The 72,089-nt window shown below is 34.8% G+C and overlaps 4 protein-coding genes across 4 annotated transcripts; all 4 read right to left on the bottom strand.

Annotated features, from left to right (window-relative positions):
• Positions 1-25,189: 25,189 nt before the first annotated feature.
• LOC131146829 (SEED MATURATION PROTEIN 1) lies at positions 25,190-25,634 on the bottom strand. The gene has a single exon (XM_058096630.1). It carries the CDS (start codon positions 25,632-25,634, stop codon positions 25,398-25,400), a length of 237 nt encoding a protein of 78 aa, XP_057952613.1. The 3' UTR covers positions 25,190-25,397.
• On the bottom strand, positions 25,190-39,373 carry LOC131146830 (uncharacterized). Its single transcript, XM_058096631.1, has 2 exons — positions 39,160-39,373; positions 25,190-25,695 (listed from the first exon to the last, which is right to left on the bottom strand). The coding sequence occupies exon 1, from the start codon at positions 39,371-39,373 to the stop codon at positions 39,194-39,196; it is 180 nt and encodes a 59-aa protein (XP_057952614.1). The 3' UTR covers positions 25,190-25,695; positions 39,160-39,193.
• Positions 39,374-41,837: 2,464 nt separating this feature from the next.
• Positions 41,838-43,118, bottom strand: LOC131146828 (thaumatin-like protein 1). Its single transcript, XM_058096629.1, has 2 exons — positions 43,054-43,118; positions 41,838-42,697 (listed from the first exon to the last, which is right to left on the bottom strand). The coding sequence occupies exons 1-2, from the start codon at positions 43,106-43,108 to the stop codon at positions 42,021-42,023; spliced, it is 732 nt and encodes a 243-aa protein (XP_057952612.1). The 5' UTR covers positions 43,109-43,118; the 3' UTR covers positions 41,838-42,020.
• Positions 43,119-57,789: 14,671 nt separating this feature from the next.
• Positions 57,790-58,304, bottom strand: LOC131146831 (uncharacterized). The gene has a single exon (XM_058096632.1). The coding sequence runs from the start codon at positions 58,088-58,090 to the stop codon at positions 57,911-57,913; it is 180 nt and encodes a 59-aa protein (XP_057952615.1). The 5' UTR covers positions 58,091-58,304; the 3' UTR covers positions 57,790-57,910.
• Between the last annotated feature and the right edge of the window lie 13,785 nt (positions 58,305-72,089).

The raw sequence follows: 72,089 nt of genomic DNA, 5'->3' as shown, positions 1-72,089 counted from the left end.
CTTTGTTTCCCCAATCAACTTAAATGTGGCAAATAACACCCTCTGCTCGTCTGTACATGAGAGAACTTCTAGTATGTCCTCTATGTCCTGAACCCAGATTTCTACTACTAGTGGGTCCGCTCCTCTAGTAAAAGGCAGGGGTTGCATACGCATGAATTGCTCGATCGTGCAACTCCGCTCCCCCGAGCTCCTGACCATCTCAGCCATCACCTACTGGGTGACGCTACGCAATACTGCGTCAGGGTCTCCACCACCCACATTGGAAGGTCCTACTTTATTACCTCCCCAACTCATGTTACTGTTCCTCGAATCCATCCTGCAAAGAAAGCAGCTAATCTCCGCATACAATTACTATCACACAACCAATACACTGCTATAATTCATAAATTACTCTTCTACGACCATTTATCTTCACATTGTTAATCCCCATTTAAGATTTAGTCCTACCACTCAGAAACAAGACCCAGTGATAGTATCCATGATTTTTCTGAAATCGTTACCCCAAGAAAAACACAGAAACAACCCTGGTACTCCTGTCTCTAGGTCGCGAGATAAAAACTTAAATTCTCACCTCATCCTCTAACAATCACTAACTCACATTTCAATATACTCATCTCCTATTTTCCTTAAAATTCATTCCTATACTCAGGTATTGTATTCCGTTGTTTACTAAAGTCTATAGAACCAAGCAACCTAAGCTCTGATACCCAACTGTGATGCTTCGATTTTTCGTACAAATTTTTTTTATAAACAATAATAAATATTCACTTGTCATCAATAATATTCGCCAATCGGCCACGTAAACAACCCTGCTACCACTTATATGACCCAACCCACATTGGGTACCAGGTAAAAAGTCTTTTCATTTATACAACCTAACAGCGGAAGATAGTATATACTTAACAACCAGAATACAATACCTAGAGTATTAACATACATATATATGTACATTACCATCACATACTCAAAAACAACACAACCCTAGGGGAATTACACCCCCTAGTCCAAGAACTCACCCTGTGTGTCAGGGTCTCAGCTCCCTATGGTTTCAGAGCTCTATCACCTGACCTATCCTTGTTCCCTGTAAAATTTAGATAATTTGGGTGAGACAAATCTCAGTAAAAAAAAATAAATTATTTACAGTGTGTGGCAATATAAGTTCAATTATAGCACACTTTACTTCAAGTCATCATTTCATCTAAAAAAAAATACACTGATAAACATATTCTCATAATCATATAGATATACAATACAAGATTTTATAAGCTTTAAAATAATTTCTCAAATTCAAACATTTCCAACACATATTTACCCATGAAGTTCCTGAGAATAGGGAAGACTACCCGCCCATACAGGTAGCTTCCCTCTGCCCTAACATGTTATGTAGTTAGGTATGACCACATCTAATACCTATTAGGGCACTCACCTTACTCAGTAAGCTCTCAGGTGGAGAGTTTCATTTCGCCTCAATTATTTATATTATTAACTCACATGGATCCATTTCTCAATTTTACCATTCTCTATTTCTCATTTCCCATTATTTCTTTCATTTCTCATTTTAACCCATTTTATCATTCTTTCACTTTCCGTTTCCATTTCACTATCCGACTCATGAGTATCCTTGGTATTTAGCACCAACATCGTGTCTGCAACTCATGGCTACCTTGAGAAACTTTCTTTCCACGCCATGCTTCCCCCCATGGTCAAGGTTGTGCGGCCCAAAGGCTGGATCTAACCGCGGTTGGCCGACTCGGTTAGATCAAAATATCATATCACATATCTTGTGTCTGTAGTATGACTGACCGGTCTATAGTCCTGATCCAGACTCAGGGGGCACAACAACTCTACTAAACAGCTCAGTCGACTGTCACACCACACGCTCCAAGAGTCTGTGTGGTTGCACTACACCACTAGCAACGGTACCGTGCTCAATATCACAACCCATCATTAGGGTTTCTATAACCATCCATCAGGGTTATCATTACCACATACCCGTAATCATTATGCGGTATTGACATTTCATCAATCACATTTCAATTTCCATATCACAGTATTCACGTTGCAATATTCTCATTTTCTCATTCTCAACTCAATATTCACAATGCCATATTTACATTTCAGTATACTCATTTCAATATTCATGTTTCAACTATTCATATTACAACATTTATATTACAATATTCGTATTTCCCACTTTCACTTTTTAGTATTTGCCTTGCAGAATTCTTAATACAATTTCCACATTTCCAATATTCATAATTTCAGAATCCCCCATCTCACTATACACATTTCATTCTCATAATAATATATATAATCCATTTCGTGAATTTCCATAGTTTTCAATAATACAAATCATATTCTCATATTTCTCCATTTATTATAGACAATATTTCTATAATCATATTTTATATTCCAAAATATCACAATTTAATATTACTCAAATGCCACACAATTTATCTGATATTTATATCATAATAATTTCCAGAAAAAATACCATATGCTCATTTTAACATATCAATTCAAACAGTAGCTCTAAAAACACTACTATAATTTATTCCCCTTACCTGACTTACTGAGAGTTTCGTTAAAACCCAAATCCTACGCCTTTGGCGCTCGAAACTCAAATCCTGTAATTCACATTTTCCCTAGATTAATTAACTCATTTTCCAAAATAATACCCATATAACCTTCCCTAGGCTCCATATACCCCAAATTAACATTTAAACTAATATTTAACACCCTCACTTGGTTTTCTGAACTATGCCTGCGGGGTCCCGAAATTACACTCACGGCACTCACCTGAGCCATGAATTCCAAAAACCCTACTTCAACCTCATAATGCCCAATATTCTAACATTTCTAAATCAACACTAATTAAATAATAATAAGACCCTTAATAACCCCCTTATCCCAAATTTGAGGTTATGCCTACGACGATCCCATGTGAAATCCGCTCCGCTAGACTTGTAGAGAATTATTCTAGATTCTCGTGGTGGTGTCTGATCGTCAATTGGGCTTAAAAATTCACAATAAATTGAGGTAAAAGTGAAAATTTAGCTTACCCCAGGAGATACGCCTACGCCGCTCCTACAACCAATCCGCTCTAGTAAAAATGACGGCAGTAGAAAATGGAGTCCAAAGGTATTTTTTGATTTCTGATCGACCGAGTATCCATCAAGAAAAATGAGGAGAGAGGGAGAGAGAGACGGAGGAGCAAGAAAAAAGATTAGGGGGGCTCTCTGCGTAGCTTCCTTTGAGCCTTTCTGAAGGATTCAGATCCTTCAGGAAGGTATAATAATAATAATAATAATAATAATAATAATAATAATAATAGAAATAATAATAATAATAAATTTTATTAATAAAAATAAATTTTAACTATTTTTTTCTTTTTTATAAATTTAATTAATTTTTTTTTTGGAATCACCCCACTAATCTTGTATAACCATTTTTTAGGTTATTATAGAAGGCTCTTCGTCGATGAATCTCTTTCCTTCGTCGATGAACCCTTGTTTGATATTTTTCCTGTCGGTCGGGATCTTTATGTCGCTGAGGCTCTGAGTTTCAGCGACAAACCGCAGAAGGGCCTTCGTCGACGAAGCTCACTAAATTACCTTTTTACCCTTTTCCTTATTTTACAGGTTCGGGTCTATACATGCCGGGTTTTATAATATGACAGGTTTTATGCAAAATGAGTTTGAACTACAGTTTTTATTACTTAAATTGCATGATATGCTTTAAAAACCCTGCGGACCAATTGTATTATGAGCACGGTACCATTGCTAGAGATTTAGTATTTGCCCATGTGCGCCCACACTGCTCTGGATAGAAGTGTACGGTGGTTTCACCCAATTAGCCTACGAAGAGGTAGTACCTTCTCTGGAAGTCCGAACTAGGAAGTGGTAAGGCAATCGGACCCACAACTGGGTTGTGGATGCCTGCAGACGTAGTTAGAAGATGGATGATTTTGACTTTGTTTGGGTTGATCCCCCAGGACTTAGTCCAGCCTTCGGGACGCACAACCCATACCAAGGGAGAAGTAAATGGTGTTTAGTCCCGAGGTATGTCTTTTATGCATATTTGTAGATTTATATAAATGACGTTACTTATTTATTGAAATGTTTATACTATGGAAAAGAGATGAATATTTTCAACTATGTAAAGTGAGTACAATGTAAAATAACTATTTTCAATTATATAGAGGATGAACGTTTTCCGTAAACACTAAATGCATGCTGACCACACACTAATGTTAACTTAATCTGCCTTACTGAGATGTGTCTCACCCCAATATGCAAATTATCTTTTCAGAACCTTCTTGAGGTTGAGTTTAGTGAACTCCAGGGCGGGGTGATAGCAATTAGTTTTTGTGAGTGTCAGTAAGAACTCTACTATATTTAAGTTGGGTTTGAAGCCCCTGAGTATGTAATATGGGTGTATGGACTGAGTTAGATTTTGGTATTGTACTACAATTTGTATTATGAGCATCGGGAGACTATAATGTATATTAATAACATAGAACTCTGGTAATGGATTATGGAGACTATTTTATTTATTTCCGCTACATTTATATTATTGATTATGGTATTAGGTACACAGACGTCACTAAAGTAGCACCCCGGGCCTGCGTGGCGGGTAGGGGCGTTACACCAAGAGCAGGAAATCAGAAACCTAAAGACTCGTCGATGAGTGGTCTTCTCTCTCTCGTCGAGGAGTGTCCTATTCTTGTTGACGAGTGTTCTGGGCTATGAGGAAGAATTGAAATTTTGAATTGGAATGTCAGGACGGTTGAGTATTGTTGTGAATGGTGGCTCATTTCTTGAAATGACTAATTTACACAAGGAGAAAAATATAGTGCAACATTCTGGGGGAAAACCATCGACAGTTTTCTATGGCTTCTCTAAAATTCTTGACGTTTTCACTGAAATCCCAGACATCTTCAGAAACATGCTCTCAGTATCTCAAACCGTCGACGGTTTTAGGAAATCTTAGAAAATCGTCGACGATTTTGTTTCTGGGCAATGAGACTGAAATTTAAAATTTGAATTTGAACGTTAAGTTGGTTGGTATTTGGGGGGGGGGGGGGAGCCTCCAAAGGAAAGTCTATATGTTATTGTATGAGTGTATTGTGAGACAAGAGAGGTATCTTTTAGGAGGGTATTGTGTACTCTATAATTTCTTCTTGTGCTGATTGCTTCCGTGGATGTAGGCATTTCCGAACCACGTAAACCTTTTGTTGATTCTTGTTTTCTTCTTGTTTACTGGTTGTGTTTGATTTGCTTGCTTTTTTTTTTATTCCACTGTGCATCCTATATCCAATCTATTTTACAACTAATTGGTATTAGAGAGATTGTTGTTATGACATCGGGATCATCTTCTACAAGATTTGACATTGTCAAATTCGATAGAATCGAAAATTTTGGTTTATGGTAGAGGAGAGTTAAGGACATACTTGTACAACAAGAAATGGGAAAGGCTTTACTTGGTGTTCAACTGGATGGAATGAATGATGCAACATGGGGAAAATTGCAAGCAAAGGCCGCTTTTACAATACGCTTGTGTTTGGCCGACTAAGTGCTATATCGTGTGATGGAGGAGGATTCTCCAGTGGCTATATGGTGAAAGTTAGAAAGTCGATACATGTCTAAATCACTCAATAATAAAATTTTTCTTAAGCATCATCTTTATTGGCTTAAGATGGTCGAAGGATCAAACTCAGATCAACATAACAATGTCTTTAACTGAATCATAAGTGATTTGATGAGAGTTGATGTTAAGTTTGATGAAGATGACAAAGTTTTGATATTGCTGAACTACTTTTCGCCAACTCATACCTATGAAAATCTAGTTACCACTCTTACGTGGGGAAATAGTCTCTTGATCTTGAAGAGGTAACAAGTGTTTTGCTGAATTTTTATCAAAGGCTAAAAATATGTAATGAAGGAGGACTTGTGGTGAAAGGTAATAATGAGCATGGCAAAGGAAAGTTCAAAAGTGGGTCAAGTCAGAAATCCAGGAATCAATCCAAGAAGAAAAAGGAAATCCAATGTTATAAATGCGGTAAAAAAGGGCATGTGAAACCGGAGTGTCCGGATTGGAAGAAGTAAAATGCTAAAAAGTATGAAAGGATTTCAAAATCAGCGAATGTGGTTCAAGAAGGAGGTTCATTTTGTAGTGATGGTGATGTTTTTTCAGTTTCATCAGGTCAGATAATCTTACGGACTCTTGGATACTTGACTCGGCTTGTTCTTACTATATGACTCCAAACAAGGAGTGGTTCAGAACTTACAGGTTAGTGAATTTAGGTTCAGTTCTTATAGGTAATGATGTTTTTTGTAAGATCATTAGCATAAGAAGTATTAAGATAAAAATGTTTGATGGTGCTGTGAGAACCTTGAGTAAAGTAAGACATATACTGGAGTTGAGGAAGAGTTTGATATCACTTGGCACTTTAGATTGTAATGGTTTCAATCACAATTCCGAAGGTGGATTTATGAAATTTTGGAAAGGAAATCTAACGGTGATGAAAGGGTGAAAGTTAGATGGGAATATCTACACATTTCAGGGAACTACAGTTGTAAGTGAAGCTACAATCGTAGATGCTGAATCTGATGAGACCGTCTTGTGGCATATGCATCTTGGGCATATTGGGGAACATAGTATGAAGGAATTACACAAGAGAAAACTCTTGAAACGTCTGAAATTATGTCAGATGTTCACAAGACGAAATGTATTCTTGATTATATGCTTTCCGATGTTTGGGGCCTGGTTAAAGTTGCATCAAAGGATGGACATGTGTATTATGTGAGTTTTTTTTATGATTACTTATTGAAAGTCTGGGTATATTTCATGCAGCACAAGTCTGATACGTTTGCCAGGTTCAAGATTTGGAAGGTTTAAGTGGAAAACCAGAAAGGTAAGAGAATCAAATACTTGAGGTTGGATAATGAGACCGAGTATGCTGATTCTCGATTTATGGAGTTTTGTGCGCATCAGGGCATTAAGAGACACTTTACTGTTCGTCGGACACCTCAACAAAACGGTATGGCTAAAAGGATGAACCAGACTTTGGTTGAAAGAGCTCAGTGTCTCAGGCTTAATGCAAGGCTATCGAAGAACTTTTGGGCCAAGACAATTAGTATGACTTGTTTTCTAATAAACCGATCACCAAGGGCATCACTAAAGGATAAAGTGGCAAAAGAAGTATGGACGAGAAATGTAGTAGACTACTTTGGATTGAAAGTATTCGGGTGTCTAACCTATATTCACGTGTCTAGTGAGGAGAGGTCTAAGCTTGACCCGAAGTCTCGTCGTTGCATTTTTTATGATATCCAAAGGGTGTGAAGGGGTACAAGTTGTGGGACTGAGTGGTAAACAAGGTGGTGATTAGTAGAGATGTAGTCTTTGATGAGAAGGCTATGGTAAAGCGTACTCAAGATTGTGATGAACAGAAACCGAAGCTAGAAAGCTAGGGTAGTGAGGAACATATTGTTCAGGTGGAGTTGGAAGTTCAGGGCAACGACAATGATCATGGTTCTGTGGTTGCAAGGAGCTCTAGCATAGGTAACCAGTAAGTCGAAAATCTTCCTATACGAAGATCCAGATGTACTATCAAACCTCCACCAAGGTATGGATTTGAAGCGTTAGTGTCTTATGCTTTTATTACTAGTTGCAATGATCCAACTACATTTCAAGAGGTAGTGCACGGCCAGGATAAAGGTAGGTGGATAGGTGCAATGATTGAAGAGATGGAATCGCTACACAAAAAATCAAACTTGGGATTTGGTGGAGCTTCTAGATGGGAAGAGACCGATAGACTGCAAATGGGTATATAGGAAGTGTGATACCCCGTGAAAGAAAGACTTAAAAAGATTAGATGTTACTACCCATATCAACACGGTGCACATTTATTTTTGGGAGCCTTCCCATAATAACTCCACGATTAAGCGTGCTTGACTTGGAGTAATCTTGGGATGGGTGATCTTCTGGGAAGTTTTATCAGGAAGTGTATGAGTGAGGACAAAACACACTGAAAAGGATACATGTTGGTCTGTGGGGCTAGTCATTAGTCCAATAAGGCTCGCCCTCTGTTATCTGGTCTAGGTGGAGGAGGAGAGACGTAGTGGTCCCTGGCATACCTAGGTTGGGGCGTTACAAAATGGTATCAGAGCAATTACCCAGCTAGAAGTGTGATAAGATTCACATTGCCTGGGTTTGGAAATGTGGGTTTGCAACGAGGACGTTGCATTCCGTAAGTGGGGGAGAATGTGATATCCGGTGGAAGAAAGGCTTAAAAAGATTAAATGTTACTATCCATATCAACAAGGTGCACATTTCTTTTCGAAAGCCTTCCCATAAGAATTCCATGGTTAAGCGTGCTTATCTTGGAGTAATCTTGGGATAAGTGATTTTTTGGGAAGTTTTCTCAGGAAGTGTGTGAGTAAGGACAAAACACATTGAAAAGGACACGTGTTGGCCTATGAGGTCAGTCATTAGTCCGATAAGGCTCACCCCCTATTGTCTGGTCTAAGTGGAGGAGGAGAGACGCAGTGCTCCCTAACAGACCCAGGTTGGGGCGTTACAAGAAGAAAGAGGCAATTTCAGAAAAGGTAAGGAGAGAAATTCAAAGCACGGTTGATGGAAAAATGATACTCACAGAAGAAGGAAATATATTATGATGAGATCTTTTCACCTGTGGTCTGACATACTTCTCTTAGGATTGAGTTAGGGTTGGTTGCCCATTATGATTTTATTTGAAACAAATGGATGTGAAGATGACGTTTCTTCACAGTGAATTAATGGAACAAATTTATATGGAGCCGGAGGGATTCAGTGAATCAGGGAAAGAAAACATAGTTTGCAAGTTGAAGAAATCTCTTTACAGGCTTAAACAGTCTTTAAGGGAGTGATATAAAAGATTTGATTCTGTTGACCTAACTGGGTTTCTCAATCAGTTTTGGTGATAACAAACAAAAGATAATCTAACTTGGAATGGTTGAGTAATAATGTTTCAGGTTTGACAATAAGGATCATTATGGACCATCAAGCTATATTCATCAACAAGTGATCCAAGAAAAGCTCAAAGTAACACCAAATCGAGCAATGCATGAGGAATCTAAAACCAGCTCAAGCTAAAGACCAAGGGATTTTAAAGTGACCATGTAATGGAAGATTTTAAGCTTAGAGTATAAGGTTTTAGGATGAGCAATGTAAGTACTTCAAAGTTGAATATCTATTGAAATATCATTTGAAGCTCTTTAGGGGAAATACGTGGACTTAGAGACCTATTTTAAAATCCCGAAAAATGTTTTATAAAAGAGTAAAGAAAGAAAGCAAAACAGATTTTTTAAACTAAAATAAAAAAAAAAATCAGAAAATAGAAAGTTCAGAAGACCAAAGTCACTACCTAGAAGACTGAAGAGTCAACTTCAGAAGACTGAAGTTTAAGCTCAGTCGTTTGAAGAATTACTTTAGAAGACCTAAGATTAAGTTTTGTCCTATGAAGATTTATTGGTGAAATATAGAAACAGGCAGAAGCACATCAAAAGACTGAACCCTGACTTCAGTCGTCTGAACTCGAAACTTCAGAAGTCTGAACCCTAACTTCAGATGTCTGACCCTATGTCCAGTTCAATATTTTCAAAACTTTAAGGAACTTCAGAAGACTGACCCCGAAGGTTTAGTCGTCTGAATACTGTTAACGGTCAAATTTTTTAAATATTTTAAATATTTTAAAATGGTTTCTTGTGCTCCAAATTTTCCTAAAACTTGAGAAACTCCAAGTAATCTTGGGTAGCACGAAACTAACCTTTTGGCCTATAAATACATTGTTTTACAAATTGAATCACATCAAGAATTGAAAAATCTGCCCTAAAGCTTTCTTGTATTCAAAGTCACTACTTGCTCAATCACTTGCAATCTAAAAGTACTGACATTATGAAGGTGTTGATCATCAATCCCTGAGTTCTATTTACTGATTTCTCATCTGGAGAAAAGGGGACTTGGTGAATTCTAATCTTGAGCTTTGAATTGTATTTCATCTTTGATATTTAAATTCTGAAGTATATAGATTTGAATTGTACTAATCAGCTCTGTGTTTGAGCACTCTTTGTACACATCTATTTGTTGTTTCTCTTATAGTTATTGGACGATTCCAGGCTTGTTGGATCGTTGACCGAACGAGGGAAAATTGTTTGGAGAAACGGGTTCTAGCCTTCTTGAAGGAGTGGTTGTAAAGGTGTTGTTCCGCTTGGTAAAGGAACTAAGCTAGTGGAATCCTTTGGTGGTTTGCCAAAGGCGAGGACGTAGGCTGTGGATAAGCCAAACCTCGTAAAATTTCGGTGTTCTTCTCTCTTCCTTATTCGTTACTTTCTGCACCATATATTTTTTTGTATGCTAAGTGTAGGTTGCAGTGCTTAAAATCCATATTCAAAGAAGACTCTTGATTTTACAAAGTACGTTTTAGTTAACTGTTTGCGGAAACTCACAAGGGAGTACGTTGGTTAATTTGTGGAAATCTTGACTAAGAGAAGCGCAATAAAATTTCATTCAAAACAGGGTTTGCAAATAACTACAGGGTTGCTACCAAAAAGCAAGAAATTCTTGAATGATTGATTGATTGATTTTTATACTTTGGTTGATTGGATTGTGTTTTTAATTTTTCAGTGCTTTGTGGTGTGATTTGGTTGTGATCATAAGCTATTTGATTTACTTTCTTGTTGGTGCATTAAAACAAGTAAGAAGTTGAAATGAGGTTAAATTTTTAAATAATCCAATTCACCCCCCTCTTGGGAAAGTTATTCTAATTTCAGATTCCTACATAATCAAGATTGACTACAAAAGGTGTGAGTATGACTGCTACATATGCGTGAATAAGCTTGATGAGGGTTCTCTTATTTTCTTGTTATTGTACGTCGATGATATGTTGATAGTTACAAAAGATTTAACTGAGGTGAATCAGTTAAAGGAACTATTGCATAAGGAGTTTGACATGAAGGATCTTGGTTTAGCCAAGAAAATTCTTTGGGATGGAGATTCGTAGGGACAGAACTGCTGGGACGTTATGGTTATCTTAGGGCGGTTATGTACAGAAGGTGTTGGAGAGGTTTAGCATGACTGATGTAAAACCAGTGTGTACACCTCTAGCAAGTCATTTTAAGTTGTCTATTGTAAATTTCCCAAGTACGGATGAGGATATCCGAGACATGTCAAAGGTCCTCTATACTAGCACTGTGGGGAGTTTAATGTATGTCATAGTGTGTACGAGACTAGATTTGACACATGCTGTGAGTGTGGTAAGTAAGTTTCTACCTAATCCAGGGAGACAACATTGGAAATCCATCAAATGGATGTTCAGATACTTGCAGGGTACATTGGGGTATGACATTATTTTCGGCAAGCAACAGGGTAATCCTTCAGTTTTGGGGTTCGTTGACTCTGATTATGTAGGGGATATGGATGACAGAAGGTCTACAATGGGTTATGTTTTTACCTTTGTAGGAGGACCTATATGTTGGAGATCCATGGTTCAATCTTTGGTTGCATTGTCTGCGACTGAAGCTGAGTATATGATGGTTGCTGAAGCTGCAAAGGAAACCTTATGGCTTACCAGGTTTGTCAAAGAGCTGGGATTATAGCAAGATGGGGTGATGCTGCATTCTAACAATCAGAGTGTCATTTACTTGGCGAAGAATCAAGTATACCATGTTAGAACTAAACATATTGATGTGAGGTTTCACAGGGTTCAGGAATTGATTACTTCAGGTGAACTTGTATTGGAAAAAGTTCACAAATATGAAAATGCAACGGATATTTTGACGAAATCGGTTACTTCTGAAAAGTTCAAGTATTACTTGGACTTACTTCATGTCTCCAAGTGTTAGAAGGGAGATACATCCAACTTAACGTCCAAAGGTCAAGCATTGTTTGGTTGTGTTTATGTTTTTATCTTCTTTGTTATGTTTAGTTTTGTTGTCCTAGTTTGGTTTGTTGCTGGTGTTGGTTTTTTTCTGGGAGAGTTTTTCTATACTCTCCCTTTTGTTTTATCTTGTAACCAAGGTATTCCTCCACCAAAAGTGAGGGTATATTAATAAATAAATGGAGGTGTCGCCCTTTTTTAGTAAAATAATAATAATAATAAAATTAAATTAAAAAAAAGGGTGGAGCATCGGGCTATGTTTTTCATGTTTCTCCTAAGGGACGGAAATTCGTCAAGGTGGAGATTATTGTGAATGGTGGCTCATTTCTTGAAAGGACTAATTTACACAAGGAGAAGAACATAGTACAACATTCTAGGAGAAAACCATCGACGATTTTTTGTGACTTCTTTGAAACCATCGATGGTTTCATTGAAATATCAAACATCTTTAGAAACATGCTGTTAGTATCTCAAACTGTCGATGGTTTCAGGAAATCTCATAAAATCGTTGACGGTTTTGTTTTTGGGTAGTGAGATTAAAATTCAAAATTTGAATTTGAACGTTAAGTTGGTTGGTTTTTTTTTTTTGGGGGGGGGGGGGGGGGGGACCTCCGAAGGAAAGTATATATATTCTTATCTGAGTGTATTGTGAGACAAGTGAGATCACTTTTAGAAGTGTATTGTGTACTCTATAATTTCTTAGTGAAATTATTGTGTCAATTGCTTCCCTGGATGTAGGCCTTACCGAACCACATAAACCTTGTGTTGATTCTTGTTTGCTTCTCATTTACTAGTTGTGTTTGATTTGCTTGTTAAGTTTTATTTCACTGTGCATCCTATATTCGATCTATTTTACAACAAGTATTTGGAGGGAAACTTCCGATGGGTTGTTAAATAGGTCCTTTTGGGCATATTTTGACAAGAGTGAAATCATTGTATCTTTGTATTGTGAAACTTTCAATTTCATAGTGAAATATTGGTCGGATTACTCCTGTAGATGTAAGCATTGCTGAACTATGTATAGTTTCGTGTTGTTCTCATTACTTATTTTCAGATTTACCGATTATATATGAATTTGTATTCTTTTGTTGCAAATTTAATTATTCTATTGAGCATCCTATACTCGATTTCCACCAGCAATCTTCAAACTTATATCCTCTTTTAAGTATAATGGAAAACTCAGCGGACAAAGTAGTTATCAAATGGTAAAGCAACAGCATTCGGGTGGACAAAGTAGTTATCAAATGTCAAGCACTCAATAAATGGTTACTGATGAGGTTGGTGTCAATTCCACAAGAAAAAAGTGAACCAAATGAAAAAACCAAAAAGATTTGAACCATGTTGACGTGAAACCAAGAGGTAGCCCAGTTCTCAAAATGATTGTCTGTTAATCTCAGCCGAAAAGAAGAATCAACAGCAGTAGCAGATGTCAGTTAATTAACTGATTTTGTTGTCTATAACAGCAAGTCAGTTAAGCTATTAGTATCATTTTGTTATCAGTTATTAGTTCCTGTTGTAATTTTTACTATATATATAGATCCTTGTAAACCCGTATAAGGATGAGAATTTTATGAAGAAATTCACTGCAATGCTGTAGATGAATATTAGTTTTACATGGTACTGTTCTTGTAATTACAGAGATCTGGTAATTCAATCTTGATATCAGTTTTACGAATTTTACATGGTATCAGAGCTTCTTCAAGCATTGAAGAATTTTTTTTTTGTCTTCTTGAATTTGATTTTCTTTAAGTTTTCAATGGCTTTCACTACTGGTTCATCGTAGACAACATTCACTTCGCAATCGGTATCCAATTCAAGTACAACATTGGTGGATGAATATGCTAATAATCCTTACTTTCTTCCTGCGAATGAGAATCCAGGTTTTGTTCTTACATCTCAACCTCTTACAGGTCCAGAAAATTATATGAGTTGGGCTAGATCAGCGTGCTTGGCTTTGAGTTTCAAGAACAAGTTTAGATTTGTAAATGGCTCGATTGCAGAACCAGATCCTTCTTCTCCTTTATTCAATTCTTGGAGTTGCTGTAACACTACGGTTCTTTCTTGGCTAACCATTTCTTTGAGTATGGAATTGAAAGCTAGTGTGATGTATATCAATAATGCAAAAGATTTGTGGTTTGATCTTAAGGATAGACTTTCACAAGGTAATACACCACGATTGTTTGAACTTGAGAAAGAAATTTCTCATCTTTCACAAGGATCACTCTCAATAAGTTCTTACTTTACAAAATTCAAGACTTTATGGGATGAGTTTGTCAGTCACCAGCCTTTTACTGTTTGTTCTTGTGCTTGTATTTGTGGATCCAAGGCTTCTCAATTGGATGTTCAACATAAGGAACATGTTTTCAGGTTCTTGATGGGCTTAAATGATAGTTACAGCAATCTTATTGGTCAAATATTGCTAATAGAACCATTTCCTTCATTAAGCAAAGTTTGGTCTTTAGTTATACAAGAAGAAAAGAGGAGAAACATTGGTTATGGCATTACAGGTTATAATGTTGAAGCAAATGCTGCTGCAATGTTTGTTAATCACAACAAAGGACAATTTCAGCATTTCAATGGTGGTAAAGGAGGAGGGTATTCTAAGAAAGAAAGACCAATTTGTTCCTATTGTGGCTTAACAGGTCATATAGCTGATAAATGCTATAAGCTTCATGGTTATCCTCCAGGGTACAAACTTAAAGGAGGACACAAAATTATGGCTAATCAAGTGGTTGGTTCGTTGCCTCAAATTGGTCTTCAATCAGAAATCATACCTCAAACACAACAACCTTCCTTGACACAATGTCCAATTACTCAAGCTAAATGTGAGCAGTTGCTTAATTTTTTGAAAAGTCATTCAACAACTGGATCAGGATTTGGTACTCAAGTCTCTCATCAGAATACTTCTGTTTCAGCACCCATTGTATCTTTTCAATCTTCTTTTCATTCTTGTAGCAGTTCTACTCCTTCTTATTCATCTAATTTTTCAGGTAACTCTTTTTGGTTTCAACCAAATCTATCTCATTCCATATTTTCTGCTTAATTTTTTGTTCCATCTCTTCATATGCATAATTCAAAATCCAATGATTGGATCATTGATACTGGAGCTACTGACCAAATGGTCCATTCTGTCTCTCAGTTGACCTCTGTTACTTCTATTGCACAAACTTATGTCTATTTGCCAAATGGGGAAAAAGCCTTAGTCACACACATAGGCATAGTGCAAATTTCTTCCACTCTCATTCTTACCGATGTTCTGTGTATTCCTACATTTAGTTTTAATTTGATTTCAGTTAGAAAACTTACCAAACATCTTCATTGTTGCCTTATATTTTTTGGTAATTGTTGTTTCATTCAGGACCTTGCTCTATGGAGCACGATTGGACTGGGTAAAGAATACAATGAGCTGTATTTGTTGCAAGAGTCTGCTATGCATACTGCCTTTGCTGTCAATCATACTCTTGCTGGTTATTCCTCTTCAGAATTGTGGCATACTAGGCTAGGTCATCCTTCTTTTTCTAAGTTTTCTTTGCTTAAAAATGATCTTGATGTAAAAATTTCAAATAAACCAGAATGTTGTGATGTTTGTCATTTTTCTAAACAGAAAAGATTACCTTTTGCTTGTAGTAATAATGCTTCAAATAAACCTTTTGAGCTAATACATTGTGATCTATGGGGTCCTTTTGCTACTTGTACTCTTGAACGTTTTAAATACTTTCTATCAATTGTGGATGATTTTACCAGGTGTACTTGGGTTTATCTTGTTAAGCAAAAATCTGATACTAAGTTTCTTCTTCCTCAATTTGCTGCCTTGGTTAAAACACAATTTAATACCACAGTTCAAACCATTAGAAGTGACAATGGTACTGAATTTATTCTTAAAGAATTTTTTCATAAAAATGGAATTTTACATCAATTGAGCTGTGTTGATACTCCTCAACAGAAGGCAATTGTTGAAAGGAAGCATCAACATATACTCAATATTGCAAGAGCATTATTATTTCAGTCCAAAGTGCCATTGAGTTACTGGGGTGATTGCATATTGACTGCTGTTTATTTACTCAATAAGATTCCTTCTAAATCTTTAGGTAATAAAAGTCCTTTTGAGCTTCTTTTCAGCAAGTCTCCTTCTTATTCTCATTTAAAATGTTTTGGTTGTTTATGTTTTGCTTCTACTCTCTCTCACAATAGGCACAAGTTTGCTACTCGGGCTCGAAAGTGTGTGTTTCTAGGCTACCCTCATGGTATTAAAGGATATAAGCTTTTGGATATTGAATCTAATTCTGTTTTCATATCCAGAGATGTTCAATTTTATGAACATATTTTTCCTTTTAAAGAAACTACTAATCCTTCTATTTCTTATTTGGATAAATTTGTTTTCCCTCATTCAACATTTGAATCTTTTGATATTAATTCTGTTTTTGTTTCTCCTTCCATTTCTTCTCACTCCACTTCACTTACAGATTCTGAAAATCATAATTCTTTCATTGAACATAATTCTTCTAATCTTAATTCAGAAAATCCTACTTCTTCAGCCAATATTCCTATTAATCTTGATCCTATAGATGCTTCATCCTCTCCTTCTATTGATCCTATTCCTTCTTTGCGAAGATCTACTAGATCCCATCATCCTCCTTCTTACTTATCAGATTATTCTTGTAAACTTGTTAGTAACAAACCTGCTCCTGGTTTACCATATGACATTTCTACTGGTCTAAGCTACTCTCACCTTGGTTCTTCTTTTCATTCTTTTGTCATGGCTATTAATTCTACACCTTCAGAACCTGCTTCTTTCCATCAAGCAGTACAGTTTTCTGAATGGAGAGAAGCTATGGACAAATATATTGCTGCTTTGGAACTTAATAATACATGGACTCTTACTCCATCACCTCCTGGTAAATCTCCCATTGGCTGCAAATGGGTGTACATAATTAAATATCATCTTGATGGTTCCATTGAAAGGTATAAGGCTCGTTTGGTGGCAAAAGGTTTTACTCAACAACTTGGCTTAGATTATTCAGATACTTTTTCTCCTGTTGCCAAGTTTGTTTCAGTACGGATTGTTCTTGCATTAGCTGCTGTGAAAGGGTGGAATTTACGTCAACTTGATGTTAATAATGCTTTTCTCCATGGGGAGTTACTTGAGGATGTATACATGTCTCTTCCACTAGGATTTCACAGCAAGGGGGAGCATCTTGTATGCAAATTAAATAAGAGTCTTTATGGACTCAAGCAGGCTTCAAGGCAGTGGTTTGAAAAGTTTTCTACCACAATTATGCAGATGGGTTTTGTTCAATCAAAGTCTGATTATTCATTATTTACTCACATGTCTGGTTGTTCTTTCATAGTGCTACTTGTTTATGTAGATGATATTTTGATTACTGGCAACAATCCTACTTGTGTTGATAATTTGAAGCATGTTCTTGATGCTAAATTTGGATCGAAAGACTTGGGATCTTTACGATATTTTATAGGCCTTGAAGTAGCAAGAACTGATGAAGGAATTAGTTTAAATTAGAGAAAATATGCACTGAAAATTTTGAATGATACAGGTTTTATTGGCAGCAAACCTGTTAAATTTCCTATGGAACAAAACTTGAGATTGTCCAAGTATAAAGTTAAACCACTTGCTGATCCTGCTCAATATAGAAGATTAATTGGTAGATTGTTATACTTAACTCTAACAAGACCAGATATTACCTATGATGTGCATAGGTTAAGTCAATTTGTATCTCAACCCAGGGAACCTCATCAGCTGGTAGCCAACAGAGTACTTCAGTATATTAAAGGTTCACTAGGAAAAGGAATTTTCTTCCCAAGTAATTCAGAGCTGCATATTAAGTCTTTTTGTGATGCAGATTGGGTTGGTTGCCCAGACACACGAAAATCTTTGACAGGTTATGCTGTTTACTTAGGTGAGTCATTGATATCTTGGAAATCAAAGAAACAAGGAGTGGTTTCAAGATCTTCAGCTGAAGCTGAATACAGAGCCATGGCAAGTGCAACTTGTGAAATTACATGGGTATTACAATTGCTTAAGGAGTTAAAAATTGAACACTCGAGACCAGCAATGTTATTTTGTGATAATCAAGCAGCCTTATACATAGCTGCAAATCCTGTATTTCATGAAAGAACAAAACATATTGAAGTGGATTGTCATTTAGTAAGAAACAAAATTATGGAAGGAATGATAAAAACCTTTCATGTTACAACAAATTCCCAGGTAGCTGATATTTTTACCAAGGCTTTAGGATTTTCTTCCTTTTCAAGATTATCAGAAAGGCTTGGTTTGAAGGATATTTTTGCTCCAAGAAAAGGCAAGTCAGTTTCTTCAATACAAGTCACAAAGATTACAGATTGTGACTTGAGGGGGAGTGTTAATCTTAGCAGAAAAGAAGAATCAACAGCAGCAGCAGATGTCAGTTAATTAACTGATTTTGTTGTCTATAACAACAAGTCAGTTAAGCTGTTAGTATCATTTTGTTATCAGTTATTAGTTCCAGTTGTAATTTTTACTATATATATATATAGATCCTTGTAAACCCGTATAAGGATGAGAATTTTATGAAGAAATTCACTGCAATGCTGTAGATGAATATTAGTTTTACATGGTACTGTTCTTGTAATTACAGAGATCTGATAATTCAATCTTGATATTAGTTTTACGAATTTTACTTGTCCTTTTCTTCATGAATAGTAATTATTTTGAAGAAACCAGGCTGTGCTGTGCTGGGGAGAGTTGAAGACAACACTGTATGGTTCTGGGTCATCCCAATGTTGAAAAACTTGTAAAGCTACTAAATACATATATATAATGGCAGCTAGCTGTTAAGTGTGAAGGTCAAGGTTGGGATCCGTTAAACAATTTGTGTTTGGGAAAATGAATTTTGAATTTTGAATTTTGAATTTATATTTATATAGATTTGGATAAGTTTAATACTCTTTTGCACTTTTGTTTTATTCGGACATACACAAATATAAATTTTAAAAAAAAATTATAAACATTTTGTCAAACTAAACAAGCTATGAGAGGTTCCGTTTAGACCGATAATTTTGTTTGAAGAAGGATAAAAAATTATTTTTATTACATTTTCTCTCCAAATCCAACACTGCTAAAAACGAAGAAACATAAAAAAAAAAAAAAATGAATGATGTGTAATATCAATTTTTAATACATTGATTTAGTTTTTTTTTTTTTGCTTCTCACTTTTTTTTTTTAGATAATTGAAGATAAAAAAAAAAAATTATTTTGTATTTCATGTTTTCTTTTCAATATATATATTTTTTTAAAATTTTGAATGAGCCTAAAAGTCTCAAAACTTCGTGTCGTCGTAGAATTCTACAAATATACAATCTTGAAAACTTATTTTCAAATCTGGTGTTGGTTGATGCCGTACGAAATATGGCATTTACAATTAAATAAATGAGTAGTTCTAATATTTTTAAAATACACTATTTCATATTAAATTCTATCTTGGAAAAACTTCTCTGGTGCAGTTGGAATCAATGTGACAATAATTAAAATATATATATTAATGAAAAGGAAGAGCATATGGATGTAAGTGAAGAAGAAGAAGGATCTACTGATGGAGAGACATAGAGGGAGATTCTCAGCATCTGTCGCTTCTCTATTTCCTTTTGCTTTTATGCACTTTGGGTCTATAATCTTGATACAACTTTTATTTTGCTTTTGCACTACATATTCACCCACCACACTCACACACTGTTGATTATTGCTTTCATTTTATGGTGGTTGTTTTGATCTCTAATCACATGATGACATGAACTTTTGAATTTCTCTGAATATTCTGTCTGATTGTTGATACCTCTTGCATGGCTAATGCAGTGATGTGATTACTGGTAATTGGCATCTGCAAGATGCAAATATGTTATGAATTGTTTAACTTGCAGGTATGGGATAGGTCCAATTTACAAACAGCATGCTACTGAATTTTTTTAAAAATTCCATACACAAAATCACACACTATGCTAAATGATGAAATCATTTTTGAAAGGTCGAGTGATTTTCAAATGATATATGAACTTAATCTCTAAATCCATTTTTGATTTTACTATGTGTACTTTCTATTAATCTTAGGCTCACGTGTTTTATTCAATCATCATCACTTCGGTACATGCCTATTTGGAACTAATCAAAATCTTCAAATTGAAAGGGGGAGCAACTCAACTTAGAACACTACGACTCTAAAATTCCTTAACAATTCTAACACTTACATTCATGTTCTTAATGTATATATTGAGATGTTTGTTTTATATTGATCATGAATATTGAATGTATTTGAATCATTGCATGCACTGCCTTAGACTTTACTAAATATCTTGCATGAATTGAATATGAACTATACTTATAATCATTCAGGTCTTTGATTTATTTTTGGGAATTGCTCTATTTTCAAACGGCATGCTGCCAAAAATTAAAAAATTTCTCCCATAATTAAATCTTATATCTAAAAGTCTTTTATCTTGTGTTTACTTTCCTACCTTAGCCCATTTTTGCTGATGTCAAAAGGGGGAGAAGTGTCTAATGCAAAATTGGGAAAGCTAAATGCATATCATTTCATATTAATTGAGCCTTATTGACAACTAAAGATTGAATGCATAATTTGTGTACGTTTGTTTTCATTTTTCATATGTCTGCACTTCAAATTAAATTCTATGCACATATTTAGGGGGAGTTTGTTTGACTTTGCCCACTTTTGCAAATTGTTTTTGTCATCATCAAAAAGGGGGAGAATGTTGATTCTATGAGTCTGATCCCGTTTTGATTATGACAAATTAAAACCAATGTTTCTTACCTGTGCTCTGAGCTTCTTGAATAGGTTCATCCTTAACACGCACTAATGGTAGGAACACAAGGAAGTCATATGGTTCACAAAGATCATGTTTCATATATGACATCTGAAGAAGTAAAAGAATGAAGACCTCTTTATTATTGTATTTGCATTCAATTTTATTGGGTCCATAATATAATATGATCTATAATAATGCATATGCGTGCATAATAGAGTTTTAATGCTCAAGAGGCCGTAGATTGACTTTAGGTCCCTAAACACCACATGAAAAATTCTCTTTAGCTCACAAGTCATATCTATGCAAATAGGGGTGAAATTTAAGTAAAAATAGGACCAACCTTTAATTTTGAAAGGGCTTCGGCTGACCGAACCTAGAACGTTAAAAACGCATTGGTCGACCAAATAGGTAAAAAGTCAATAAGTTGACTTGGCTCGGGTGACTGGTCCAAAATGAACGTATTGTTCACGGTCGACTAAACATATATGCAGACACTTTTTACCTTCCCCAGTCGCTTGATGTTTTAGTTCAAAAACACCTCGGACGACCGAATTGTGAGGTTCGGCAAACCGAACATCTCACTGAGTGACCGAATCTCGAACAATTGAAAAATCGCCTTGGCTTCAGCCAACCAGACTCACCCTCGGGCACCCGAACCCAAAACCTCACCTTTTCTCTCTCTATTTGGGCGACCATCCCTAAGGACCGGGCGACCGAAACTCTCAGGTTGCCATAATTTAACCGCGGTAATTGGGGTTAAAACTTATTTAAACATTTTTTAAAATAGAAAATAAGTTCCCAACGGCTATAATTTGTGGAGTACCTATAAATACTCATTCATTTGCTTTGATTAGCAACAAGATTAGCAAATAGATTAGCAAAAAGTTCTCTCAAATTTTTACACTCCTATTTGCTCATACTCAATATTTTTTCAAGCAAAAATTGTTCATACTCTCTCAAACTCTTATTTGCAAAAATCATCTTGAAATAGAGAGTAACATTTTCTTGCTCTCTTTTCTTGCAAATTAATTGCAAGTTAGAAAGGAGATTGATTTGGTTTCATTGTGTGCTTCAAATCTCTGTTTGAAAAATCATCACTCTCAAATACTCAATATTTTAAAATCCTATTGAGAGTATTATCTTAAAGTTTTTCCCATTGTTTTTAAGTGATACATATATTTCTCTTGGGAATAACTCTTTAGAGCTTGGGTGTCTTAGCACTTTCACTGCAAGACTCAAAGGCTTCATTTTGTGATAATTGAAGAAATATTGTGAAGCTAACCTCTACAGCTATCCATACTTCATTGTGAAAATATATTTGTGGTTGATATAATATTGTGCCTTGATAAATATTTGGAGTGCATCCTATTTTGAATCGAGGAACTTATTCATGTGCATCTCTCACACTATCATACACTTCATTTGATTGAGAGATATAATAGACATACTCACTTGAGCATTAATTACTTATCATACTTGAGTGCATTGATCAAACTGTGCTTATTGCTGGTACATATTTGCTTAGTTGAGAAGCATTTGAATTGTATGCAAACTTTATATTTTATTGTTGTATTCCAAAGGTGACCTGAGAGGGTGTTAATCTATCCCATAAAGATTGTCTGCAAAGGTTGAGATCCGCCCTGGTAATTTGACTTGGTGTTGTAAACGGTGTCACTCCACCCGGTAAGTGAGTATTAGTAGAATTCTCTTACTTGTGAGCTTGAGGCGAGGCCGTATGCAGTATTGGCTAAACCCCAATATCATATCGTGTGTTCCTTTAATTTTTGCACTTCAATTTCCTTATATGTATGCTATTATTCATTGTCTGATTTTACATACATAGTTTGAATGTTTGAGAAACACTGAGATTAGTTTATTTGTTTAAATATTTGCTCAGTAATTTTTCTGTGATATTGGGAAAAGTTTAGACAGACACTACGTTATGTATTACTACTGTTGGTTTAGCTAAACTTAGGAAAAATAATTTTTAAATATCCAATTCACTCCCCTTCTTGGGATTACACCAAAGTCAACAAAGTATAAAATTGACAATATAAATAAATGCATTTTAATTTGTATAAGGAATAGGAAATAATAACGATACCAAATAAACCTTTAGGTGATAAAATATTCATAACAACTTATTTGAATAAGTAATTGAAAAGAATATAAAAGGATACATAGAGCCATAAAAGACATGAATATGGAGATAAAAATGACTTAGTTTATTATTTTTGTTTCTAAAAAATTTATAAAATAGAATAATATTATTAAAAAAATAATCAGATAAATAAAAATCTTGATGATGACTATGATAATAACTCGAATATATATTACACGTGTTATTCATAGGATTACAAACAAGCGGAATTAAAATTTACTATGCTTAAAATTGTTGGTTAAAAGCTGTTTATTAAATTTTTAACTGAACTTAAACTAAACATAAATGGCTTAATTCTTTTGGATCTTTCCCTTGTAAGATGTCAAAGGCTCTTAAAATTTTGTTAGGAAAAAAATGAGAAGAAGCATACTAATATTGCATTAAGATTTGTTTAGCCGATCGAGCCAACAACAAATCCTGACCTTATCACTGGATTAGATTATAGAGTTTAACTAATCCAACCAAATCTATTACCAAATGTCTACAATGAGTGTGAACTAAAACGAGTCAAATTTGTTAGTGTTCAAATCTACACAGTTAGTCAAACGAATCTCACAATTGAAGTATGCAACAAACATGATTAAAAAAAAAAGAGAGAGAGTTAATACTAAGCTAAACTCCAAAATTGATTCATTCATTTGGAGCCCCAATCATGAATTATTTTGAAATTGAGAAGTGACATGCTCGTTTTGCATGGTGATGTGAGCTGAAAAAGAAAAGGAGATGGTGATAGAATTAAGCAAATAGCAATGGATATTAGTGGAATGCTGGCATGTGATATGAGAAAATTGAATTTTAGAACTCAGAGTGACATAGACCTATCATTAAAAAATGTCCTCTCATGAATTATGAGTTGAAATTTATCACTCCACTGTAAATACACTTTGTGGCCACAAGATCATCATCATGAATTCGATTTGTTCTTGAGAGTTTATTCAGGTGAATTCAGTGATTTGCTCTTGAGAGTTTATTTAGGTGATTTCGGTGAAGCATTAATGGATGGGCGGCTTTCACTTTTCTGAGTTTAGTATCGCACCATAGTGTTTAAAGTGACGCGATAGTGGTTAGAGTCCTCAAATTATAGAAAAAAATTAATAATAATAAATTATAATTATTATAGTGAGATAATAAACAAATTCTTTTTTGAGAACAAAGAAAGAAGTGAAGGTGGGGTTGTTTACTTTTGGATCATCAAATCAAGAAGAAGACTGGGTCTGGCAGCGGCCAAACCCACCAACCAACAAACAAAATCCATCTCCATCATAAGTATTTTGAATTGTACGCCACATTTGAACCAACAGCTCACCCAAAGTTTGAAAGCTTAACACGCTCTTAATGTAGGACCCATCCACGATTGGGCCCCACTTGTTTTCAAAAAATTGTAAGTCATCTCTTTTCGCTTCACACTAGCACAATTACGATCTCCTACTTGAAATACAATTTTTATTTTTAATTTGTAAAATATAATAATAATAATAATAATAATAATAATAGGTGTTAATTCAGCATTCATTTTTTTTTAATCCAAAATTTCTTTCCCCCATTTGGTCCAATTTAAAACAAAAATATGAATGAAGGAAAAGGAAAAGGAAAAGAAATAAAATAAAAAATATTTTAATATGAATTATAATTTAAATTTACAAATTATTAATATTTAATTTTTATAATTTTTAAAATAAATTTTTTATTTTTTATAATATTTCGTATGTGAGGAAAATATGATGAAAAATAATTTTCTTTCATTTCCTCAAAATAAAGTCATTGATCCAAATCAAATCGCTCAAAAGCTTGATTATATAAGGAATTCAATTTTAGAACTCATTTAATAAATAAATAAACTAAATCTGAATATGAATAATAATTACAGACTTAATTTTAAATTAATTTAAGCTTAAAACTTGAAAAATCTTTTAAAAAGGAAAAATATGAAGAAATCCGTCTTGGTGTTTAATTCTTTAAAAAACAAAAAAATAATAATTTATGAAAAAAATAATAATTTCAAACACTATTTATATTAAATTTTTCTTAATTTTTAAGCACATTAAAAAATTCCATCTTATAATAAATCCCATTTTATAATGTTTCCTCCTTACTTTTCTGTCATAATCTTTGATCCTCGAGTTTACTAAAGAATGTGATCAAATTAGTTTGATAAACTACAATGATCTTAAAAATAGAGACCTTAAAGCAAAGCAAAGCTCAGCTGAACTCATTTCCAGCCCTATATATTGATATACCAAATTTATAAATGAATAAAGAAATAAACAAAAATCTTATGCAGTTTTTCACTAGATGTACTGTTTTCTATCAGATAATTTAATTTAATTCATTGAGAAACTAGATCAGATATTCATATTTCAAGCACGCAAGTAACCAGAACAATTTACAGCCCAAAACCCTCATCCCTTATTAAGAACCAAAAATTAAAAGAACAGTGAAAGAAACCACGAGATCAAGGAAGCAAGCAAAAGAAGCTCCTCGCTCTAGCTAGCTTCAGCGGACTTCAAACTAAACCAGTGGGAGGTGTAGCTCCGGCGGAGTTGGTGCAGAGTGATTTCCACGATCCGCGGGTTGGCTCGGGGGAGTAACGCTGTGAGCACTGGAGAAGAGATCGAGGGGCTCGGCATCGGCGATCTTCCCACCTTCAAGCGGAGTTCCAGCCTTGAACCTTATCCTCAGGGCTTCGTCTTCCGACAACTTCGCCTGCGCCGTTCCATACTTTATATCTTCCCTGCCCCTCGCCATATGTCCTTTGCTTGAGTTGCGCCACCTGCACTTTCGCTAGCTCCCTTCTTCACCCACTGCTCTGCAATATATTATATATCAGTACTCCCAATACATAGCCAGAGATCAAAGATTATGCTCTACCCTACCCCACGTCTCTCTCCCTCCCTCTCTGTCTCTCTATATATGCACATACAAATATATTGGGGAGGTTTGAAATTAAATGGGGGGCTGCCAAGTGTCTTTCAGTCATTCCACGTGTTCGTCCCCTTTTGTCTAGGTGTGTGCATGCAGCTATGGACGTGTCTCTGCTGGAGCAGAGGAGATCTGCAGCACGCACGCCAACACAATTATCTATTATACGGGTGCAGGATGATAAGATTACCCATCTTTGTATTATTATCATTCAACCACGCTTAATTGTAAAAATTTTATAATGGTCGATACATTAGTATTGATATAATCGCTCCCACACTCTTATAATGTATACTAATTATTTAATTTAGCCAATCCATCCCATCCCAACTGGTTCAACAAATAAAATAAACTGCGATTGGCCCGGCAAAATGTCATTTGATTCATTTGAAGTTGTGTTTTGAGGTAGTACATTCATTTTAAGTTAGAAAATATGCTTGAAATTCCAACCTTTGGGTAATTTAAATTAATAAAGTACAATGCGCAATTATATTCATACATATTAAAATATGAAACTTGAACTTATATTTTCAAATAGGATTTTAAAATTTAAAATTTATATTTATAAGAAAAGCTTAAGTCATCAAACAGATGATAGGATTATTTGGGTCACTAAAAGTTGAGTAGATTTACAGCCTCGCACTACAGAGGAAATTCATCTTTCATATCAAGTTCTTAGCTTTATTTTATTATTATTTTTTTCCAAAGAAATGGACGCTTTGCTAGAAGAAGCAATAAATGGATAAAATAGTAGAGAACGTGAAGTAAGTCATTCCTTAGGAACCCATGGAGGAGGAAAAAAATATACATCAACATAATAAGGCCACCCTAATCTCAGACAACATTCTGAAATCAACAGCCCTTAAAAACCGCTCACTCTGCTAAAGAAGCTCCACCGATAATTCCTTCCCAAAAATAAAGTTATAGCACGTCTCTCCGGCAAAATCCTCCCAAGTCATAGCACATATAGAACACTTCCGGCTACATCCTCTGAACATCCTCACCCTTCCAAAAACCAGTAAAAACACTAAAGCAAGAACTTCACCATTTGTACTCAAAATTCAAAATCTAAAACTCAACTATATAATGGTAGTCTTCTAAGATGTTATCTAGGCTTGTGTACTGTAGTTTTCATACAATTATGAATTCGGTTATTCCAATCAATTCTCCTATGCATGACATCTTATGGTCATTGTAAAAATAGCTAATTTGATTTAGACCACAGATACTGTGCACAAGCATACAGGCCCTAGACCGCTCGAGTCTTGGCTTCCAGGCTCTTGGCCTTCTCAGTTTTTCAGTTCTAATGTGTTTGGACGACCACTGCTGATGCCACACTGCCATGGAAACCACCTATAGGACCTTCTTTGCTACTAGAGATTTGACTTCCCTAACTCAACTCGATTCAATTCGATTCTATTCTACTCGAGTTCGAGCTCATTAATAATACTTGAGCCAAATTTTGAGCATAATCGAGCTTTTCAATTTTACTATTTTTATATTATATATATATATATATTGTATAATATATATTTTATAAAAATATTTAATATTATATGTACATTATATATATTTATATATGTATTTGATTTTAATTTATAATCGAGTTGAGCTTGAGTTTTATAAACTTGTAGCCGAGTTGAGTTCGAGTTTTACAGTAATTAAATCGATCGAGTTCGAGTCGAGTTTTGAGCTTAACATCTTCAAGTCGAGTCAAGTTCGAGTATTTTACTATGTCGTCTCGACTCAACTCGAATACACCCCTATGTCAGAACACATCTATTGCCTCGCTACTGTTACTATCACAGCTGTTGTTTCTGTACCATTGCTGCTACTCATCTCCTCGTATTGCAACTCTATTTCCTGACCATAGTGTTGACGATTTTGATGATCATGCTCCCGCTTCCCAACCATAGTACAAAAACCACCAACTCTGGTTCTCAAGAAACCCATTCCTCAGTGCATCTATAACGGTGGTATGAGCATGCTGAAGTGTTAAAACTAGGGTTTCCAGAACATCGTGATGAGTATCATCAGCATGAGTGGCAGTTTGGTGTTGGGTTTGCAAAAGTAGTGTCAAATTTCAGATAGGGTCTTTTCTATGGCAGAATACCATTGGTAGAGATCAACCAAACATGGTACTGTGAGACTTAGCTTTAAACTATTGGATCTCAGTATCAGTTCTCAAGCCCCTTTAGAGAAGTCTCAGATCCCAGCTCTGGTCTCCAAATCTGTCAAGGTCTCGCTTATGGGATCTCATCACTGAGCCCTCAGTTTGAGGGCCCCTCAAGCCCCACAGGTTCAATTTGAAGCCCAATATGTTTTCTGAATTTGATGATCGACAACTTCATTATTCACAATGCCTATTTGAACTCTATGATCGTCTTTTGAATTTTGGATCATCAGAGTAATAGACTATTGTTATTTATGAACCCAGACAGTGATTTGCCTATATTATGTGCAAGAAAACATGTGCTGACTTGTGAATATAAATAAAAAGGGGTCTGCAACCTACACACAGCAAGGTACAACAGAAAATCTGAAGGAAAAAAAAAAAAGTTCAATTCCATTTCATGTTGCTTGACTCAGAAGTTCATTCAGTTTTAAGGGCAATTTCAGTCTGGTTTGATTCAGTTGTGTTCTCTACCAAACTGAAAATGTTTGGTTCCCTTGTTTTGCATGACTAACTGCGCAGCCCTAGACCAAGTTCCAAGGACTATTTAGCCTTAGAATCTCCAAAACCACTCCAAGTAAAGGACTCATTCTTTAAAACCCACTATCTCATTGTCCATGACTAAAACCACAGCCACTTGGATACCAAAGGCCAACCAACTCACCATCCCCCCACCCTCCCAAATATTAGAACTTCTTTAGTTGTGGAAAGCAATTTCTATTTTTCACTTTTAGTTTTTCAAACAATTACAAAAATACCAATTTGCTTCAATTCAAACTTGCGAAACTCTTTTCATTGCTTTCCATATCCTCTATTTAAATGTTAGGAAACTAAACAACAGAGACATTTTTGTATTTCTTTATAAAACTAAAAACAAAAAATAAAAACAGATTTCCACAATTAAACAGTCTCCAACATCCTGAGACATAAATTTGGGCATGCAAGTAAGGCATAAAGGAAATAGACCTGCGAGCATATGATAATGTTTGAGACATTCTGTGTTCATAAAGCTTTCCTAGAAAGAAAGCCAGTTCCACAAAAATCCTACCAGATTAAAACTCAGGCCCAAGCCCAAGAAAGAATTGAGCAGCAACCATAACATTGCTATTGGGTGGCCATATACAAAATGAAAAGAACTATAAAAAAAATAAATTCCACAATCTCACCTCCCCAAATAAATCCAAATACTGTATTAAAATTATCAACAACTTCACAAGAATTTCTTTTAAAATACTAAACGGTAAGTTAGAATTTCAGGTGATGATTAATGGTAAGTGACAAAAAATTTGTCCAAACAGAAGGGGAGTGATTTAACAGAATGACAATCATAAGAGTGGTCGGTATGTGGAGCGAATAGAGCTAACAATTTTTACAATATTATATTAAAGTACAGCTATTAAAACAGCATTTCAAATATAGTGAATAATTTGAAACTCATGCATCACTAACACACAGAGAAGGGAGAAACAAATTGATCCCTCCTAAGACTTGGCAAAGAGACACAGGCTTCTCCTAAGATTTAAAAATTTCCATAGAACTCAATATTTGCTTTTTAGGACGCTTTTATAACTCCTTCCTTTACTTTACCATCAAGTATTCCATATAAAATTTCAAAACAATTGACCATTTAGCTACACATGAAAGACAACATTGGATAGAAATTCACCTCCAATCACTGAGCCTCCACTTTTAGGCAGGGTTGTTTTTTTGAGGTTGGGAATGAATTTCTAGTCATTGTTATGTCATTTCCCCACTCCGCCTATGATGCACTCAATATCCTCATTCTTTTCACAGACTCCCAAACCTAGGTAAAGTAGGAGGGTTGCGTCAGGTAATTGATAGCCAACAGAAAATTAGTCAAATCTCTATGATATGAATCTCAGGTGTCCCGTATGAGTGATGAGATGCACTTATACTGCTCAAGTGTAGCCAAAAATACCAGGTGTATGCTAGGTTGTCACCCCGAAGTGAAGCACAATGTTGGCACCAAGTTACAATCTCAAATAAGCAAGGGTTCTCGCATCATTCTAGATGTAGACATGTAAAAAGATTAGTACAAGAGACCAGGGTTAGATGCTTGAATAAAAGGACATTTACTTATAAAAGCTTGGAGAGAGTTGACACAATGATTAGAAGAAAATTTTAATATAATCAGCCAGAAACTAAGTGGGTGGGAGTGAAAGCTAGAGAAATTGAAAAATTAGGATTCAAACTTTGATGCACTAGAAAAGGAAAACAAAAGAATGGGGTAGAAATCATTGTAGACAAAAATCTATAGTAGTGTTGTAGATGTTAATAGAGTAGGAGATAGGATCATAAGAATTGAGATGGTCTTAGGAAGATAGTTATGTCATTAGTGCTTATGCTCCTCAAATAGATTTCATAGAAAATCTTTAAAGGGCAATTTTCAGAAGATATGGAAGATATTATACAAAGGATATCAAGGAATAAGAAAATATTCATAGGAGCTCATATGAATGGACACATTGGAAAGACAATAAAGATTGTGAGCGGATACATGAAAGAAATGTGTATGGAAATATGACCTCAGACTTCGCCACGTCAATTTTATTACAACGAATGCATGTTCTAAGAAGAGAGAATAACACCTAATAACCTTGAAGAGTAGAGAAAAATAAAAGTCAAATAGATTTTTCTTATGAGGGTAGGTCCTTTATCACGTAAAGATTATAAAGTTATCCCGACTGAAAGTTTAACTACACAGCAAAAAGTTTTAGTGTTAGGTATACATATTAAAAAAATGGAAGAGATAAATCAATGCAACACAGGTGGTATAACCTAAATGGAGAAAATATAATTAAATTTAAAAATAAAATGATCGAACATGGTGATTGGGGGGATACCCTAGACACAAACACTCTTTGGAGTAAGATAGCTAACGCTATTAAAAAGATAGAAAAAGAGATTTTAGGTGAACCCAATTCTTAGCTAGTAGGAGGGTACTTGGTGGGATAAAGATTCCGAAAAAGTTGTGAAGACAAAAGGAAATTGGCTCAAAACATGACGAAAATGAAGAAACATGAAAAAAATTTGAAAAATATGAAGAGGCAAGAAAACATGCAAAGAAAAAAAAAAGCCATTAATTAAGCTAAACTCAAGCTTATAATAATTTATATACTAGACACAAAAGAAGGCAAAAGAGACATTTAAGCTTGCTAGAGCTACTGAAAGAAAAAACATATATAGGTAATATAAAATGTATAAAAAATGGATGATAGTTTCTTGGTTAAACAAGAAGGCATAACAGAAATTTGCCAGAGTCGCTATTTAAAAAAAATAATATGCCAAAGCCACTTCAATATGTTGAATGAAAAATCAAGTAGAAGGCTTAAACTTAGAATTTACAAATGAGGAAAAAGCTGAAAATTGATATTAGTTTGTAAAATTAAATTCAATGAAGTTAAGTTTGCAAGAAAATAAATGAAAACTAAAAATCTATATGAGCGGATGACATCCTTAGGTTTAGAAATGCCTGAGCGATAAAGAATTTTTTATACACATTAAAATAAACTACACAATTATATTTAAACATATTAAAATACAAAACTTGTACTTATATTTTCAAATAATATTTTAAAATTTAAAATTTCTATTTATATAATCAAAATTAATATTCAAATCTATACAAATTTAAATACAAGATAAAAAATTAAGTCATCAAACAGATGATAGGATTATTTGGGTCACTAAAAGTTGAGTAGATTTACAGCCTCGCACTACAGAGGAAATTCATCTTTCATATCATGTTTTTAGCTTTATTTTATTATTTTTTTTGCAAAGAAATGGAGGCTTTACTAGAAGAAGCAATAAATGGATAAAATAGTAGAGAACATGAACCAAGTCCTTCCTTAAGAACCCAAGGAGGAGGAAAAAAATACATCAACATAATAACGCCAACCCAATCTCAGACAACATTCTGAAATCAACAGTCCTTAAAACACCACCCACTCTGCCAAAGAAGCTCCACCGATAATTTCTTTCCAAAAATAAAGTTATAGCATGTCTCTCAGAAAAAATCATCCAAATCACAGCACATATAGAACACTTCCGGCTACATCCTATGAACATCCTTACCCTTTCCAAAACCAGAGAAAAAAACTAAGGCAAGAACTCCACCATTTGCACTCAAAATTCAAAATCTAAAACTTTCTCTATAATGGTAGTGTTCGCTTCTAAGATGTTATCTAGGCTTGTGGACACAGCACGCAACCAACAGTCATACAATTATGAATCTGATTATTCCAATCAATTCAACTATGAATGGCATCTTATGCTCATTGTAACAATAGGTAATTAGGTTTAGACCACAAATAGTAGCTACCGTGCACAAGCATACAGGCCCTAGACTGCTCTCGAGTCTTGGCTTCCAGGCTCTTGGCCTTCTCTGTTTTTCAGTTCTAATGTGTTTGGATGATCACTGCTGATGCCACACTGCTATGGAAACCCCCTATAGGACCTTCTCTACTACTAGAAATGTAATTGAGTAAAGCTTACTCGCAAGCTCCTTGGACTCGACTCGTCTCCTAACTTGTCTCAACACGATTCTAATTGAGTTCAAGCTCATTAATAGTGCTCGAGTCGAATTACAAGCTTAATCGAGTTTTTTAATTTTATCATTTTTATATCATATATGTTGTATAATATATACTTTACAAATATATTTAATATTATATGTACATTCTATATATTTATACATGTATTTAATTTCAATTTATAATTGAGTTGAGCTCGAGTTTTATGAAGTTGTATCCGAGTCGAGTTCTAGTTTTACAGTTATAAAATCAATCAAGTTCAAGTCAATTTTCGAGCTTAACATCTTCAAGTCGAGTCGAGTCCAAATATTTTACTATGTCGACTCAACTCAACTTGAATACACCCCTATCAGCCACAGTCAGTCACAACACATCTATTGCCTCACTATTTTTAGTTTGTTACTATCACAGCTGTTGTTTCTGCATCATTGCAGCTACCCATCTCCTCGTATTGCAACTCTATTTCCTGACCATAGTTCTCTATCTGTTGATGATTTTGATGATCATGCTCCTGCTTCCCAACCACAGTACAAAGAACCACCAACTCTGGTTCTCAAGAAACCCATTCCTCAGTGCATCTACAACAGTGGTATAAGCATGCTGAAGTGTTAAAACTAGGGTTTCCAAGAACATCGCGGTGAGGATCATCAGCATGTGTGGCAGTTGGTGTTGGATTTGCAAAAGTGGAGTTAAATTTCAGATGGGGTCTTTTCTATGGCAGAATACCATTGGTAGAGATCAACCAAACATGGTACTGAGAGACTTAGCTTTAAACTCTTGGCTCTCAGTTTCAGTTCTCAAGTCCCTTTGGAGAAGTCTCAAATCCCAGCTCCAGTCTCCAAATCTGTCAAGGTCTCACTTATGAGATCTCATCACTCAGCTCTCAGTTCTCGACCCTCTCAAGCCCCACAGGTTTGATTTGAAGCCCTATGTGTTTTCTGAATTTGTTGATTGACAACTTCATTATTCACAATGCCTATTTGAACTTTAAGACTTTGTCTTTTGAATTTTGGACCGTCATAGAGTAATAGACTATTGCTATGTATGAACCCAGACAGCGATTTGACTATATTATGTGCAAAAAACATGAGCTGACTTTTGAATATAAATAAAAAGGGAACAGCAACCTACACACAGCAGGGTACAAAAGGAAATCTGAAAAAAAAAAAAAAAGGGTTTAATTCCATTTCATGTTTTTTGACCCAGAAGTTCAGTCACATTCAGTTTTAAAGGCAATTTCGGTTTGGTTCATTTCGTTGAGTTGTGTTCTCTACCAAACTGAAAATGGTTTGGTTCCCTTGATATTGTTCTGCATCGACTAAATGCACAGCCCTAGACCAATTTCCAAGGACTATTTAGCCGTATAATCTCTAAACCACTCCACGTAAAGGACTCATTCTTTATAACCCACTAACCTCATTGTCCATGACTAAAACCACCGCCACTTGGGTACCAAAGGCCAACCAACTCAACATAAATTTATTCCAAACACGCCCCCCCAACTCTCCTGCCAAGAATATTAGAACTTGTTTAGTTGTGGAAAACAATTTCTATTTTTCAATTTCAGTTTTTCAAAAAATTACAAAAATACCAATTTGCTTCAATTCAACCTTGCAAAACTCTTTTCATTGCTTTCCATATCCTCTATTTAAATGTTAGAAAACTAAACAACAAATACATTTTTTTGTAATTCTTTATAAAACTAAAAACAAAAAATAAGTTCATAAGTTTGGGTATGCAAGAAAGGCATAAAGGAAATAGACCTGCGAGCATTTGATAATGTTTGAGACATTCTATGTTCCATAAAGCTTTCCAAGAAGGAAAGCTAGTTCCACAAAAAATCCTATGAGATTAAAACTCACACCCAAGCCCAAGAAAGAATTGAGCAGCAACCATTAACATTGCTATTGGGTGGCCATATACATAATGAAAAGAACTATTAAAAAAAAATTCCACTCTCACCTCCCCAAATAAATCCAACTACCGTCCTCAATATATAAAAATTATCAACAACTTCACAATAATTTATTTTAAAATACTTAACATAAGTTAGAATTTCAGATGATGATCAATGGTAAGTGACAAAAAATTTGGCCACAGAAGGGGAGTGATGTAACAGACAGACCATCATGAAAGTGGTTGGTATGTGGAGCAAATAGAGCTAACAATTAATACTATATTATATTAAAGTACAGCTATTAAAACAACATTTCCAATATAACGAATAATTTGAAACTCATGCATCACTAACACAGAAAAAAGGGAGAAACGCATTGATCTCTCCAAAGATTTGACAAAGAGACGCAGGCTTCTCCTAAGATCTAAAAAATTCCATAGAACTCAACATTTGCTTTTTAGGAAACTTTTAAGTTTTAACCCCTTCCTTTACTTTACCATCAAGTATTCCATTTAAAATTTCAAAACAATTGACCATTTAGCTAAACATGAAATGAAAACATTAGATAGAAACTCACCTCTCATCAATGAGCTTGCACTTTTAGGCGGGGTTGTTTTTTTTAGGTTAGGAATGAATTTCTAGTCATTGTTATGTCATGTCCTAACTCCGCCTATGATGCACTCAATATCCTCATTCTTTTCACAAACCCAAACCTAGGTAAAGTAAGAGGGTTGTGTCAGGTAATTGATAGCCAACATAAAATTAGTCAGATATCTATAATATGAATCTCAGGTGTCCTCTATGAGTGATGAGATGCACTTGTACTGCTCAAGTGTAGCCAAAAATACCAGGAGTGTACGCTAGGTTGTCGCCCCGAAGTGATGCACCATGTTGGCACCAAGTTACAATGTCAAATAAGCAAGGGCTCCCACATCATTCTAGATGTAGGCAAGTAAAAAGATTAGTTCAATGGACAAGTTAGATATTTGAATATGAGGACATTTACTTATAAAAGCTTGGAGAGAGTTGACACAATGATCAGAAGAAAATTTTAATATAATCAGCCAGAAACTAAGTAGGTAGGAGTGAAAGCTAGAGAAGTTGAAAAATTAGGATTCAACTTTGGGGCACTAGAAAAGGAAAACAAAAGAATGGGGCAGGAATCATTTTCGACAAAAATCTAAAGTAGTGTTGTAGATGTTAATAGAGTAGGAGATAGGATCATAAGAATGGAGATGGTCTTAGGAAGATACTAATGTCATTAGCGCTTATGGTCCTCAAATAGGTTTCATAGAGAATCTTAAAAGGGCAATTTTCGGAAGATATGAAAGATATTATACAAGGGATATCAAGGAACAAGAAAATATTCATAGGAGCTCATTTGAATGGACACATTGGAAAGACAATAAAGATTATGAGAGGATACATGAAAGAAATGTGTATGGAAATATGACCTCAAACTTCGCCATGTCGATCTTATTACAATGAATGCATGTTCTAAGAAGAGAAAAGAACACCTAATAACCTTGACGAGTGGAGAAAAATAAAAGTCAAATAGATTTTTCTTAAGAGGGTAGATCGTTTATCATGTAAAGATCATAAAGTTATCCCAAGTGAAAGTCTAACTACACAGCAAAAAGTTTTAGTGTTTGGTATACATATTAAAAAAATGGAAGAGATAAATCAATGCAACATAGGTGGTACAACCAAAATGGAGAAAATATAATTAAATTTAAAAATAAAATGATCGAACATGGTGATTGGGGGGATATCCTAGACACAAACACTCTTTGGAGTAAGATAGCTAACCCTATTAAAAGATAGAAAAAAGAGCTTTTAGGTGAATCTGATTCTTAGCTAGTAGAAGGGTAATTGGTGGGATCAAGATTCCCAAAAGGTTGTGAAAACAAAAGGAATTTGGCTCAAAACATGAAGAAAATGAAGAAACACGAAAAAACTTTCAAAAATATGGAGAGGCAAACAAACACGCAAAGAAAAAAAATCCATTAATTAAGCTAACATCAAGCATATAATAATTTATATGCTAGATACAAAAGACGGCAAAAGAGACATTTAAGCTTGCCAAAGCTAGTGAAAGAAAAAGCATAGATAGGTTATATAAAGTGTATAAAAATTGGATAATAGTTTCTTGGTTAAACAAGAAGGCATAACAAAAATTTTCTAGAGTTTCTATTTAAAATAATAATAATAATATGCCAAAGCAACTTTAATAAGTTTTTTAATGAAAAATCAAGTAGAAGGCTAGAACTTAGAATTGAAAAATGAGGATAAGGCTGAAAATTGATTATTTTGAAAAATTAGAGTTCATGAAGTTAAGTTTGCGTGAAAATAAATGAAAACTAAAAATCTATATGAGCGGATGACATCCTTTGGTTTAGAAATGCCTAAGTAATAACAGAATTTTTTGGTTAACTAATTTATTTAACATTGCTAGACAAATGGATGAAAAACACTTTAATATTTACATATGAAAATAAAGAAGATTTTTGAAATTCTAATAACTATTGTGGAATTAAACATATGAGTCATAAACTTTGGGTAAGGATAACTGAACAAAGATTAAGGCAAGAAACAAGGGTTCCAAAAAATTGGTTTGGTTTCATGCCTAAAGATCAACTACAAGAGCTAAATATCTTTTAAAGATTAATGGAAGAGTTTAGGTAAAAGAAGAGGGCCTTGAATGATTCTTATTGACTTAGAGAGCCAAATAGCCAATAGTGTAACTAGGGAAGTTATGGTGGATTCTAGAAAAAAAGGAGTATATAGTAGGTATATCAATGTGATTATAGATATGTATGATAGAGTAATGATTAGCTTTACAACTACAAACCAAGAGTCTAGGGAGTTTCCACTCACAACAGGTATACATCAAAGATAAACTTTAAGCCCTTATCTTTTTTCATTAGTGATGGATAAACTTACTAAGAGTATCCCAAACAAGGTTCCATGATATATTTTGACTGCCGATGATATAGTCTCGATAGATGAAACTCGAGGTGGAGAACAATCTAAAATAGAAGCACAGAGACAAGCTTCAGAATCTAGAGAATTTAATATAAGTAAAAATAAGACAGAATATAAGAATTTAATCTCTATCATGGTAGGAGGAATACTAGGGAAAAGATTAAACTTGATGGTCAAGAAATTAATTGCACTAGTATATTTTGATACCTTGGATCCATAAAATAAGTTGAAGAAGAAATTGAAGATGTAATATATATAAAGTTAAAGCAGGACCTAAAATGAGAAGTACTTTGGACATGAAGTATGATAATAGAATATCCTTGAAATTTAAAATAATAAAAAAAAAAATAGAGCTATAAGACAAGTTTTGCTATATGGATTTGTGTAACTAAGAAACAACGTATCCAAAAAGTAAAAACTAACAAAATGAGGATGCTAAGGTAAATGAGTGGTATAACATTAAAAAATATATTAATGATTATGCATAGCTACAAGTTCAGAGGGGAGTGATTGAGATGGTTTGGGTACTTGCTTTGTAGATCAAATAGTACACTAATGTGGTGGACAGAGCTAGTAGCTGTTAGGGACTATAAAAGAGGTAGGGGTAGACCTAAACTAAATTGAAATGAGATAGCAAATAAGGATTTTAATATCCCTCAAATTGTCTGAAGAAATTGACCAAGATCATGCAAATTGGCAAAAAAGCGTTCATGTAATTAACTCCACCTAGTGGAACTTAAGTTAGTTTGTTATTGTTGTTATGCCATTCTATATGTGTTTAATGCAAAAACAAATAGCCAATTTTTAAAATTTTATATTAATTTATGGCAAAATAACAGAGGCAATATAAGTGTCCACAAAATCAAATGTCAAGAGAGGTATGCATCTTTTTGCCAAATCTCAAAAACAGTAAACATCTTTTGCCAAAGAGAAAAAGGGATGGAGGAGCCCAAAAAGTCCACGTGGCAAAATTACAAAACATGCAACAAAACCCCGAAAGTGCCAACCACAAATCCAGATAACAGTCACATTGATGACACCACTTTGCAATGACCATGGATAAGTGACCCTGTGAGTCTGTGACTCATCTTCAAGCCTCCACAGGGGTGGTCATGGTTCACTTCCTCCAAGGCAAAGGATGTGTGGGTTATGTTGTATGATGTTAGACAAGATTACAGTTCCAATTACAAGGTGGAAGCCAAGATGCACACTGATCGCAACTTCATTTAGATAAACCATAATGATAACCCAAAAGGACATACAAGGTAACAGCACAAACGGAACCTTAGAAAACCCAAGATGAGCAAACCAGAATCACAATCCCACAAAGCCACAAAATAAAAACGATAAAGCAGACGGAGAAGGAACGAATCATTATAGAATCAAGTGAAAGCATATGTAGAAGTTCAACATCCTATCAAGTCTAAAGTAAATTTCAACTATAACAAAGTGCGTTAACACTCCTATACGCATTGGCTCTAGATAAAAGAGACGAGCTACACCCTCGTTAATACTGGAGATTTATGATACATCGTCGTAACTTCTTCAAAAGTATAATTATCTTCTTCTCATTCCTTTTTTTGTCTTGGTTTAATGTTGAGAGAGAGACATTTCCATGCGAAAGTAAATTCCACAAAAATCAGAACCTCACAAGCATTGGCCGCATAACAATCACTGGATTTATCTTATTTTCTGATTGAAAATCCTCAATCGCAGAGTCATCAAAGGTTCAAAAAGAAAAACCTGGACCCGGCAACCAACCGATGCCGTCCAGCGGCTAAAGGTCGTCGTTGTCGTCCCGCTTCTTGGGCTTCCGATACTTCTCTTCGACGTGCTTGGCCATGAAAAGGGCAGTGTTGGTGAGCTTCTTAATGTTGGGAACGTTGTAGTTCTGAGCAACGTAGATGCCACAAGCAGTCCCGAGAATGAAGGAGAAGCTGCTTCGTATTATACCCATAGCTCCTGCAACTTTTCCTCTCTGTGGTTCCAATCTCCGTGATAGAAAATAACTGCGACGCTGCCTCAGATCAATTGGACGCGAAATTATGGCTTGAAGAAAAAATCGCAAAATTAGGGCTTGAAGTTAAATTCAGAAAATTAGGTTTAGTGATGGTGGAGATGAAGAAAACATTCTAACAACTTCAGGAGAATTCTGGAATCCAAGGCCTGCGCTCCTCTTTGCTATTTTATTTTCCATCTGCATTTGACAATTAAGTAATTAACGTTTACTTTGGCGACGGTGCACGTGCAAATACCCATTAGAACTAGCTGTACGTGTGGCTGTATGGATTTTAATTTTCAACTTTAGAAAAATTTGAATTTTTGTATGTTTGACAATAGATAGTGTAAAATTATAAAGTTATAAAATTATATTAAATTTATTCTAATTTTATATTTGAAAAATGATATAAATTGATCTTGAAATTCAACAAAATATAATATAAAATTGTATTAAAATTTAATCAAATTCATACAAATTTAAATCTGAACTCAAAATTATTGCTCCCAAATATTATCTAAATCTATACAAATTTAAATGCAAGGTACAAAATCTATACTCCCACACAAGATTTACACTTTTTTTTTCTTTATAGTAAATAGCATATCAACATACAATTTTTTTTTTAAATTCTTACATTATGTTTGAGAATGGTAAGTTGAAATTTTGAATTTGGATTAATATAATTTTGTGAGATACAAAATTATATTTTTTTTGGTTAAAAATCATATAAAAATAACTTATAATCTCATTAAAATACACATCCAACATGTAATTAAAAAGGCTATCAATATTATCAATACACACATATAAGGTCATCTATCATATTGAACAACACGTTTTATAATATGTTATGTAATTTATAATACTCAGTCATAATGTTTGGTAACTCGTTCCTTTTGAGTGTTTTTCATGGTAATTTAATGTTGAAGGCAACAATTAAATAATTGGTGTTATTGCGCTCACTATAAATCCCACAATTTATTTCAATCATAGAAGACACAATAATGAAAAATAAGTCTTCAATCATGCATAACAAATAACGAATATAACTTAAAGAGAGAGGAGATAAAAAAAAAAAAAAAAAAAACAACTTACTCTTGAACCAAGATTTAAAAACAAAAGAACATAAAAGAACCCGAATAACTATTCAGACCTTAAGTCCAAAATCAACAATTCTCCACAGCTTTCTTAACAAAACAATATTCCTCGAAGTTTTCTTAGCCAAGAGAACCCCAATTACAATACTGAAACCCACTTGGACCTTAATTCATTCTAAAAATTTTGCATTTCAAAGATTCCTCACATATGCAAATTTGATAGCTAATTCATTAATATTTAAAAATATCAATTTTTTCTAAGGAATACTGCACAAAATAATTTTTTTTTTCAAATATTGTATTAAATTTTGGTCAAGAAAGACAGGTTCACATGAAAAAATAAATAGAGGACCAGTTTGAAAAAAGATGAGTTATGCTAGCTACCACTCCAACATGGTTCATCACCCAAATGATATACTTAAAATTTAAATTCTAATCTTGAAATTTGGGCGTACATTTTTTGATTTGTTAGTTCTCTTCTTATACCTTTGCTATTTTGCATGAAGAACTAATTAATATATATCATCTCCAAGAAAACTAATTATTTAATTAATTAATGTGGAATGAACTTATAATCAATTTAATAACCAATTAATATGATGTTACACATGCCCATTCACCTTCCACTATATTAAATCTAATGGAAGCTTTCAATCTGCTGGAAGCCCTAGACGACCCCAATAATTAATGTCTAAATAACTTTGTTGATGTATCTTGATATGAACACAGAACTAATTAAGGACCTCATGCATGCTCCCTGAAGCCAAAAAGACACCTATTAAAAATTAGATTCAAACTAATTACTGAGTGAATTTTGGTTCAAATATTTCATCAATACATTGTACCTAAAATTGAAGTATCAATAACAACCAAAAGTTTTTGTCTTTATAGCTTCAAAAGTGAGGCGACGGTAATTGAAGTCCTTGGTTATCAAAAAAAAAAATAACAAAAACAAAAAATTCGTATATTCACCCTTTCAATCCATCAAAACCAGAAGTTTCTATTTCTCATTTCATATTAAAGTAGTAAAGGCAAAAAAATTATTAATAAAAGATAACTAGAGATCATGTATTTGATTCCCTACTAGATTAACTTAACATTGGTGGTTATGCCGGGTTTTTAAGTTAAAGTTCACCCCAAAATTAATAAGTAAGCATGCATCAAAAGACCTAAGTGTAACCTAATTTTAAATTTTATATATATATATATATATATATATATATATATATATATTATTTAAGATATGTAAATAAAAAATATTGAATAAAATTTCAAGAGTAATAATATATATATATATATAAATAAATAAATATTGAATGAAATTTCAAGAGTAACATTATTTTCCATTCAATGTCAATTCTAATATTATGCATAAACACAGATGGTTCATAACCATCAGAAGAAAGATTTCTGTATTAATTAGGATATGTAAATTAAGCATGGTTATGAGCCAGACATTCATAGAGCCATGCATGCATTTTTATTTTTTAGGTGGATGCACTAATTCATGGACAGAAAGTAACAAGGTAATTAGGCCCTCCAGTGCACGTAAAAGTGCTTGTTTTATCATCATAAGCGTAGCTGTATGCTTCAGGGCACTGCTCCTTGAATATTTTTGAATAGTTCGTCGGTGGGCATGTCTCCGGCTTACCAAAGCTGCCGGTACAACAGTACTGTGGCTGATTAAGTGCCGCACATGCGCTCCTGCAAGCTATTACGCCGCCGCCGCCTCCCTTCACGGCTAGCTCCGCTGGGCAGACTGCGTTCACGCTCTTCGGGCAACTGGTGGCTTTGCAATCGCCGGAGCCACCTTGCGGAGCCAGTGACAGGGGCAGGTTGAAGCCGTCGACGAGGCTCATGTCGTAGAAATCTTGTCCGCCGTTCGGCGCCAGGGTGAGTTCCACGAGGGTTGCTGGAGGGATTGCGCCGGCACCGTTGCACGCCAGTTGGCCAGAGGCACAGTCCGCGGTGGCGCAAGTGAACTTCCCAGCAGCATCCGCAGCACAGCCGGTTCGAGCCCATATCCGGCCTGACCACGGCGCCGCCACGTCGAGGGTGGATGAAGCTCCAGTTGCTAACTCGAATCCAGTTGAAAAGGGCTGAGGGCCGGCGCCGGAGAGAGTCGCCGGCCAGACTGTGTAAGGACAATTGTTTTTGAAGGTGAATGTGGCGGACTGGGCTCCTGCAACCAACAACACACATACATTAATTGTTAATTTAACTTATTTCTTTAATTAATTAGGCTCATAAAGAGTCAGAAATTAGACTCAAACAAATAAAATTTAATAAAATTGTAAAATTGAAAGGGTGCTAGCTAGCTAGATTTAAGAATCTCTAAGATGAATCATCTATCATATTTAGAAACTTGGAATTAATAAATTTAAATTTAAATTTGTTAGTATATGGACAAAATGCATTATAAAATTATTTAAATTTTATTTAAATTAATTCACATAGATTTAACTCTAATGCTCAAAATTTATATTCCTAACACCACCTTAGGGAGATTTGTAATTTGACAAATAAAAGTAAACAAACCAAGTGAAGATATGAAGATGGCTCCAAGAAACAAGAGAATGGTTTGAATATCCATTGATGTGTTCTTTGATGATTGTGTCGAATGTGAGGTTGTTTATATAGGATTGATAAGTCAACACATACCATTGCTCCTCCAATCAAGCCATCAATCGCACCTCCAGTCAAGCTTCAATTTCTCCTTCTCCTCCAGTCAAGCTTCAATTCTCCCCTTCTCCTCCAGTCAAGCTTCAATTCTCCCCTTCCAGTCAAGCTTTAATTCTCCCCTTCTCCAGTCAAGCTTCAACTCTCTCCTTTGTCAAGCTTCAATTCTCTCCTTCTCCTCCAGCCAAGCTTCAATTCTCTCCTTGAATCTTGGCTGCAATTATGTATTCATTGTGTATATCTCCAACATCCATTACTGAACATGTATAAAGCCATGTATAGCCATCTATCATAGAATTGAAATATACAAGATTAATACCTTCTCTTTATGGTACCAGAGCTTGCCAATTCCTGAAATCGACAAAACATTAACTGCCGATCACAAAGCTGCCTGCGCCTCTCCCTCTCTCTCTCTCTCATTCCCAGGCTTCAATTTCTCTGCCCAACACCCCTTCGTGATCTCCGATTCACCATCAAAATCAGCAACCTCCTCAGATCGTAATTACACCGGAGATCCATCAGCTCCAAATCTTGCACATCGAAGTTCAGGTAGTTCACCATCGTTGCCATCAAGCTCGACTTTCCCATCCCCAGCCACTTGAACAGCATTCACCCCTGCCTCGGCCGCATCCGATGGCATTATAGGGTGAATAGCTTCAGAGTCTTCTTCTCCTCTTTCGCAGCTTTTGATTCCCCTGTTATGTGCTGCAAATAGGCGTTCAGAACCGTGTCTCTCTGACCCTGTTCGCCGCCAACAAGCTCGCCACCCTCTTCCCTCCCGGACCCCTACAATCCCTTGTAAATTGACCCTCGTGCTTCGGCCTCTGCTGTGCCCTCTGCTCTTCTCTGACTGCTCCTATCAATATAATTAGATTCAGAAGCTGGCTTCTGCTGATCTTCATCCCTCTTCTCATCATCCCTTTTCTCAAGTTTTTCTACTGCTTGATCTCTCCTTCCATCTTTCTTCGCACGGCGAATTCCATGCAGTCGGACATTGACGAGATCGAGAACCTCATCAAATCGTCCAATCAAACCATTCATCAAATTTTACTGTTTGCAAGTTAGAGTTTTACAGTTATGAAATTGATCAAATTCGATTTGAGTTTCGAGCTTAACATCTTCGCATCGAGTCGAGTTCGAGTATTTACTGTATCGACTCAACTCAATTCGAATATACCCTAACAGCTACAGTCACAAACACAACACATCTATTGCCTCATTATTGTTACTATCACAGCTGTTGTTTCTGCACCATTGCTGCTACCCATCTCCTCGTATTGCAACTCTATTTCCTGACCATAGTTCTCTATCTGATGATTTTGATGATCATGCTCCTGCTTCCAAACCATGGTACAGAAAACCACCAACTCTGGTTCTCAAGAAACCCATTCCTCAGTGTATCTACAATGGTGGTATGAGCATGCCGAAGTGTTAAAACTAGGGTTTCCAAGAACATTGTGATGAGGATCATCAGCATGGGTGGTAGTTTGGTGTTAGGTTTGCAAAAGTGGCATTAAATTTCAGATAGGGTCTTTTCTATGGCAGAATACCATTGGTAGAGTAGAGATCAACCAAACATTGTACTAAGAGACTTAGCTTTAAACTCTTGGCTTTCACTTCCAGTTCTCAAGTGCCTTAAGAGAAGTCCCAAATCCCAGCTCCAGTCTCCAAATTTGTCGAGGTCTCGCCTATGGGATCTCATCACTCAGCTCTCAATTTTCGATCCTCTCAAGCCCCACAGGTTCGATTGCCCTATGTGTTTTCTGAATTTGTTGATTGACAATGTCATTACTCACAATGCCTATTTGAACTCTGCGACTTCGTCTTTTGAATTTTGGACCATCATAGAGTAATAGACTATTGCTATGTATGAACCCAGACAGCAATTTGACAATAATATGTGCAAGAAAACATGAGCTGACTTGTGAATATAAATAAAAAAAAGGGGACAGCAACCTACACACAACAAGGTACAACAGGAAATCAGAAAAAGAAAAAAAAAAAAAGTGTTGAGTTGTGTCTCTACCAAACTGAAAATGTTTGGTTCCCTTGATTTTGTTCTGCATTGACTAATTGCATAGCCCTTTATAACCCACTAACCTCATTGTCCATGACTAGAACCACGGCTACTTGGATACCAAAGGCCAACTATCTCACCACAAATTCATCCCCCCCCCCCCCCTCCTCTCCTGCCAAGAATATTAGAGCTTGTTTAGTTGTGGAAGCAATTTCTATTTTTAACTTTCAGTCTTCCAAAAAATTACAAAAATACCAATTTGCTTCAAATTCAAACTTGCAAAACTCTTTTAGCTGCTCTCCATATCCTCTATTTAAATGTTAGAAACTAAACAACAGAGACATTTTTGTAATTCTTTATAAAACTAAAAACAAAATATAAAAACAGATTTCCACAATTAAACAATCTTCAACATCCTGAGACATTAATTTGGGCATGCAAGAAAGTCATAAAGGAAATACACCTGCAAGCATATGATAATGTTTGAGACATTCTGTGTTCCATAAAGCTTTCCAAGAAAGAAAGCCAGTTCCTCAAAAAATCCTACCAGATTAAAACTCATGCGTTGAGCAGCAACCATAACATTGCTATTGGGTGGCCATATACATAATGAAAAGAACTATAAAAAAAAATCCACAATCTCACCTCCCCAAACAAATCGAAATACCGTCCTCAAAAGATAAAAAGCATCAACAAATTCACAAGAATTTTTTTTAAAATACTATACGGTAAGATAGAATTTCAGATGATGATTAATGGTAAGTGACAAAAAATTTGGCCACAAAAGGAGAGTGATTTAACAGAATGACCATCACAACAGTGGTTGGTATGTGGAGCAAATAGAGCAAACAATTTTTACAATATTATATTAAAGAACAGCTATTAAAACAACATTTCAAATATAGTGAATAATTTGAAACTCATGCATCACTAACACAGAGAATAGGGACAAACACATTGATCTCTCCTTAGATTTGGCAAAGAGACGCAGGCTTCTCCTGAGATCTACAAAATTCCATAGAACTCAACATTTGCTTTTTAGGACGCTTATAAGTTATAACCCCTTCCTTTACCATCAAGTATTCCATATAAAATTTCAAAACAATTGCTCATTTAGCTACACAAGAAAGACAACATTGGATAGAAATTCACCTCTAATCACTGAGCTTGCACTTTTAGGCAGGGTTGTTTTTTTGGGGTCGGGAATGAATTTCTAGTCATTGTTATGTCATTTCCTAGCTCTGCCTATGATGCACTCAATATCCTCATTCTTTTCAGACTCCCAAACCTAGTTAAAGTAGGAGGGTTGCGTCAGGTAAGTGATAGCCAACAAAAAATTAGTCAGATCTCTATGACATGAATTTCAGGTGTCCCCTATGAGTGATGAGATGCACGTATACTGCTCAAGTGTAGCCAAAAATACCAGGAATGTAAGCTAGGTTGTCACCCCGAAGTGATGCACCATGTTGGCACCAAGTTACAATCTCAAATAAACAAGTGTTCTCGCATCATTCTAGATGTAAGCATGTAAAAAGATTACTTCAAGAATCAAGGGTTAGACGCTTGAATATGAGGACATTTACTTATAAAGCTTGGAGAGAATTGACACAATGATTAGAAGAAAATTTTAATATAATCAGCCAGAAAATAAGTGGGTAGGAATGAAAGCTAAAGAAGTTGAAAAATTAGGATTCAAACTTTGGTGCACTCGAAAAGGAAAACAAAAGAATGGGGCAGGAATCATTATATACAAAAATCTAAAGTTGTGTTGTAAATGTTAATAGAGTAGAAGATAGGATCATAAGAATTGAAATGGTCTTAGGAAGATGCTAATGTCATTAGTGCTTATGCTCCTCAAATAGGTTTCATAGAAAATCTTAAAAGGGCAATTTTCAGAAGATATGGAAGATATTATACAAGGGATATCAAGGAATAAGAAAATATTCATAGGAGCTCATTTGAATGAACACATTGGAAAGACAATAAAGATTGTGAGAGGATACATGAAAGAAATGTGTATGGAAATATGACCTCAGACTTCGCCACGTTGATTTTATTACAACGAATGCATGTCCTAAGAAGAGAGAATAACAACTAATAACCTTGAACAGTAGAGAAAAATAAAAGTCAAATAGATTTTTCTTATGAGGGTAGGTCCTTTATCATGTAAAGATTATAAAGTTATCCCGAGTGAAAGTTTAACTACACAGCAAAAAGTTTTAGTGTTAGGTATACATATTAAAAAAATGGAAGAGATAAATCAATGCAACACGGGTGGTATAACCTAAATGGAGAAAATATAATTAAATTTAAAAATAAAATGATGGAACATGGTGATTGGGGGGATATCCTAGACACAAACACTCTTTGGAGTAAGATAGCCAACCCTATTAAAAAGATAGAAAAAGAGCTTTTAGATGAATCTGATTCTTAGCTAGTAGAAGGGTAATTGGTGGGATCAAGATTCCCAAAAAGTTGTGAAAACAAAAGGAATTTGACTCAAAACATGAAGAAAATGAAGAAACACGAAAAAATTTCGAAAAATATAGAGAGGCAAACAAACACGCAAAGGAAAAAAAAAAAAAGCCATTAATTAAGCTAACGTCAAGCATATAATAATTTATATACTAGATACAAAAAAAGGCAAAAGAGACATTTAAGCTTGCTAGAGCTAGTGAAAGAAAAAGCATATTTAGGTAATATAAAATATATAAAAAATGGATGATAGTTTCTTGGTTAAACAAGAAGGCATAACAGAAATTTGCCAGAGTTTCTATTAAAAAAAATATATATATGCCAAAGCCACTTTAATAAGTTGTTTAATGAAAAACCAAGTAGAAGGCTTAAACTTAGAATTGACAAATGAGGAAAAAGCAGAAAATTGAGATTAGTTTGTAAAATTAAATTTAATGAAGTTAAGTTTGCAAGAAATAAATGAAAACTAAAAATCTATGCAAGCGGATGACACCCTTAGGTTTAGAAATGCCTGAGCGAGAAAGAATTTTTTATACATATTAAATTACACTACACAATTATATTCATACATATTAAAAAACGAAACTTGAACTAATATTTTCAAATACAATTTTAAAATTTAAAATTTATATTTATATAATCAAAATTAATATTCAAATCTATACAAATTTAAATACAAGATAAAAAATTAAGTCATCAAACAGATGACAGGATTATTTGGGCCACTAAAAGTTGAATAGATACGCTACAGAGGAAATTCATCTTTCATATCATGTTCTTAGCGTTAATTTATTATTTTTTTTCCAAAGAAATGGAGGGTTTACTAGAAGAAGCAATAAATGGAAAAAATAGTAGAGAACATGAAGTAAATCCTTCCTTGAGAACCCATAAAGGAGGAAAAAAATACATCAACATAATAACGCCCCCCGAATCTCAGATGACATTCTGAAATCAACAGCCCTTAAAAAACCACCCACTCTGCCAAATAAGCTCCACCGATAACTTCTTTCCAAAAATAAAGCAATAGCATGTCTCTCCGGAAAAATCCTCCAAATCAAAGCACATATAGAAGACTTCCGACTACATCCTCTGAACATCCTTACCCTTCCCAAAACCAGTTAAAAAAACTAAAGCAAGAACTCCACCATTTGTACTCAAAATTCAAAATCTAAAACTTTCTATGTAATGGTAGTGTTCACTTCTAAGATGTTATCTAGGCTTGCGGACACTGGCTGCAAGCAACAGTCATCAAATTAAGAATCCGGTTATTCCAATCAATTCTCCTATGAATGACATCTTATGCTCATTATAACAATAGGTAATTTGGTTTAGACCATAGATAGTAGCTACTGTGCACAAGCATAAAGACCCTAGACTGCTCTTGAGTCTTGGCTTCCAGGCTCTTGGCCTTCCCAGTTTTTCAGTTCTAATGTGTTTGGATGATCACTGCTGATGCCACACTGCCACGGAACCACCTATAGGACCTTCTCTACTACTAGAAATGTAACTAAGTTGAGCTTACTCGCGATCTACTTGGACTGGATTCGTCCCCTAACTCGACTCAACTCGATTCCACTCAAGTTTGAGTTCATTAATAGTGCTCGAGTCGAATTTCAAGCTTAATCGAGCTTTTTAATTTTATTATTTTTATATTATATATGTTGTATAATATATATTTTAAAAATATATTTAATATTATATGTACATTCTATATATTTATACATGTATTTAATTTCAATTAATAATTGAGTCGAGCTCGAGTTTTATGAAGTTGTATCCGAGTCGAGTTCTAGTTTTACAGTTATGAAATCAATCAAGTTCAAGTCAATTTTCGAGCTTAACATCTTCAAGTCGAGTCGAGTCCAAATATTTTACTATGTCGACTCGACTCAACTTGAATACACCCCTATCAGCTACAGTCAGTCACAACACATCTATTGCCTCACAATTTTTAGTTTGTTACTATCACAGCTGTTGTTTCTGCATCATTGCTGCTACCCATCTCCTCGTATTGCAACTCTATTTCCTGACCATAGTTCTCTATCTGTTGATGATTTTGATGATCATGCTCCTGCTTCCCAACCACGGTACAAAGAACCACCAACTCTGGTTCTCAAGAAACCCATTCCTCAGTGCATCTACAACAGTGGTATGAGCATGCTGAAGTGTTAAAACTAGGGTTTCCAAGAACATCGCGGTGAGGATCATCAGCATGTGTGGCAGTTGGTGTTGGGTTTGCAAAAGTGGAGTTAAATTTCAGATGGGGTCTTTTCTATGGCAGAATACCATTGGTAGAGATCAACCAAACATGGTACTGAGAGACTTAGCTTTAAACTCTTGGCTCTCAGTTTCAGTTCTCAAGTCCCTTTAGAGAAGTCTCAAATCCCAGCTCCAGTCTCCAAATCTGTCAAGGTCTCACTTATGAGATCTCATCACTCAGCTCTCAGTTCTCGACCCTCTCAAGCCCCACAGGTTTGATTTGAAGCCCTATGTGTTTTCTGAATTTGTTGATTGACAACTTCATTATTCACAATGCCTATTTGAACTTTAAGACTTTGTCTTTGAATTTTGGACCGTCATAGAGTAATAGACTATTGCTATGTATGAACCCAGAGAGCGATTTGACTATATTATGTGCAAGAAATGTTTTGTTCCTTTGATTTTGTTCTGTATCGACTAATTGCACAGCCCTAGACCAAGTTCCAAGGACTATTTAGCCCTGAAACTCCAAAACCACTCCACTTAAAGAACTCATTCTTTATAACCCACTAACCTCATTGTCCATTACTAAAACCACTGCCACTTGGGTACCAAAGACCAACCAACTCACCATAAATTTATTCCAACCCCCCCCCCCCCAACTCTCCTGCCAAGAATATTAGAGTTTGTTTAGTTGTGGAAAACAATTTCTATTTTTCACTTTCAGTTCTTCAAAAATTTATAAAAATACCAATTTACTTCAATTCACACTTGCAACAGAGGCATTTTTTTGTTATTCTTTATAAAACTAAAAACCAAAAATAAAAACACATCCCCACAATCAAACAGTCTTCAACATCCTGAAACATAAATTTGGGTATGCAAGAAAGGCATAAAGAAATAGAGCCTGCGAGCATATGATAATGTTTGAGACATTCTATGTTCCATAAAGCTTTCCAAGAAGGAAAGCTAGTTCCACAAAAAATCCTATGAGATTAAAACTCACACCCAAGCCCAAGAAAGAATTGAGCAGCAACCATAACATTGCCATTGGGTGGCCATACACATAATGAAAAGAACTATTAAAAAAAAAAAAACAAACTCCACACTCTCACCTCCCCCAAAAAATCCAAATACCAGCCTCAATAGATAAAAAATATCAAAACCTTCACACGAATTTATTTTAAAATACTAAACGTAAGTTAGAATTTCAGATGATGATTAATGGTAAGTGACAAAAAATTTGGCCACAGAAGGGGAGTGATGTAACAGATTGACCATCATAAAAGTGGTTGGTATGTGGAGCAAATAGAGCTAACAATTAATACAATATTATATTAAAGTACAGCTATAAAAACAACATTTCCAATATAGTGAATAATTTGAACCTCATGCATCACTTACACAGAAAAAAGGGAGAAACACATTGATCTCTCCTGAGATTTGGCAAAGAGACGCAGGCTTCTCCTAAGATCTAAAAAATTCCATAGAACTCAACATTTGCTTTTTAGGACACTTTTAAGTTATAACCCCTTCCTTTACTTTACCATCAAGTATTCCATATAAAATTTCAAAACAATTGACCATTTAACTAAACATGAAATGAAAACATTGGATAGAAATTCACCTCTCATCAATGAGCATGCACTTTTAAGCGGGGTTGTTTTTTTTAGGTTAGGAATGAATTTCTAGTCATTGTTATGTCATGTCCTAGCTCTTCCTATGATGCACTCAATATCCTAATTCTTTTCATAGACCCAAACCTATGTAAAGTAGGAGGGTTGCGTTAGGTAATTGATAGCCAACATAAAATTAGTCAAATATCTATAATATGAATATCAGGTGTCCCCTATGAGTGATGAGATGCACTTATACTACTCAAGTGTAGCCAAAAATTCCAGGAGTGTATGCTAGGTTATCACACCAAAGTGATGCACCATGTTGGCACCAAGTTACAATCTCAAATAAGCAAAGGTTCTTGCATCATTCTAGATGTAGGCATGTAAAAAGATTAGTTCAAGAGACAAGGGTTAGATGCTTGAATATGAGGACATTTACTTATTAAAGCTTGGAGAGAGTTGACACAATGATTAGAAGAAAATTTTAATATAATCAGCCAAAAACTAAGTGGGTAGGAGCGAAAGCTAGAGAAGTTGAAAAATTAGGATTCAAACTTTGGTGCACTAGAAAAGGAAAACAAATTAATGGGGCAGGAATCATTGTAGACAAAAATCTAAAGTAGTGTTGTAAATGTTAATAGAGTAGGAGATAGGATCATACGAATTGAGATGGTCTTAGGAAGATACTAATGTCATTAGTGCTTATGGTCCCCAAATAGGTTTCATAGAGAATCTTGAAAGGGCAATTTTCAGAAGATATTATACCAGGGATATCAAGGAACAAGAAAATATTCATAGGAGCTCATTTGAATGGACACATTGGAAAGACAATAAAGTACATGACAGAAATGTGTATGGAAATAGACTTCGCCACGTCGATTTTATTACAACGAATGCATGTTCTAAGAAGAGAGAATAACACCTAATAACCTTGAAGAGTAGAGAAAAATAAAAGTCATAGATTTTTCTTATGAGGGTAGGTCCTTTATCATGTAAAGATTATAAAGTTATCCCGAGTGAAAGTTTAACTACACAGCAAAAAGTTTTAGTGTTAGGTATACATATTAAAAAAATGGAAGAGATAAATCAATGCAACACGGGTGGTATAACCTAAATGGAGAAAATATAATTAAATTTAAAAATAAAATGATCAAACATGGTGATTGGGGGAATATCCTAGACACAAACACTCTTTGGAGTAAGATAGCTAACCCTATTAAAAAGATAGAAAAAGAGCTTTTAGGTGAATCTGATTCTTAGCTAGTAGAAGGGTAATTGGTGGGATCAAGATTCCCAAAAAGTTGTGAAAACAAAAGGAATTTGGCTCAAAACATGAAGAAAATGAAGAAACACAAAAAAACTTCGAAAAATATAGAGAGGCAAACAAACACGCAAAGAAAAAAAAAAGCAATTAATTAAGCTAACGTCAAGCATATAATAATTTATATACTAGATACAAAAGAAGGCAAAAGAGACATTTAAGCTTGCTAGAGCTAGTGAATGAAAAAGCATAGATAGGTAATATAAAATGTATAAAAAATGGATAATAGTTTCTTGGTTAAACAAGAAAGCATAACAGAAATTTTCCAGAGTTGCTATTTAAAAAATAATAATATGCCAAAGCCACTTTAATAAGTTTTTTAATAAAAAACCAAGTAGAAAGCTTAAACTTAGAATTGAAAAATGAGGAAAAGGCTGAAAATTGAGATTATTTTGTAAAATTAGAGTTAATGAAGTTAAGTTTGCATGAAAATAAATGAAAATTAAAAATCTATATGAGCAGATGACATCCTTTGGCATCCTTTGGTTTAGAAATAACTGAGTGATAACAGAACTTTTGGTTAACTAATTTATTTAACATTGCTAGACGAATGGATGAAACACACTTTAATATTTATATATGAAAATACATAATATTTTCGAAATTTTAATAACTATTGTGGACTTAAAACATATGAGTCATAAACTTTGGGTAAGGATAACTGAACAAAGATTAAGGCTAGAAACAAGGTTTCCAAAATATCGGTTTGGTTTCATGCCTAAAGATCAACTACAAGAACAAAATATCTTTTAAGAAGATAAATGGAAGAGTTTAGGGAAAAGACGAGGGCCTTGAACAGATTTTTATTCACTTAGAGAAAGCCAATAGGGTAACTAGGGAAGTTATGGTGGGTTCTAGAAAAAAAAAAGGAGTATATAGTAGGTATATCAATGTGATTATAGATATGTATGATAGAGTAATGATTATCCTTACAACTACAAGCCAAGAGTCTAGGGAGTTTCCACTCACAACAAGTATACATCAAAGATATACTTTAAGCCCTAATCTTTTGCATTAGTGATGGATAAACATACTAAGAGTATCCAAAACAAGGTTCCATGATATATCTTGTCTGCCAATGATATAGTCTTGATAGATGAAACTCGAGGTGGAGTACAATCTAAATTGGAAGTACAGAGACAAGCTTCAGAATCTAGAGATTTTAATATAAGCAAAAATAAGACAAAATAAGAATTTAATCTTGTTGACTCTACGAGTCCAATCCGGTTTTGATAATGACAAATCACTTCGTATTTTATCTGTGCATTGAGTTTGTGAACATGACTTATATTAAGCATGCATGGAAGAATAACGAGTCATGAAAGCCTTAAACTAAAGCACACATATTTTGGCAAGATCCATGAAACTCAAAGAGTACGAGAATCAAGATGCAAGCGGCAAAATTTAAGCATATCTTGGAAATGGGCACTTAGACCTCATGTACTTACATTTTCGTATGATTTAATTTGAGGCTCAACATATACCTTAAAATGAATTTAGGACTTATGCATTTCATGAACATCATTAGGGGACATTCATGGACGTAGAATTAATGTCAAAACCCTAGAAAATGTTTTTATAAAATAGCCAAGAAAGAAAGAAAAACAGATGTTTGAACTGGAAAGTAAATATGCAAAAATTGGGGACTTCGGTTGACTGAACTTCAAGTTCGGTTGATTAAAAAATTTCCTCAGACGTCTGAAGAATAAGTTCAGTCATTTGAAGATTTTTAGATGAAAAAAAGAAACTGGTAGAAGCACCTCAGATGACTGAACCTTGACCTCGGTCGTCTGAACTCGACACTTCGGTCGTCTGACCCTTGACCTCGGTCGTCTGACCTTGTGTCTAGGCTATTTTTTCGAAGGATAAAAGTGACTTCGGTCGTCTGGGGCCTTGACCTCAGTCGTCTAAACTTACTGGAAAGATTAAAAATTTAATTTTTATTGCGCAAACACGCGAGATATCTTTTGATCCAATGGTTAAGATCAATTCTAAGGGTAAGACACTATATATACTGAATACCTAAACCCTAGTACACATGAAAAACGTAAAGAGAAGAGAAGAGAACTTCAATTTGAAAGAGAATTGAGAAAGTTGAGCATATTGATACACGATTGCCTGCACTCTAGCCTACATACATCAAGCTTAAGCAAATCAACTCAGAATATCTAAGGGAACTCATTTACTCATCTTGTTTTCATTCTAATATTGAGGTTTGGTAAATCAATCTTCTCGTTAAGAGTTATTTTCGTAGAGTTTCATCATTTAAACTAATTTGTTAATTGATATTCAATCTTCAAAGAGTTTGGTATTTCAAAATCTATTTTTGATTAAGTGTGAAGAGTTTGATCTTGAGTGTGCTTATATTTATATATTAAAATCATTTTTGATATGATTATCACTTGAGAATAGTTGTTGTCATTGATTAAATCTTTTTGAGTCAAGTGAGTTTTTTTTTTATTCAAAGACTTGATACTTTTCATATTGCAAAACGACTTGTTTGAATATCCATAGTGTCTATACCGATATATTATCAAAGGATACTTTCTAAAACTTTATATTCAGTGTTTCATCTTTGGAATACATATCGTGTGTGTGTGTGTGTATATATATATATATATATATTTGCATATTACAAAGATCGGGTTGTGAGTGACTATTTGAAAGAAAGTTTTATGTTTTCAGATTGATAAATATTCAAGATAAAGGTTTTGATAAACTCACACTAGATGTTTGTGCATTTTTGCAAAGTAAACTAAGAACCCTAATATTCTCCAAAGCGTTTTAAATATATCATTATTTGGGAGTTTTTGATGAAAAGGGTTCTGTGTGTTGAAGCATATCATACATAAACGATTGTATCATTTCATACATTCTGAGTTTCAAGTTATATCATATGTCAATGTATTAGGAATTTGAATTGTACTCACGAACTTTTGTTTGGAAGTATTTTTGAATGTTTTACAGATTCATTGTATTCACGGTTCGACTTGTGAACCGGGGTTGAGGAGAGAGAGCTGTATCTCTTGTAAGCAGCGGGTGATGAGGAAGTTGTACCTCTTGGAGGCAGCGGATTGTAAGGGAAGTTCCGTCCTAATTTAAGGAGCAAGGATTTTTTAGTGAAATCCTTGAGTGGTTGCTCAAGGCGAGGACGTAGGCCGAGTTGACTGAACCTCGTAAAAACCGTGTTTGTCTTCTCTCTTCCCTTTACTCTTTACTTTCAGCACTGCATTTAAATTGTTCGTATTGCATGTGTAGGTTGAATAACATTGCACACAATTAATTGAGTAATAAGAACTTACTGGTAAATAGAATTTGTTTTTGTTATAAATCCCTAAGATTGGTTTGCTAAATATACAAGTGGGAATTAAGTAGTAAATAGATTCAAAGAATTTTAAAATACCCAATTCACCCCCCCTCCTCTTGGGATTACACCTAAATCAACAAATCTCAATCATGGTAGGACGAATACTAGAGAAAAGATTAAACTTGATGGTCAAGAAATTAATTGCACTAATATATTTTGATACCTTGGATCCATTAAATAAGTTAAAGAAGAAATTGAAGATGTAATATATAAAGTTAAAGCAGGTCCTAAAAAGAGAAGTACTTTGGACATGTAGTATGAAATTAGAATATCCTTGAAATTTAAAAAAAAAATAAAAAAATTAGAGCTATAAGACAAGTTTTTCCATATGGATTTGTGTAACTAAGAAACACAGATCCAAAAAGTAAAAACTAACAAAATGAGAATGCTAAGGTAAATGAATGGTATAACATTAAAAGATAAATTAAAGATTATGCATAGCTACAAGTTCAGAGGGGAGTGATTGAGATGGTTTCGGTACTTGCTTCGTAGATCAAATAGTACACTAATGAGGTGGACAAAGCTAATCGTTGTTAGGGACTGTAAAAGAGGTAGGGGTAGACCTAAACTAAGTTGAAATGAGATAGCGAATAATGATTTTAATAGCCCTCAAATTGCCTGAAGAAATTGACCAAGATCATGCAAATAGGCAAAAAAGGGTTCATGTAATTAACTCCACCTAGTGGAACTTAAAGTTAGTTTTTTTATTGTTGTTATGCCTTCTATGCGTGTTAAATGCAAAAACAAATAGCCAATCTTTAAAATTTTATTTTACTTGATGGCAAATTAACAGAGGCAATATAAATGTCCAAAAAATCAAATGTCAAGAGAGGTCTGCATTTTTTTCCAAATCTCAAAAAAAGTAAACATCTTTTGCCAAAGAGAAAAAGGGTTGGTGGAGCCTGGCAAAATTACAAAACATGAAACAAAACCCCGAAAGTGCCAACCACAAATCCAGATAACAGTCACAGTGATGACACCACTTTGCAATGACCATGGATAAGTGACCCTGTGAGTCTGTGACCCATCTCCAAGCCTCCACAGGGGTGGTCATGCTTCACTTCCTCCAAGGCAAAGGATGTGTGGGTTATGTTGTATGATGTTAGACAAGATTACAGTTCCAATTACAAGGCGGAAGCCAAGATGCACACTGATCGCAACTTCATTTAGATAAACCATAATGATAACCCAGAAGGACATATAAGGTAACAGCACAAACGGAACCTTAGAAAACCCAAGATGGGCAAACCAGAATCACAATCCCACAAAGCCACAAAATAAAAACGATGAAGCAGATGGAGAAGGAACGACACATTATCGAATCAAGTGAAAGCATATGTAGAAGTTCAACATCCTATCAAGTCTTAAGTGAATTTCAACAATAACGAAGTGCGTTAACACTCCTATCCGCATTGGCTCTAGATAAAAGAGACGAGCTACAACCTCGTTAATAATGGAGATTTATGATACATCGTCGTAACTTCTTCAAAAGTATAATTATCTTCTTCTCATTCCTTTTTTTTGTCTTGGTTTAATGTTGAGATAGAGACATTTCCATGCGAAAGTAAATTCCACAAAAATCAGAACCTCACAAGTATTGGCCGCATAACAATCACTGGATTTATCTTATTTTCTGATTGAAAATCCTCAATCGCACAGTCATCAAAAGTTCAAAAAGAAAAACCTGGACCCGGCAACCAACCGATGCCGTCCAGCGGCTAAAGGTCGTCGTTGTCGTCCCGCTTCTTGGGCTTCCGATACTTCTCTTCGACGTGCTTGGCCATGAAAAGGGCAGTGTTGGCGAGCTTCTTAATGTTGGGAACGTTGTAGTTCTGAGCAACGTAGACGCCACAAGCAGTCCCGAGAATGAAGGAGAAGCTGCTTCGTATTATACCCATAGCTCCTGCAACTTTTCCTCTCTGTGGTTCCAATCTCCGCGATAGAAAATAACTGCGACGCTGCCTCAGATCACTTGGACCCGAAATTATGGCTTGAAGAAAAAATCGCAAAATTAGGGCTTGAAGTTAAATTCAGAAAATTAGGTTTAGTGATGGTGGAGATGAAGAAAACATTCTAACAACTTCAGCAGAATTCTGGAATCCGAATCCAAGGCCTGCGCTCCGCTTGGCTATTTTATTTTCCATCTGCATTTGACAATTAATTAACGTTTACTTTGGCGACGGTGCACGTGCAAACCCCCATTAGAACTGGCCGTACGTGTGACCGTATGGATTTTAATTTTCAATTTTTGAAAATTTTGAATTTTTTTATGATTGACAATAGATAGTATAAAATTTAAAAAGTATATTAAATTTATTCTAATTTTACATTTGAAAAATGACCTTAAACTTTTAATAACTCAAAATTTGCTTGGAACAGTGGTTTCAAATTCAGAATTAGAACTTGTGTTAATTTTAACAAATTTCAACCTAGTTTTATCTAACATTTTATTTAAATTCAGAATCAAACTCCTAACTATCAACTCAATATCTTTATAATAAATATCATATTGACATATATGTTCTTTTCAAAAAAATTCTTACGTTATGTTTGAGAATGCTAAGTTGAAATTTTGAATATTGAACAACCACAATCTATAATAATCAAGTTATACTAATTTGTAACTTGTTTCTTCTTGAATATTTTTCTTGGTAATTTGATGTTGATGGCAACAATTAGGTGTGCTCACTATCATTGTAATAACTATTAATCTCACACATTTATTAATTACATCTATCATTATATAGACACCTAATAATTAACGCCTACTTTGAAGCTTGAATTTGATTGGCTTAATAGGAGAGAGAGAGAGAGATAGAAGATAATTGCTCATGATAATAAATAGTAACAAGAATAATTGTGCCCAACCATGCGCAAGGTAAGAGATTGTAGGGGGGGAGGGGCATGATGGAAATGACTTGCTCATTTTCATCCATGACTGAAATACTTAAGTATCCCTTAATAACTTTTTCATGCTCATCCCCCCACATTTGCATTATTGCTTACTAATGTTTCTAAATAATACATGAGGACTGATGAAATTTGAAAATATTGAAAGTAAATTTCTCATTGCTCTCATGAAGAATATTTCAAATATGCATTACAAATGTTTGTATGAAAATATATACAAGTATCGAGAATCTATTATTGGAATGAAAACTAAAAATAAGTCTAACTGTTACAAAGTTTTTACTCTTGATTTGCCTAACTGTTACAGAAAATTTAAAACTGTTACACTTAGATTTTCAGCCTAATAATCAGGTTGTATGATCTTGTGCTTGATTTGAGGAGTTCTTTTTTATAAGGACAACATGTCATAACAAAATGAAACCATACAAATAACTAAGCATGCTTTTGAAACTAAACATGAAAGATAAAATAATGAAAAATAAGTCTTCAATCACGCAAAATGAATAATGAATATAACTAGTTAAAGAGGGAGGAGAGAAAAAGACACTTACTCTTGAACCAAGATATGAAAAAAATAAATAAATAAATAAAAAAATACTCGAATAACTACTCAGTGCTTAAGTCCAAAATCAATAATTCTCCACAGATTTCTTAAAAAAACAATATCTCCCTCAAGAATTTTACAAAGTTTTCTTAGCCAAGAGAGCTTTCAAACAAAATTTGCAGTCTTCTTAACTAAGAAAGTTGTCTCACCAATTATGCAAAATTTTCTCAATTAAGAGAGCCTCCTCTTTGCATAGTATTATGCATGTCCTTTTATAAGTAACCCGCTACGCAAGAGGCTACTTGGGAAGCGATGGGGATTGACATGCCCTATTTTCTCCTACTATCTCTAATAGAAGTCGAAGAAAAAATAGTGGGTGGTTCATGATTGGCCATGGCATATCAAATTAGGGAGTGGCTGAACACATTGTCCAATAGCATGAAATGTATACCTTGGGAGAGTTGGCTTATCTAAGACTGAGGGCAAGTTTGGGTTGTGTTAAAGTGGGATCAGGTTGAAATTAGGAATTTATTAGCCATGGTGATAGGGATCAATATGCTTTGACTATCTCCTTTGTCGATATGGTGACACGTGAACGACTTCCCGATGTCCACTATTATTCATAATTCTTTTGTAGGTACACATGTAATTACTTAAAGATTATCTACCTTTTGATGCAAGACTTTTGAAGACCTTATATATTATTTGTGGATGCATTCTTGAAGATAATATTCTATGTATATTTTGCATGGACATTTAAATTGGACTTGGATATTTTATGGACTCATGGATTGAAGATTTGAAGACTTAGCTATTTAGTCTTGAAGTTTATTAGGTGCATGAAGACTCAAGTAAAGATGTTGAAGTAAGATTAAGCCTAAAACCCATGTGAGCCCCACACGGTCATGTAGGCCCCACACTTTATGCTCCATAGGCCACACAGTTTTGGCACATTTTTGAGTCTCCAATTTGAATTGTAATAAGGCGCATAAGTGTATGTCTAGTAAGTTGGAAAGTATTAATTGTGTTAGGATTTAGTGAGATTGTTTAAATGTTTTGTCTCCAATGCTAGTCTTTATATTCTTTTCATTGTAAGAACTCTAAGTTAGCCTATATTTTAAATATTAAAAGAAAAACTCCATTGTTGAAGCTTGAAGTTTGTCCAATCTGGTGATTGCGTAGCATGTAGGGGTGAGCAAACGGTCGGTTCGGCCAAATTTGGGTAATTAACCGAATTAACCGAAAAATTCGGTTAAATAATGCTGTTAACCGAACCGATCGAATTACTAAATCACACCGAACCGAACCCAACCGAATTACCAATTCGGGTAATTCGGTTAATCGATTTTAACCGAATTTATTTAATTATACATTAAATAAAAATTTCATAACTAATTTATTTTAATAATTGTGGTAATGCATTTACTCTATCACATAGGCTTATTTATTTTGAGGTGCAATAAATTTTATTTATTTATTTATTCTAGGTCTTCGCAAATCAAGTGGAAAAAAAAAAAAAAAAGGCAATGTTTTTGTTATTATTGAAACATTGAAAATAAAAAAATGAAAAAAATTTCGCTGAAAAAATTTATTGTCGCCGTTGTCATCCCCTTCGACGACAACATTAATTTCCATAAGGTATATCCATGTTCATAATAAAAAACAATTATATTCATAATTTATACTTAAATTTTAATTAATTAATAATTCGGTTAATCGGTTAACCAAATTATTTTTGGTTGTTAACCGAACCGAAACCGATTAACCGAATTTTTATAAAATCCCAACCAAACCGACCGAACCAAATTTTTTACCCGAACCAAATCGACCAATTTCGGCCTATTAATTCGGTTTTCACCGAATTATGCTCACCCCTAGTAGCACGAGGCTACACAATTCTCACCAGAGATCAAGTGGTGAGAGACCACTGTAGGATTTATATACCAAAGGATATGTCCCACATGAATGATGTGGGTCCCACATATAGGGAATGTGTCCCATATGATAAGGATATGAATTAATGATTGTATGGGTTAACTAAAAGGTTAGCTTATTTAATATGAGAAATTAATGGTGGAAGTTTGAAGAGATTCCTATACATAAATATGATAAATATATATGTATATAATATATATATATATATATATATATATATTTATGATATATTAGCTACTATTATGGGGTGTAGCTATAAGGGCATGCTATACATCAAGTTAAGCTCTAAGGGGTTAGCTACATGGTGGTGTTAGCTGTAAAGAAAAGATAGGAAGAAATGAATTGTCCTCTCTCTGCCTCTACTTCTCTAATCATCAGGAGATCCCATAGATCCGGTGAAGGAAGGAAAGAGAAAGAGGAGAAGTGGGAGAAATGATTTCTTCGGATTCTCTGGGTGTTTTTCTTGATAGGTTCGATATGGTCGATTCCGGTATGTAAAGTTTACAATTTATGATTTATTTATTTTCCGCATAAAGTAATTGATGTGAAGTTCATGATAATTGAAGATCCTTGGTTGCAACATATTTATGAAAGTTTTCTTACACATGGTATCAGAGCCAAGGTTTGAAATTATCATGATCTTCCTTTCATGACAAAGATCGTTTCTTTTAACCCCTTACAATCTTGTTATGGGCTCGTGTGAAAATTTGTGCTCATGATATTTTCTGGAATCAAACTGAAGAATTCATATGATAAATGATTCCTGAAAATATATGTGATATTTGAAGGATTTATGGGGTTTTTTGTTGGTTTGAAAATTTTCTTACATGTGGATCGTTGATGGTTTTCCCCTATATAGTGTTATTAAAGTAGGGCTGCTGAATGATATGCATGCATAAGTTAGAGAATTTTACTAAAATTTTACATGAAAGTAAGTTAGTAAAATTCTTATATTGGGGAATTGATTATCTGTTGTATATTATGGATTGGTATTTTGAAATGAACTCTGAGATGAATATGAAACATGGCATAGATAAGCTGTTTTGTTTTTTGTTTTTTTTTAAAAAACTAATTGTAGTTTTGGTTGTACCATGAAGTTTTTAAATGTACGGGCTGCAGTTTTTTTTAATACATGGGTTGCAGTTTTTTTTTTAATACATAGGCTGCCTGTTTTTAATACATGGGCTGCCAGATTTTACATAAAATAAAATAAAATGTTAATCCAAGTAAAATTCTCATGGTAAGAAATTGATTATCTGCTTTAAACTTGGATTGATTTTGCTGAGTATGGAGTCAATCAATGTTTATATTATGATTAGCTTGTTATCACCAAAGTGATTTCGTTAAGAAAAATTATAAACATTGTATTGAGATATAATCTTGCAAAATTATTACAGAATGATTATTTGAATATTATGGCTGGCCCAAAGGTGCACCAACTTTCAAATAATCATTGATTTAATCAGGATAATTAATGAATGATAGTGAGATTGGGATGCCTACCCAAAGGTGACAAACCAATCAAACTTTATAAAGGTTATCAATTATGTCTTAATGAATGAAAATTATCAGTAAGTGTAAGGATTAGTATATTGCATAAGTTGATCCAAAGATTGAACGCAATTTACTGATGAAATGTTCTAAACTCAAAGCATTAATGTAATGAGCATTTTGTGTTATTGTAGTGTCTATTCCTGTTTCATTGCATTCGCAGGCTTCTTCTGTTCCAATATTTAATGGGACAAATTTCTCTGACTGGAATGAACAGATTCAGTTTCACCTTGGTGTTCTGAATCTGGACTTAGCTCTACAAATGGATAAACCAACTGCTATTACTGAAACCAGCAGTTTGGAACAACAAGCTTTGTATAAGTCATGGGAAAGATTGAACAGATTAAGTATGATGTTTATGCAAATGTGTATAGCAAATAATATTAAATCAACACTCCCTCAACTAGATAACGCAAAGGAATATCATAAGGCAGTGGAAGATAGATTTCGTTCAGCTAATCAGTCCCTTGTAGGAAGGTTGATGGCTGAACTAACCACAATGAAATTTGATGGCAGCAAAGGAATGAATGAACATGTCCTAGAAATGTCTAATCTGGATGCTAGACTTAATACTTTGGGAATGAATATTAATGAAAACTTCCTTGTTCAGTTTATTTTGAACTCTTTGCCTCCTCAGTACGGGCTTTTCAAATTCACTATAACACAATTAAAGAAAAATGGAATGTGAATGAATTGGCAAGCATGTTAGTTCAAGAAGAGGCAAGACTCAAACAACGGGACAACATTCAGTAAATGTCATAAGTCACGTAGCTGGAAGTAAAGGAAAGAAAATAAAGAAAGTTTTAAAGAAAGATCCATTGAAGGTGGCGAGTACTTCCTATGGTGGTGAGGCTTGCAGAAAGGAACATTATGGTCCCAAGTGTTTCTTTTGTCGTGGCTATGGGCATTTAAAGAAAAATTTCCCGAAACGTAAAGCATGGTTCGAAAAGAAAGGGATACCTTACGATCCAAAGCGTAAACGAAAATGAACACATGATAGTCTTGGGAAATGGAAATCAAGTGCCAGATATGGGAGTTAGAACTGTTCGGTTGTATCTTGAAGCAGGTCATTATTTAGACATGTTTGATACTTTGTATGTTCCAAATATTTCTAGGAACTTAATTTCCATGTCTAGATTAAATAATGACGGCTATGGTTTGTATTTTGAACATAAAGGTTTCCGTATTATGAAAGGTGACTTATGTGTTGGCTCTGGTATTTTGTATGAGGGGTTGTATAAATTTAATCTTAATGAAAAGTTTGCTGAAACACTCCTCACTCTGCATTATAATATTGGAACTAAGCGTAGTAGAATAAACAAGAATTCCTCTTTCTTATGGCATAAAAGACTGGGTCATATATCTAGGGAAAAAATGGAGAGATTGGTAAAGGATGGGGTTCTCATGAACCTTGATTTTACTAATTTCGATATATGTATTAATTGCATTAAAAGAAAGCAAACTAAACATACAAAGAAAAGAGCCACGAGAAGTAAGAATCTACTGGAAATTGTTCATACTGATGTATGTGGGCCTTTTGACTCACCATTTTTAGGTGGAGAAAAGTATTTTATCACCTTTATTAATGATTTTTCCCGATATGGTTATATCTATTTGTTGCATGAAAAGTCTCAAGCAATAGATGCTTTAAAGGCATATGTTGTTGAAGTGGAGCGACAATTAGGTAGGAAAGTGAAAATCATTAGATCTGACAGAGGTGGTGAGTATTATGGTAGGTATGATGGTATAAAACAATGTCCAGGACCATTTGCTAAATTCCTAGAACAACATGGTATTTGTGCTCAATACACAATGCCTGGTACGCCTCAGTAGAATGGTGTGGCTGAGAGACGGAATCGTACTCTTATAGAAATGGTTAGGAGTATGTTAAGTAATTCCTCAGTACCCATTTCATTATGGATGGAAGCCCTTAAAACAACAGTGTATGTGCTAAATCGGGTTCCTAGTAAGGCAGTTCAGAAAACTCCTTTTGAACTATGGACGGGAAGGAGACCGAGTTTAAGGCACTTTCATGTTTGGGGTTGTCCAGCAAAGATTAGAGTTTATAATCCAAATGAAAGGAAATTGGATTCAAGGACTGTGAGTGGGTATTTTATTGGATACCCAGAAAAGTCTAAAGGGTATAGGTTTTACTGTCTTAATCATAGTATGAGAATAGTTGAATCTAGCAATGCAAAGTTCCTTGAAAATGGTGAAATCAGTGAGAGTGATATATCGCAAAATGTGGTCATTAAAGAAATTCAGATTCCTATACCGATATCTAGACCTTTAACAGACATTGTTGTTCCTTTAGTTGTTGAAAGGCATGATAACACTGAACAACAGTCTAATGATGTATCACTTGGTAATGAAAATGTCACCATCGAGCCAATTGCAGAACAATCACAAGAAATAGCATTAAGGAGATCTCAAAGAGTAAGAAAACCAATTATTTCTGAAGATTATTCAGCATATCTGCAAGAGGCTGATTATGATTTAGGAGCTAGTAAGGATCCGGTTACATTTTCACAAGCCATTAAGAGTGATGATTCTGAAAAGTGGATCAATGCCATAAATGATGAGTTGAAATCTATGGAATAGAATAAAGTCTAGGACATCGTTGATTTTCCTAAAGGGTTTAAAACAGTTGGGTGTAAATGGGTCTTTAAGACCAAACACGACTGTAATGGCAACATTGAACGATATAAAGCTAGACTTGTAGCAAAGGGTTTCACTTAGAGGGAAGGTGTTGATTATAAAGAGACGCTTTCTCCTACGTCTAAAAAGGACTCTTTTAGAATCATTATGGCTTTGGTGGCTCATTTTGATTTAGAGTTACACCAAATGGATGTGAAAACTACTTTTCTAAATGGAAATTTAGATGAAAAGGTATATATGGATCTTCCTGAAGGTTTAATGATTAATGGAAAAGAGCACATGGTTTGCAAATTAAAGAAATCAATATATGGACTTAAACAAACTTCCAGGCAATGGTATTTTAAATTCCATGATACCATCACGATCTTTGGTATTAAGGAAAACACTGTTAATCGGTGTATATATCTAAAGGTCAGTGGGAGCAAGTTTATCTTTCTAATTCTATATATTGATGATATTTTACTTGCCAGTAATGATCTTGGCTTATTGAATGATATCGAGAGACAACTTATGTGATTGGAATTTAAATATTCAGGGATAGATCACTTGGACTGTTAGGGTTGTCTCAGAAAGGATATATTAATAAAGTTCTAGAAAGATTTCATATGACTGATTGTAAACCAACTCTTGCTCCTATTTGTAAAGGGGACAAGTTCAGTCTAAAAGATTGTCCACAGAATGAATTCGAAAAGAAAAGTATGGAAAATATTCCTTTTGCATCTATTGTTGGGAGTTTGATGTATGTGCAGACTTGTACGAGACCAAATATTAGTTTGTAGTTGGGATGCTCGGGAGGTACCAAAGTAATCCCAGAATGGAGCATTGGAAAGCTGCAAAGAAAGTCTTGAGGTACTTAAAAGGAACCAGACATTGTATGCTCACATATAGGAAAACTATTCAGTTAGAGGTGGTTGGCTACTCTGACTCAGATTTCACTGGATGCGTTGATAGTCATAAGTCAACGTATGACTATTTGTTCTTGTTAGCTAGAGGAGCAATATCATGGAAGAGCGCCAAACATACTATCATAGCAGCATCTACTATGGAAGCTGAACTTGTGGCGTGCTTTGAGGCCATGATTCAGGCTTTGTGGTTGCGGAACTTTATCTCAAGACTTGGGATTGTCGACAGTATAGCCAGGCCGTTGAGAATTTATTATGATAATTTTGCAGCAGTCTTTTTCTCCAAAAACAACAAATACTCTAATGGCACTAAGCATATGGAGCTCAAGTATTTGGCCGTTAAGGAGGAAGTTTGGAAACAGACAGTACTTATAGAACATATAAGGACCGAGCTCATGATAGCAGATCTTTTAATGAAAGGATTGACACCAAAGACATTTAAAGAACATGTTGATCACATGGGTCTTTGTTGTAATCCTTGATGTATAATAGTGGATCTTTATGTTTTGTTCTATAATATGTATAATGATATCAATACAAGTGTTTCTGAACATTATTTCTGTTTACCATAAATCACGTGATTATGGAGGTGGTTCACTGTTAAACAGAAATGGTCTTTGACAAAGATTTTACAGGGACAGTATGGTAACTTCCTATTATAGATCATAGTTAAGTGGTTTATTAGTTTTGTGGTACATGGAAGGGAAGATGTCACTCTAATGATATTTACCGCTATGACTCGTACTAATGGGTTGCTTGATTATGATATTATGTTAATCTCATTGAAAAGTATAAATAAGCTAAGGTTTTGTGCACATTATGGTTATTTGTTAATCCATATTAATATCATTCATATGGGCCAAGTGAGAGAATGTAAGATTTATATCCCAAAGGATATGTCCCATATGAATGATGTGGATCCCACATATAGGGAATGTGTCTCATATGATAAGGATATGAATTAATGATATGGGTTAACTAAAAGGTTAACTTATTTAATATGAGAAATTAATGGTGGAAGTTTGAAGAGATTCCTATACATAAATATTATAGATATATATGTATATAATATATATATATATATAAATATAATATTAGCCATTATTATGGGGTGTAGCTATAAGGGCATGCTATACATTAAGTTAAGCTCTAAGGGGTTAGCTACATGGTGGTGTTAGCTGTAAAGAAAAGATAGGAAAAAATGAATTGTCCTCTCTCTGCCTCTACTTCTCTAATCATCAGGAGATCCCATAGATCTGGTGAAGGAAGGAAAGAGAAAAAGGAGAAGTGGGAGAAATGATTTCTTCAGATTCTCCAAGTGTTTTTCTTGATAGGTTCAATATGACCGATTTTGGTATGTAAAGTTTACAATTTATGATTTATTTATTTTTCGCATAAAGTAATTGATGTGTAGTTCATGATAATTGAAGATCCTTGGCTGCAATATATTTATAAAAGTTTTCTTACAACCTCTCTATCCAACATCACCACCACCCCTCCTCCCTCTCTCACCCATATGACCTCCCCTTCTAAATACCCCCACGGACACCCTATTATTTTTGGTTCTTATACTTATGTTTTGATGATAAGCAAAGAAGGAATGAGGAAAAACATGAAGGGGGCAGCACAACAGGATTCGTCAACGAAGAGCCTATGCTCATTGATGAATTTACAAATTCGTCACTATTGGTCTCTTATTAGTGACGAATTTGAGAACTGTCACTAATACTTCATTTAAAAAAAAATAAAAAATTTTATGTAGTGACCCGAAGAATAATAGCATTTTAGTAATAATAAGAGGGGGAGAAATAGAATCAGAAACAGAAGGAGGTCGTAGACTTTGTCGACGACATTGCATTTTGGAGATAATATTAAATAATCAAAATTTCAGGAAATTGCCCAGCTTCATCGACGAACACAGGGTCTCATCGACGAAGGTCTCCAGAATTTCGTCGACGAACATAGGGTTTTGTCAACAAGAAGATACTGAGAGACGGTTCGGGCTGCTCTGAATTTCGTCAACGAACACAGGGTCTCGTCGACGAACCTGGCCCTATAAATAGTGGAAACCTCGGATTTTTTATCATTTTTTTCATCGAGCTCTCTCTCTCTCCTCTCTCTCTCTCTCCTACGACTCTCTCTCCCTTCTCTCTTCAATTCCAGCCCCACCAGTCACCGGATCGACGATCCGAAGCTACCACGACACTCCTAGCGGAGTTCTCTACACATCTGCCGGAGCGGATCGTCGGAAAAATAGAGTTGGATTTCATCCCAAATTTAGGGTGTTGACCTTATAGGTCACGCTCTAGTTTTGATAATGACAAATACGATTGTATTTAATAAATATCTAGTTTATGTGCAGGTTCATACTAGCATATCATCAATGGCACGTGAAAGCTCAAAGCTTGAAGACAAACTCATGCTCTTAATTGTAATAATTTTAGTGAAATTTGTTTGTAATAGTAATTAGGGTAATCGGTTTGTAATAAGCACACATCACATGCATGATTTATTTTGTAAGCTCAAACAAACCATGAATGAGAAAATGACCATAGAAAGACCTTCGGTCGACCGACACTGGACTTTTTCGGTGTTTTCAAAATTGGACCCCAAGTGCCTCTAGAATACTCACACTTTCACATATATTTGCTAGGCACTTGAATAGGGCTTGTTTGTTTCAAAACGGGACCGAAATGCACACATGATGCACTTTCGGTCGACCAGCCAAGCCAGTTCATTTTGGCCTGGTCGACCGAAAACATCCTAGGTCAAAGTTTGACCACCCAGTCGACCAACAAAGGTAGTTCAAAAGGGCCTGGTCGACTGAAGCTCCTTTGGGTCAAAGATTGACCACTTGGTCGACTGAAACTTGTAGTTCAAAAGGTCCTGGTCGACCGAAACCCTCCTGGGTCAACAATTGACCATCTGGTCGACCGAGAACTTTTGTACTACAACTACCTGGTCGACCGGAGGGTTCTTGGGAGAATTCCCAGTGGTCTGGTCGACCGAACCAGGCAGTTCAAAATGCCCTGGTCGACCGAAACTCGAAAAATTGAGAAATCGCCCTCTCTGGTTGACCGAGCCTTTCAGTTCAAAAGTCCCCTGGTCGACTGAGCCATTTGAGTCCTGGTCGACCGAACCATTTCTGGTTGACCGGACCTCTCGGGTTGCTCTTATTTTTTTACCGCAGTTAAATGTTTTAAACAGGGTCAAATTGATTTAAATGTCATTAATCTTTTCTAACAATCCCTAATAGGTCCCCAACGGTCAAAATTTTCAGTATGTCTATATATACTCTTTTATTTGGTGGATTAAGCAATTGATTAGCAAAAAGGATTAAGAAAATCTCTCTCAAGAAAAAATACTTTCTTTTGATTCCCATTTGCTCGTACCTTTCCTAAAAACACTCTAGCTTACTTCTTCAAGTTCAAAATCATTTGTAAGTGCTTTGAGTGTATATTCTAATAGGTTTTGCTCTCATTGTTTGAAGTGGTTGAATTGATTTTTCTCTCTAGAGCATAACCTAAGTTCTCTTAGGAGGCTTTGCTAATAAGCCTACCCTAAGAAGACTTGTGGTAAACTTCCGAGTGTTGCATTATCATTGCAATATCTTTGGAAGTTTATATTTGTTTTTGGTTTGCAAAAACATATTTCAAGTTTACTCAAATATCTTGTGGAATTTATTGAACTATTTGTGAAAAGATATTTGTGCTTGTTACACTAATCTTTGTGGTAATATTTATACAAGTATTTATATCATTTGCCGAAAACAAAGATTATCTATTTTGCAATCCAAGCATATACACATTTGTGTAATTGAGATATTCTTTGATTGATATTCTTGAGGCTTGCTAGGTGGTATGTGTAAACATGTTTGATTAAATATTTTGAGATACACATATTATTATTGATACTCTCACGTACTCATTACATTGATGGAAAACATCTTTGAGAGTTAAACTGTTTAGACCACATTGAGCTTACATTATTAAATCATCTGTGGTGTATGTGTTTGTGCGCATTTGTGGTACAAATCTACTTTACGTGAAAGCACTCATATATTGTACCTCTTGATTGTATACCTGAGAGATTCCAGGCGTGGTCTGAGGGGGCGGTAATCCAGCTCGGTAAGGATTGGTGTAAAGGTTGAGGTCAGCCCTGTGTTAATTTGACCTGATTTGTATAGGTGCCGCTCCACCCGTTTAAGTGAGCAAGTTATTGTGATAATCCTTGTGCTGGTTAGCCAAGTCGGGGACGTAGGCAGTTGGCTGAACCTCGATAACATATCTGCGTGTCATCCTTTCTTTACTGCTTTCTGGTGCTTGGTTGATTGTCTAAACTGCTTTATTTAATTTCTGGTATATTTACATCATTTGCATTAGATTGACCATAGGCTTGTGAACATACTGCTGTTAGGAGGAATACCCAGGAGATAAATTTTAAAAATACCAATTCACCCCCCCTCTTGGGATCACGATAAAGCTAACATAGGGTAAGGCCTTTTAGCTAGTTTTTGGCTTTCTGACAGTTATAGGAAATGATATAGACGGAAAAATACTGATATTATGTTCTGGCATATGTTGGTTTCAGGGTGTTTTGTAGGAGGCCTTGCGGGTGTTAGGCTTGTATTCCCTAGGGGCTTTCCAGTAGTCAGGTAAGGGAAATATGCTATGCTAGGAAGTTTTAAAAATATTATACAGTTTATTTAAGGATGAAAATTATGTATTAATGTATCGTGTGGCTTTTGAATATAAACGTAGTACAAAGATATGTTCTAAGATATTTTGTGTTCTAATTTTACGATATTTTAGTACCTTGACTATACGATATTTCAGTAGCATGATTTTATGATTCTTAGTACCATGATTACACGAATTTCAATATTATGATCATGCAACTTCAGTATTATGATTATTCAGTTCTCAGTATTACGTATGAATTACAGTTACAGTTTATGCAGCATCATGATTATTTCAGTACTTCAGAATCATGACAAATCAAATATATATATATATATATATATAGAGAGAGAGAGAGAGAAATATATTATATGATATCAGACCCTGTTGGACTTGCAGCTACAAAGCACGGTAGCATTGCTACAGATACTATGTTACTTATTTAGTGCAACCACCTATTCAGATAATATGTGATAAGGTCGACCATCTAGGCCCTTGAAGAGGTTAGGCTCCCCATCCAGATATGGGTTGAGGTGGGCAGGTCGACTGACGGAGTTTAGTGATTTATTCCTGGTTGGCCAGCCAAGGTAAATCCAGCCTACAGGCCGCACAACCCTGTCATGAGAGGGGCAAGTCACGACACACAGATAGCCACAGGGAACAGTTTCAGTTATTATTACATACGTACGGATTTACAGAAACAGGGACCATACTTATG

Source organism: Malania oleifera, chromosome 13, assembly GCF_029873635.1.
Source record: "Malania oleifera isolate guangnan ecotype guangnan chromosome 13, ASM2987363v1, whole genome shotgun sequence".
NCBI lineage: Eukaryota > Viridiplantae > Streptophyta > Magnoliopsida > Santalales > Ximeniaceae > Malania > Malania oleifera.
The sequence above is the reverse complement of the archived record's forward strand: the minus strand, read 5'-3'. Positions and strand labels throughout refer to the sequence as shown.

Coding starts and splice junctions, on each gene's coding strand:
- LOC131146828 (XM_058096629.1), bottom strand. CDS start 43,108: ATGGATATTCAAACCATTCTCTTGTTTCTTGGAGCCATCTTCATATCT. Junction 42,698..43,053: donor CATCTTCATATCTTCACTTG/GTTTGTTTACTT, acceptor TGTTGGTTGCAG/GAGCCCAGTCCGCCACATTC.
- LOC131146829 (XM_058096630.1), bottom strand. CDS start 25,634: ATGGCGAGGGGCAGGGAAGATATAAAGTATGGAACGGCGCAGGCGAAG.
- LOC131146831 (XM_058096632.1), bottom strand. CDS start 58,090: ATGGGTATAATACGAAGCAGCTTCTCCTTCATTCTCGGGACTGCTTGT.
- LOC131146830 (XM_058096631.1), bottom strand. CDS start 39,373: ATGGGTATAATACGAAGCAGCTTCTCCTTCATTCTCGGGACTGCTTGT.